General features: G+C 44.4%; 3 protein-coding genes across 5 annotated transcripts in view; 1 reads left to right on the top strand and 2 right to left on the bottom strand.

Annotated features, from left to right (window-relative positions):
• LOC306938448 (uncharacterized protein) overlaps positions 1-2,906 on the bottom strand; it is an 11,460-nt gene extending 8,554 nt beyond the window's left edge. For both annotated transcript variants that reach the window (XM_079522627.1, XM_079522626.1), the window contains exon 1: positions 2,821-2,906. The gene's annotated coding sequence lies outside the window, so the exon portion shown is untranslated. The remainder of the gene's footprint in view (positions 1-2,820) is intronic.
• Positions 2,907-17,564: 14,658 nt separating this feature from the next.
• sema4ab (sema domain, immunoglobulin domain (Ig), transmembrane domain (TM) and short cytoplasmic domain, (semaphorin) 4Ab) lies at positions 17,565-44,559 on the top strand. Its single transcript, XM_079522667.1, has 16 exons — positions 17,565-17,671; positions 27,505-27,587; positions 28,068-28,208; positions 30,463-30,623; positions 31,637-31,696; positions 32,525-32,623; positions 34,105-34,201; positions 34,831-34,953; positions 35,594-35,721; positions 36,153-36,334; positions 37,476-37,620; positions 38,277-38,466; positions 40,344-40,459; positions 40,845-41,008; positions 41,406-41,500; positions 42,383-44,559. Exons 3-16 carry the CDS (start codon positions 28,106-28,108, stop codon positions 43,219-43,221), a joined length of 2,502 nt encoding a protein of 833 aa, XP_079378793.1. The 5' UTR covers positions 17,565-17,671; positions 27,505-27,587; positions 28,068-28,105; the 3' UTR covers positions 43,222-44,559.
• Positions 44,560-46,386: 1,827 nt separating this feature from the next.
• On the bottom strand, positions 46,387-52,261 carry LOC306938450 (uncharacterized protein). Of its 2 annotated transcripts, XM_079522630.1 has the most exons (5): positions 51,975-52,261; positions 49,957-50,715; positions 49,742-49,808; positions 49,179-49,345; positions 46,387-47,989 (listed from the first exon to the last, which is right to left on the bottom strand). In XM_079522630.1, the coding sequence occupies exons 1-5, from the start codon at positions 52,168-52,170 to the stop codon at positions 47,892-47,894; spliced, it is 1,287 nt and encodes a 428-aa protein (XP_079378756.1). In that variant the 5' UTR covers positions 52,171-52,261; the 3' UTR covers positions 46,387-47,891. The 2 variants fall into 2 exon arrangements, with proteins under 2 accessions (XP_079378756.1, XP_079378755.1); XM_079522629.1 differs by having other exon boundaries at positions 46,387-49,345.
• Positions 52,262-71,673: the final 19,412 nt, after the last annotated feature.

A 71,673-nucleotide genomic window follows, 5' to 3' on the forward strand; every position in this document is an offset into this window, starting at 1 on the left:
AGGTCAGCTCCATATATGGAGATATAAGGGTGGCAGCGATGGCAGTGTCTTGAGTGTGTTTGATGAGGGCCCAGGCAGAGAACTCTAGCTGTCGCCGGTTGCCGGGCGCAGGTGCACTAATAACTTTGGGGCAGGCCTGTCTAGAGTTTAAGTGAACAGGTATCAGTCAAAAGGGAGACATCGAAGAGGAAGGATGGATCGGGAAGGATGGATCGGGAAGGATCAACATAATGTCAGGTCTGACATATATCCATATGGAGATCTATGGGTTTGAGGTTTGAGGTGAGATGTAGAGTTGCTGGCCAATATTGATGACATCAGGGATCTCCATATGGGCTTAATATTGAGGACGTGATGTCACGAGGCATGACCATATATGGAGCGTGACTGACTGACTGACTGACTGACTGACTGTGACTAACGAGAAATGCACAATTCCATAGTTAACTGCGACCTGCAGTCGTAATAATAAGTCAATCCTATGACCAGACTAATATCACTGCATGCCGTATATATTAGTCAATAGTCTGGAACTTTGGTGTGGATAATGTATTTCCAAGGGGCGGTTACAAACAGATTCCAACGTACATCACAGGCTCACAGCAAAAAAAATGTCTCACTTTGAATGGTCCGATTCAAAGTGAGTGTGGCTGACCCCAGAGTTGTGGCTGACCACAACTCTGATCTGACCCCCTGTTCCAAAGTTCCAGCTCGCCCAGCAGTCTACTGTCACCCAGGCGGATAAAGGGCGAGGTCGCTTCTCGGCCTCAGGCGTCGTACTGGTCCATGCAGTCTAACAGTCATATTACAGTAGTATGTCCTGTCATGAAACTAAATCTGCTCTTTGTCTAAATTAAATAATAAAAAGAATGTCTCACTTTGAATGGTCCCAATCAAAGTGAGTGTGGCTGACACCAGAGTTGTGGCTGACCACAACTCTGGACCTCCATTGGTGGCTGACCACAACTCTGGGGTCAGCCACACTCACTTTGAATGGGACCATTCAAAGTGAGACATTTTTTTTTGCTGTGACGTACGTTGGAATCTGTTTGTAACCGGTGAGCTAAATTTAGGCTAATTCAAACAGAGAGATGCCATACCAATCTCCCCAGGGATTTAGTTTTTCCTATGGCAGATTCATCTGGTTTCCAGGCTAAGTCAATCCTATCTTGGAAAGAGAATAGTCACTTAAGGTTTTGTTCTATTTTGACAACTGATTCAATAAAACAATACAATTAAAAGCCTCTGCTATTTCAGTCAGTCTCTGTGACACACTACAATGGCAAAAACATATTTTCATATGTCTATATACTGTAACCAATGGATCTTTTATTTATTTGAGTGTGTCATGGTATAGGCTACATGTCACTGTCCATGGTGCTTAAGGCAGTGACTGTCACCCTGTGATCCGTTCTGAGCTTCTAGATCTGACATTCGTCTTTTTTTAAACCATAAATAGCTGAAATAAACTGATAAAGTCTGAAAAATGAATAATGGACTGCACCCCTTCAGAGATGGGTCTGGTTATAACACAGTTATATCGATGTCTTTAAACCAAATTCAATGATGAAATAGACACCTTAATAAAGGCTTTTTAACTTTTTCACCCGGAAAATGCCTTTATTTATTTATTTATTTTATTTATTTACTTTGTTGTGACATTGTTGTATTGTATTGTGTTATAATTGATATGTGTCAAACAGTTGGAGATTAATTGGTTAATTTGCGAGGACCATGTGTGGTGTTACAATAAAAAGAGTTCCGGTATACAAATGTTGTTGTCATGACTTATATCAGGGCCCCATGGTCTTTACAATACAGAATATAGATCTATGTTGTTGTCATGACTTAGATCAGGGCCCCATGGTCATTACAATACAGAATATAGGTCTATCCAAAACATCTGCAGCCAACGATGAATCTCTTAGTTTAAATGGCAATATACATTGACATCCATAACACTAATACAAGCCTTGTGAAGGCATATGATTGAAATGTGAGTGGGAAATACCTATATTTTATACCATTATACAGTGTCATGCAACAATATTTTAAATTAAATAATTTATTTGAGTGTTTGCTTCTGTAGGCCATATGTTTCTGTATATATATGGAGGACGGGAGGAGGACCTCCATTGGTTAAATTAACTGGTTTGTTTTTATTTACACAGACTAAATGGAGCTATAGAATTTTGTACGGTAAACATTTATTTAGAATAATGATATACCACTATACCAGTATATGCCTACAGCCTGCTAATCAGTTAAATTGCAGGGACAATAAAATTAATCTATTGGAATCATAGCCTACTTTTTCACAATAATCTAATCTAAAAAAGCCCACTAATCAAAGCAAGCAGTATGTGGAAATTCAAATTATACAATTGATCAAAAACATGAAATTGACATGCAGCCAATCATCTGTTCTTTACAGTCATGCTTCATGGCAGTAGGCCTACATTCATAGCTATTCGGCGTACAGTCAGCTACACTGCTATACAGGACAACACAGTCAAATTTTGGAAAGTCTCCAGGCACACTGCGCAATCATATCCTGTCCTGACTCCATGTCTGACTTCATCTCACAACTTAGCCAATAACAATAGCCTACAGTGTAGGCCCTACACTGATCAGAAATAGCTGCAGGCCTATGATGACAAAACAAAAAGCTCACTTCTTTTTGATTATTTGGGTCCATGCCATGATGATTATAAATTATGTAAAGGAATGTATGATATCCAGCCTAACCTTCATCATCAACATCGTCATCATCGCGTCCCACATGCAGTTTTAACAACACAATTAAGATCTTTGTCTTACCTCCTCTGGATCAGACAAGCAGGTATTTTAATCCCGTCACTAGTATTCTAGTCCTTTATATCATATGTGACAGTGACAAGCCCTTTGGGTGACAAATAACAGGCTATAGGCTACAGCAGCATGCAGTCAGTGGGTGACTGACTACATGGGTGTGTGCTGGTCGCTAACGGGACGTTATTTCACTGCAGTAGAAAGATGCGCTGCAGCGGAGCGGCTCGTTTACTCTCCGCCGTACGAGGGTGTCTCTCGCCCCCAAAAAGAACCGATCTACAAGCTGACAACGCGTCGCGATGCGACGCGTTGTCAGCTTGTAGATCTGTTCTTTTTGTAAGCTACATCCATTCCTTTCCCACAATTCCCCTATTTCATGATATAATCGCTTTTTCCATCTGCACTATGCAGATCGCAGAACGATTGCATAGCAACACAGTCAGCGCCGCTATACAGTGCAAGACTGTTGTCTTATCCTACCCGTTATTTTTTGCAAAGCCATATGGTTGAAACACTGTAGGCTATAAACTTGCTCCCATATACTGATATAGGGCATCATCACAGCATCAAAGCGTTGCTATATTAAAGGACATTAGGCTATTCATTCATAGCCTATAGAATGTTACATGAATCGCGTAGAACTTTTATCCTATGCCGCTTTCTAATCATTATCTGTAGGCCTACTGTAGACTTAGCCCTATGTGCCCTCTCCCTACGCTCATCTCGGAGCTACAGAATGAGCGTATAGGGAGAGGGCACATATGGGGCTGCTGTAGGCTATAGCCTAAGTGAATGATGCTGGATGTAACTCAAGGGCATGCAGCACAGCAGAGTTCTGGAAGGAAAATGCGAGTAGCGTCACCGGTGTATGGTTAAATTAAAGGAATACCAGGCGACGACCAACAACAACAACACCGCTAGCATCATTCCTCACCACCAGCCAACCTGCACACCCATGCTGGATATACACGCTGATGTCCCGGCTGAGAATACTACATTCGCAAGAGCCGAGCGCGTCCCAGACAACAGCAGGCGGAATAATCCTACATCGGCGGCAGTCGAGGCAAAAGACACGGACAACACCACCATCTACAGGCGTGAAGAGTCTCCACATCCAACCAAGGGGGACAAAGCGGCTGGAGACGGACACCGTGATACTTTACCTGCTATTTCTGCTGTTTCTCCGGTCGACACCATGGCTCAATCGGCCCCACCAGCGCCCTCAACAAACCTGGACGAGGGACCCCATCCCCCACTCCCGCCACCCCACGACGACCCCCACGCACCCCCCACCCTCCCCCCACGGCACCCCGCGGCTTCTACAGACATCAACAATGGCCCTCCGCTCCCCTATTTCGCCATGGAGGAAATAAGCACCATAGTCAGAGCCAACGGACTTCATATCTTTCACCTGAACGTCAACAGCATTGGACCCAAAATGGCTGAAATCAGGCATATGTTTCAATGCGGTAAGGCGAACATCATTAGCTTCTCTGAAACCAAACTTGATGAGTCAACCAAAGACCCAGAAGTTGAAATAGAGAACTATTCTTTGATCAGAAACGACAGAAACAGGCATGGTGGTGGCGTGTGTATGTATATTCACAAAGACACTGAATATGTTACTCGTACTGACTTACAGCATGATGAAATTGAAACTGTGTGGGTTGAATTAATTTTCAAAAAAGCTAAATCAGTATTAGTGGGCACCGTCTACAGACCGCCTGACCAACATGGGTTCTATGATATACTTGAGGGGTGCTTAGCTGAGGAGGAATGTGTAGAGAAAATCCTGATTGGCGACTACAATACAGACATGCAACGAAAGGAAGCACCTGTGTTTAAGTCATTCAGTAAGTTCTGTGATCTACATAGTGTCAGTCAGCTAATTACCCAACCCACTAGAGTGTGTGATTCTACTCAAACTGTCATTGATCTCATTCTGTCCTCGGACAAATCCAGAATCTCCAAGAAAGGGGTTATTGTATGTGGGCTTAGTGATCATTTTATGATATTCTGTACCCGCAAAATACAAAAACTTAAGACCGGCTGCCACAAAACAGTCATATCAAGGGACCTCAAAACCTACTCTAGTGAGGTCTTTAACCAAGTATTGGAGAGTCTGGATTGGTCCGATGAGCTTAAAAGCACACATGTCGAAGAAGCTTGGCTTGGCTTCAAAACCAAATTTATATCAGTACTGAACAACATGGCTCCTTTGAGAACCACCAGGGGCAAAACCCGCTCGGAACCATGGATGAATTCGGACATACTGGCTGCAATGAAAGCCAGAGACAAAAAATGCTCTGAAGTTCTAAAATGCAAGTCAAAGCTAGCCAAGCGCTTCGACAGTGTTCGCCAAGCTCGTTTGAACAACCTAAATACACAACGAATCAAACTACGAAACAGTGTAACTGCCATGACCAAATCAGCTAAAAGTAACTTCATTAATGATAAAGCTGAGGAAAACAAAAACAATCCTCATGAGCTCTGGAAGCTACTAAACAATCAACTAAGCTATGGTCAGAAACTAAAAACCAGATTTTCGAACATAAACATCAAATCTGACAACACTCTCATCACTGACAACCTTGATGTGGCCAACTACTTGAATATCTTCTTTACAAACATATCAACAACTCTGGTTAACAAACTGCCCTCCCACTCTGGGCTCTTTGGTGTAGAGCACATTACAACCTTCTACAAAAACCTAGGTGTTTGTAAAGACGATTTTAAACTAGTTATGGTAACAACTGATGAGGTAATTAAGAAACTGAGTGCCCTCCAACCCCACAAGGCCACAGGACATGACAACATTCCCTCCAAATTTCTCAGAGACTCAGCCATCTCTATAGCTCCAATCATCACCCACATAGTAAACCTCTCCATCAAACAGGGACAGGTCCCCCAAGATTTCAAACTGGCCAAAGTAACCCCCTTGCACAAGAAAGGGAGTAAATTAGACCCCGGCAACTACCGCCCTATTTCTATTCTTAGTTCCATCTCGAAAGTGATGGAAAAAATAGTCTATGAACAGGTTGAAAAGTATCTTGCCACTAATAAATTATTGTACGAGTTCCAATCTGGCTTCAGAACATCCCACTCCACTGACACATGCCTCCTCTATTTGAGCGACCACATCAAACAAGAGGTGGACGCTGGCAAATACTGCGGCATGGTCATGCTGGACCTCCAAAAGGCTTTTGACACCGTGAACCACTCCATACTGGTTAACAAGCTAAAAGCAATTGGTTTCGATAGCACATCAGTGAGCTGGATGCAATCCTACCTGGAGGGGAGAGAACAGATGGTGGAAGTGAACGGAACACTGTCCCCCCCCCTCCCAGTGAGCTGTGGCGTTCCACAAGGAAGCATACTAGGGCCTCTACTGTTCCTAATATATGTAAACGACATGACTTCAGCCTGTGACTGCAACTTGTTCCTGTTCGCAGATGACTCAGCACTGCTGGTCTCGGACAGGGACAAACTGCAGGTTGAAAATGCCCTCAGCTCTGAACTCGGTAGAATCTGCACCTGGCTCGCTGATAACAAACTATCTTTACACCTGGGAAAAACTGAATCCATTCTCTTTGGCTCTATTAGTAATCTCAGCAAGGCAAATGGCTTCTTGGTTAGAGTGGGTGACAATGTTATCACACGTAAAGATGAAATTACCTACCTAGGTTCCATCCTGGAGGCTAATCTTTCCGGTGATAAAATGGCCACCAACGTAATCAAAAAAGTCAATCATAGAACAAGATTCCTCTACAGGATCTCCTCACTGGTCAACAAAAACACCTTGAAGACCTTAACAGGAGCCCTTGTACAGGGTTTCTTTGACTATGCATGCACCTCCTGGTACCACAGCACCTCAAAGGCCCTTAAAACCAGGCTCCAGACTTCCCAAAACAAACTGGTCAGGCTCCTACTTGATCTAGCCCCCCGAACCCACCTCACCCCTGCCCACTTCGACAGGCTGGAATGGCTTAGGGTCGACGACAGAGTACAGCATCTTGCAATGGGTCTGGTCCACAAGATTCGATACACCACCAAGATACCCATGTACCTGTCTAGATACTTCCTTAATGTTAACGAAGTCCACACCCACAACACCAGAGGGAGTGCAACGAACCATGTACAACCCAGATTCGGCACAAACAAGGGACTAAATTCTTTTCGCTCCTATGCCACTAAAATGTGGAACGCCCTACCAACTGTCATTAAGACATGCGAATCCCTTGACTCTTTCAAAACCGCTCTCAAAGGGCACCTACGGACGGCTGCAATTCGAAACTGGCCCCTGTAAAATCGGAATCCCTCAAACACGAACGCAATGACAACACAAGAGACGGTCGCGGCCACACAGCCAACTCAAGGTATGGCCACTGAGCCAACTTGGGGACCCAACGCAAGGACAACACAAGAGATGGTCACGGCCACACAGCCAACTCAAGGTACGGCCACGGAGCCGACTTGGGGACCCAACGCAGCTCCTCCAAGGAAAACAAACAATTTAACGGAGCTGAACGTGAATCCCCCCCACCGCCCACCCCTTTTTTTCCCCTCACTGTATATGTTTCTTTTCCCTTTTTACCTCCTTTTTGATGAATTCTTTTTTGATGAATTCCTGTTCTGTCTATAGAAGTGTCTATTTGTACGTCTCTAAATGTTTTGATGATTTGAACATGGTGGACCCTGTTGGAAACAAGTGTAATGCTTAATTGGGTCGTCCACTCACAGTTAACAGCCTTTGTATTGAGTTTGTGCTTGAAATGTACTGTAATTCTGCAAACTGTTAATAAATTCTTCAATCAATCAATCAAAACTCATTTCTAGAACCCACAGTATACCTGATGGCCTGCCCTATGCCCTCTGTGCCATCATAAGCGTAGAGATAGCAAGTTGGTTGTTCTCTATGGCAGTGATTATCAGACTTCTGTCATGTCAAGAAACTGCACCTTTATGTAGGATATATTTGGCCCCATAACCCCATCCCCGTGCCTGGGGCACCCCTACAAACTAGTTTTGTTTAAAAAAAAAAGAAGAAAAAAAACAACAAAAACAACAAACAAAAAAAGAAAACCTTTTTTTACAAGCTCATAACGCAATTGTGACAAGTTAAGAGCTTATAGATCGGAGGGTTAAAGTGTTTACACTTAGATATTCCTGAGGAACCCCAGGACCCCTGGGGGTCCCTGCCACATGGGACAGTGCAGGACTCCATCAGCTATTTACCATCAGCATAGGATGAGATAAGTAAATATAAGTGCGCTTTATTGATCAGTGAGCTGAGTGCAACAATGCTAGTGTAGAAATTGTAGGAAAGTATTAAGTATAGACAGATAATTTCTCTCATTGACATCTGACATCCGAACTGAAGGGTGTATACGAGTACGGTGAATGGATAGTGCCAATCTAATTGGACAATCTGGGAACCAATCGGCAAAACAAAGGTAAAACAGTGCCATTTACCTTTACATTTGACGGGGTCAACCCTCAACAGTCTGTCTCGAGAGACTATAAACCATCTTTCACCGCCTGCAGACTGTGCAGAGTTTGGAATGGGATTGAATGGGATTTATAAAAGTGAGAGGGCAGAGACAAAGCACTTTATCAAATCGGATTGGTTGGTCCAGGGGTCCAGGGCCAGGCCATACACGGTGGGGACACCTGACCCTCTCACAGACAGTAGACACCACTACAGGACTAGAATCAAAGATTGCAGCTGGGTCATAACAGGCATCTCTGGGTATGCTGGTCCAGCATAAGGTAGGCTATAGCTGAAAAAAGTATAGCACAAGGTTTATGCTACCTCAAATCCTCACCTGGTGAACTGGTTCACGGCCAGTCGGCAACCCACTGCAGGCCCCAGAGGATTTTGTCCCCACCATGGTTCACTGGTAACAGGACACGTGTTTATGGATAGCCTGCTGTAGGTTAAATACAAATTGCATATGCGGTGAAGGATTAACACATTTAAATAACAGCAAACGCTTTAAAGTTGAAAGGCTTATTTTTGAGCAGTGCTAACCACCCCAACGCATGGCTTTGTGTGTATGTCTATTCCTTATTATTTGTTTGTAGGTCTATTCCTTATTATTTGTGTGTAGGTCTATTCCTCATTGTTCCGCCCCCCTGTGACGTCATGTGGATCTATACATGGCACCACTCCTTTCACACGAGTGTGATCCTTTTTATAACATGGAGTTGAAAACACACAGACTGTAATGCTCAATGTAATGCTATTGATTAATATTTCACAAATAGCATTGTGCTCCTTCACTCCTTAACTAACAGCACCCTCTAGTGGCTGGACGTTGTAACCAGGCCAAATGCATCTGATTCTGCACACAACAGTCACTGTGTGATTTGGGAGCTACTAATAGCTATGTTACTATTACTGTGCTACTAACTACTAAGTGTGCAATTTAAAAATAATGTATAACATATTCCCACACTATGAGTATGTAGGCCTAATGTGGATAGTGCCATGTTTACATTACACCTATCTATACCGGTACCTTAAAAAGTATTTGGAGCCTGGGCAGGGGATAGATTTTCTGCCATTTAGGCCTCTGCCGTGTCCAGAGCCCGGGCAGAGGCCTTTTGTGGCGGTTCTGGACAACCATGGGCCCGACCGACACCGGGGGTGTGGAACGCATGTGTCGAATTTGAAGTCGTGGGACGAACGGTTCTCGAGTTACGTGGATTACAAAAGATTGACATAAGAGTTTGACATTTTTGACAATTTTGCCTGCCATAGGATGTTAATGGTAGGGTCACAAGAAACCCCTATAAAAAATTACTCAATACTGACAGCCGGTCAGCAAGTGGATTCATGAATGTATGTATATAGACAATATTTTAGGCAAAAAAAGAAAAAAAAGACTAGCCTATATACCAAATGTCCCACTTTAAACAAAAGGACTACCACTACACAAAACATTAAACACACTGACTATTAATTAGGCTCCTTCTTTCCATCATTTCATTTTTCTCACCTTCTTGACTTCATCAATTTCCATAAATGGCTCTAACCCCATTGCCAGGGGCACCCCACTGATCAGTCCTATCCTGTTTGATGCTACTCCCAGCTCAAAACACCTCACCCTATGTCCGTCAATGCTTTTCAGATTTTACGGGGGACAGTTTCAAATTGCAGCCGTCCGTAGGTGCCCTTTGAGAGCGGTTTTGAAGGAGTCAAGGGATTCGCATGTCTTAATGATGGTAGGGCGTTCCACATTTTGGTGGCATAGGAGCGAAAATAATTTAGTCCCTTGTTTGTGCCGAATCTGGGTTGCACATGGTTTGTTGCACTCCCATGGTGTTGTGGGTGTGGACTTCGTTAACATTAAGGAAGTATTTAGACAGGTACATGGGTATCTTGGTGGTGTATTGAATATTGTGCACCAGACCCATTGCAAGATGCTGTACTCTGTCGTCGACCCTAAGCCATTCCAGTCCGTCAAAGTGGGCAGGGGTGAGGTGGGTTCGGGGGGTGAGGCCAAGTAGGAGCCAGACCAGTTTGTTTTGGGAAGTCTGGAGCCTTGTTTTAAGGGCATTTTAGGTTCTGTGGTACCAAGAGGTGCATGCATAGTCAAAGAAACCATGTACAAGGGCTCCTGTTAGGGTCTTCAAGGTGTTTTTGTTGACCAGTGAGGAGATCCTGTAAAAGAATCTTGTTCTTTGGTTGACTTTTTTTATTACGTTGGTGGCCATTTTATCACCAGAAAGATTACCCTCCAGGATGGAACCTAGGTAGGTAATTTCATCTTTTCGTATTATCTTTTGATAATATTGTCACCCACTCTAACCAAGAAGCCATCTGCCTTGCTGAGATTACTATTTGATCCAAAGAGAATGGATTCAGTTTTTCCCAGGTGTAAAGATAGTTTGTTATCAGCGAGCCAGAGTTCAGAGCTGAGGGCCTTTTCAACCTGCAGTTTGTTCCTGTCCGAGACTAGCAGTGCTGAGTCGAACAGGAACAAGTTGCACTCACAAGCTGATGTCATGTCGTTTACATATATTGGGAACAGTAAAGGCCCTAGTATGCTTCCTTGTGGAACGCCACAGCTCACTGGGAGGGGGGGGACAGTGTTCCGTTCACCTCCACCATCTGTTCTCTCCCCTCATCAGTTGTTACCATAACTAGTTTAAAATCGTCTTTACAAACACCTAAGTTTCTGTAGAATGTGCTCTACACCACAGAGCCCAGAGTGGGAGGGCGGTTTGTTAACCAGCGTTGTTGCTATGTTTGTAAAGAAGATTAACCTCTCCTATACTTTTCCCATCTACCTTTGAAACAGTTTTCATTCCAATTACACACTTTTCTTCCAGACTGTCATCACTTTCTGACCCATTTGCATTTCTAATTATTTTCCTTTTATTTTCCTTTCCTCTTGCATCCTCATCGGTTTGAATTTCGCTCTAAGCGTTTTCCTCTATCTTTCCTCTTCCTATTGACCTGAGCACGTTATTTCGTTTGTGTGGGCTTCATTCCATGAATCACACCTTAGAAAGCATGAGTGTCTATTTCAAACAAAGTGTTTTTTGACTGGGGGGGTCATATTTTGACAACAGGAATTGCCTGTCCTAATTTGACCCCCCAGCAGGACAGCAGGTCTCTTAAATAGTGTTTGTGAAGACACTGGCCAGGTGACTCCCCTTCTGCTGATTGCCTCTGGCTCCACCCTCCAATCCAGCACTGCAATGGACTGGTTAAAGGCAGGCACACTTTTTTTCCCCTGGATTCCTTGGGTCATGACGCATCTCATTTGCATCAGGATAGATTTTCTGCCATTTAGAAATTTCTTTTAAACACACTTTTTGCTCTTCCACCTACATATTTGGTCCAGATCTCACAAAAATTGGTAGGCTACAAATGATCTCTGGAATGATATCTGATTAAAACATCACAGGCAGAAATTTGATAGTCCGTATCGTTCGGCCCTAATCGGCTTCCAAATTTAGGGGCCTATTTTAGAAATTAAATGCCACAAACGGCACAAACAAGGGACTAAATTAATTTCGCTCCTATGCCACAAAAATGTGGAACGCCCTACCAACTGTCATTAAGACATGTGAATCCCTTGACTCCTTCAAAACAGCTATCAAAGGGCACCTACGGACGGCTGCAATTTGAAACCCTTTAAAATCTGAATCCCCCACCCACCCCTTTTCCCCTCACTGTATATGTTGTTCCCCCCTTTTACCTCCTTTATGATGATTTCCTGTTTTGTGGCTATATAGAAGTGTATATTTGTACGTCTCTAAATGTTATGATGAATTGAAAACGGTGGACCCTCTTGTAAACAAGTGTAATGCTTTATGGTGTCGTCCACTCACAGTTAACAGTTTTTGTATTGAGTTGTGCTTGAAATGTACTGTAATTCTGCAAACTGTTAATAAATACTTCAATCAATCAATCAATCAATCAATCAATCAATCAATCAATCAATCAATCAATCAATCAATCAATCAATCAATCAATCAATCACAAATCACAAACGGAATGTCCAATCCACCCCAAATTTTAATCACATGTTGAGGGCGGTTTAATCAACAGAGAGCCAAAAGCAATTACATTTTCAACCATAGGGGGCACCGCAAATGCAAAGAATTTCTGTTGCAAAAACATGATTTTTGGGGGATAAATCCCATCCTAATTAGTATTTACACATGATCACAGGGGTGACTTGACATTGTAATTGGGTGACAGCAGACTGCTGGGCGAGTATGGTATGGGGGGTTTTATCAACATATGGAATGAATTATGTACTGGCCATAATGGAGCGTGTCTTGCGTGTACAGAGTTTGATGAGGTCTGTTCTGTCACCCCTATGCGCCCTGCACAGACTGACAGGCAGATAACTCCTCCTTGAATAATCACACTGTATGAAGTCTTCACTTGTTTAATGTATCATCCAAAGGTAGGGTACAAACTGCAAGGAACATAAATTACAATAATACAATAATCATACTGTAAAGCATGTAGAAAATAAACTTCAGCTTGTATACAACAACACATTCAGGTACTATATGTATCCATACAGGAAAGCAGGTATAATAATGGTTGGTACTGTTCCTCATTATACAAACAGTAATTAAATTGCAAATGTAAAAGGCAATGTACATTCTTCACACAAATACATACCTCTTAAATAAGATCAATCAATCATAAACAACATACTAGAGATGCCTCCAAAAGGCCAAACTGAAACAGGTAAAAAAATAAAACACTTCAGGAGAGATAGCCGGGGAGCCACAGGCCCAAAAGCTAAGGATTAACCTGTGATGTCATGCCGTACTTTTTATTTGTGTTTTCTCTATTCACTTGGTCATTAAGGTCCACAGAATGAGAGGCCTGCTCTGCCGAAAACATTGCGAAAAAAAGGTTATGGCCATTTTTGTATACCACACCATAGACAACCAATATAAGGCAAGATTTCCCAAATTTCATCATGCTTTAAGTAGCATGTGACAATTGTGACATGTCAAACTAGGGGATTTTCATGATTCTGAATCCATTCCAAGCATTTGTTTTGCACGGAAAACACTCCTTGGCCTAAAAACAGCCATAGCCGTCATCACAAATGTGATGAGGTCAGCACAAAAGTGATGAGGTCAGCACAAAAGTGATGAGGTCAGCACATTTTGGTGGCTATGGCAAGCATTAGTTTTGCATGAAAAACACTCCTTGGCCTAAATTCAGCCATAGCTACTTGCCAAAATGTGTCCAAATGTGCTGACCTCATCACTTTTGTGCTGACCTCATCACATTTGTGATGACGGCTATGGCCGTTTTTAGGGCAAGGAGTGTTTTCCGTGCAAAACAAATGCTTGGAATGGATTCAGAATCATGAAAATCCCCTAGTTTGACATTGTCACATGCTACTTAAAGCATGATGACATTTGGGAAATCTTGCCTTATATTGGTTGTCTATGGTGTGGTATACAAAAATGGCCATAACTTTTTTTTTGCAATGTTTCCGGCAGAGCAGGCCTCTCATTCTGTGGACCTTAATGACCAAGTGAATAGAGAAAACACAAATAAAAAGTACGGCATGACATCACAGGTCCTGTCCAATTTTGGGCCTGTGGCTCCCCGGCTAAGAGGAGAAATGCACTGTGTCTGCTGCTTTCTAAGGCTTCGTACACACCTACACAACAAATGTTCGGTCCGTGTGCGATGTCTGATTGCTGTTTGATTGCTGCTCCAATTCATTTTCAATGGGAGTCACATGGTTTGACCTTTGACCAAACATTTTTGTTTGATGAGGGGGGAGCAATCAGCAATCAGCAATCAAACACAAATGTTTGATCAAACCATGTGACTCCCATTGGAAAAGCATTGTGGTGGCCCAAAAAAACAAAAAAACGACCAAACATTGCTTGATTGGTGTTTGGTACGTGTGAATGAGGCCCAACTGAGAACTGACTCATTGACTAATTTAACTGATTAGTACTAGCAGGCTGCAACCAGTGCTCAACACACATGTATGCCCTCAACTAATTAACTAGACTAAACACTGTCTAAAGGCACTGTCTTAAAGGCACAGAACATATTTAACACACAATTAAGACAGCACAAGGTCAGATCAACATTATGGAATGTCAGAGACGAGAAAGCCCAAACCACACCAAAGGGTTGTGTTGGGACAAAACGTTTTTTAAGGTAAATCACACCAATGCAACTCCTTGCAACTCAATGAGTTGCATTAGTGTGGTTAACCTTTAAAAATGTCCCAACAAAATGGTTAGCTAACTAGAAAAGTCGCAATTTTTGAAAATTTGCAAAGTGTGGTTGCCGCAGTCGCTTACATAGGCCCCTCCCTAATTTGAAAACCTCTATAACGCTTGAATAGTTTGGTCTTCTGCCCCTTCAATGGAACTCATGTCTTTATAAACGATTGTAAAACATAGATTGGATTATGTAACCAACAGCCAATTAGCTACTACAAACGTTATGCAAAGCCCGGCCAATCACAGCGGAAGTTAGATTACTCCGGAATAGCCAATTAGCTACTACAAACGTTATGCAAAGCTCGGCCAATCACAGCGGAAGTTAGATTACTCCGTCTGTTTGTAAAACATAGATTGGTTACATAACCAACAACAGCCAATTAGCTGCTACAAACGTTATGCAAAGCTCGGCTAATCACAACGGAAGTTCGATTCGATTATTCGATTACTCGATTTGATTATTCGATTACTCCGGAGGAAAAATAAAGTGTCACAATAACAATAGTCTGGCAACCACACTAATAATAATAATAATAATACAAAATCATATATATATATATATATATATATATATATATATATATATATATATATATATATATATATAAAACAACATGGAATGAGTAACAACTTAGCACCAATAAGTGTAAAGTGTAGTGTGTGGTCAAAATGTGTATACAATTGTGAACAAACGTAGGCCTATAGGTGTGCAAAACTGTCAGCAACAAAAATATGACCCAAAAGACAATACATTTTAGGCTACTCTAATTTATTCAATATTTTTACATAATCTTTTATGAAGCTATATGCCAGTAATTTGACGCTAGACATGGGTGAGAGGATAGAATGGATCATTTCCCTGCATCGTGTGCTCACAGCCGTTTCGAGGTCGTTGCTAAGCCTCTCAAATCTTCTTTTCCCATATTAGCCTGCCATCTTACCCGGCCAGTCCTCAGGGAGAGTGACCATCAGTCTAGTCTTATACTGTAAGCTGCAGCTCCGCTCGTCATAACAAAACAGGTGGATTTAATGCATTTCATAATTGCTCAACACAACGTCCAAATGCATGTGGAAGAAGTTCAGTAAGGAATGAAGATGAAAAACCAAGACGCAACCAGAGGATCCACAGAGTTCAGCCTTTAAGCTGGAGGCCAGAAATGACTGTGTAAACAAGAGCAAAATCCCTTGCTGTGTCGCGCACGTCTATGTAAGGCCTGGTTGGAATTCGAACCCAGGTCTCCCGCGTGGGAATCCAAACATCGTGCAACAAGTGGTTTGTGTCAATGGGGAGACCCAGAATGCAGCATTGGGACCTTCTAAAGTCAAGTGAGTACAACTTGGAATGGACAACATTTAAATTAAAATAATGTACACAGTATGGACCTACCAGGCCTGTAGTTTTATCAATTTAGGGGCAATGCCACTTGGCTTTGGTGGGGTGAATTCACAAAGGCCGAATGCAAGGGCAGCAATGCCATTAAGTACACAGGAATTGTGAATTTAACTGAAGGGTTAAGGATGATTTTCTTTTTGATACATAGTATTAACACATAAAAGTAGCCTAGCTGTTGTATTTCACAAAATAGGCCAAAGTATGCAGACACGACTGTGGCTATGAAATTCATAGACTAATTCATACAGTATGCTATCTCCATTGTTCACACATTTTTTACACATGTAGGCCTATGCACAAACCTGTCTGTACAAACCTCATGGGAATAGTAGTCTGTTGTTTTTCCACAGTGCCACAGTGTGTGCAGAAGAGAGGAAATAGGTTAAATCAGCTGGGATAGTGCAGGTGTAGCATCAATGCCAGCCACTGTGGCCTCACTGGGGCACATATTATGTAGGCTATATAAAGGCTATATAAATTATAATAAAGTATGTATTTTTCATGTCAAGGGTCCCCAAATCAATTAGCATTTTGCCAAAGACCCCCATCTGAAAATATGTTGTGCCAGGGAGGGACCCCATACAAGATTTGTGTTGTTCAAAATGTTTCACAAATAAATATTCCACATTTTCCAAACTTAATTTTCCAAGATTAGCAGATCATCGCCTTCTGAGCACGTTTTTCTTGTAAACTACCGGTACTTTTTCTGCCTTGGCATTATTACTTTTACTTAGGCCTGTATTTCTGTATTTCTGGGTTCATTTTCACATCTTAAAGTGGCTTTTGTGTAGCCTGGTTAACCACTCCCCCTTGAAAACATTTCATTCCAATCTGCGAGAATGAAATGTTTTCAAGGGGGAGTGGTTAACCAGGCAGCTTTGGGGTGCATCCTGATTCTGACCAGAATGGAACAGACAACACAGAGCCTTAATTACCAGTAGTATAATTGGTAAAATCTGTGAAGGAAGTAATAAGGAAGAGGCCCAATTTCTTTCTAATATGTCTGCTGTGCATAGAGCTAAGGCGTAGAGCCTATTTCAAAGTTGAAATGAAGCATGTTTGAATGCATGTTTAAAATGCATAAGTCTGGTGCAGTGCTGATAGAAAACATCAATGAATGAATGAATGAATGAACGAATGAATGAATGAGTCAGTCAGTCAGTCAGTCAGTCAGTCAGTCAGTCAGTCAGTCAGTCAGTCTTCGTGGGTCGCTGTTTTCTCTCGCTCTCTCTCTCTCTCTCCCTCTCTCTCTCTCTCTGTGTGTGTGTGGGTGTGTGTGTGTGTGTGTGTGTGTGTGTGTGTGTGTGTGTTTGCGTGGCGCGCTCGTGCGTTTACGTGCGTGTTTCCATGGCTTGCTGTAGATGGCGCTGTTTGGATTAAAGTGTCAGAGGGTCGCAGCCTGGCTACTGCTCTGATGCTCTCGTGTGAGCGAGTTTGAGTCAGTCAGTCAGTGTGTGTGTGACTGTGTGTGTGTGTGTGTGTGTGTGTGTGTGTGTGTGTGTGTGTGTGGAGGGGAGGAGCAGGAGAGAGAAAGGGAGAGAGAGAGCAAAGTCCTGTGGTTAGAAACATTATGGACGATGTTCTCCTGCTGAAAACACACATTAACCAGAAAAGAAAATAGGAAGAAGACAAGAACCCAAAGAGAAAAGACAAGCGTCCCTAAAGAAAGTGTTGGCCGAGCTGGATATACTATGCAACAACAACAAGAACAACAACAGAAGATATGTAAGAGTAAGACCACACACACTGACTGCTGTTTAATTCTGTTTAAACAGACCATAATACTATGTCTGTTATCAACAGCACAGCATCATGCTCCCTCCCTGTTTTACATTCAAAAGAAGCGCGCACGGTTGTTCGCCTGCGTTTCAGACAGTGATGCTTTAAAGCCTTCTTCACAGCTACTCCGTCGTACGACGGTGTCGCATTGGTGTCGCTTGCCGACAAGAGCTGATCTACGGTTGAGGCTGAATTGAGGACAGCACGTGTTCTCTCCGCATGCTGTGTGTGCAGACTGCTGCACTCTGCAGTTTAGAGTCCAGACCAGTGTGTTGGGCAAGTCAAACAGGGCTGGAAGAAGTAGGGTACATTGTGGATTATTGACTTAAAGCTGCTGTAAGTGTAAGTTATATATTTTCCATACTTGTTAAACTATGGTCTATATATTCTGACAGTAATGCTAGAGTGTTTGTTCAGTATCATGGGTTTCACAGAGTCCCCATCTTTCCAGCTCTTTACGTAAATAGAAAATACATTTTCAAGAATTGTTTTTTTTGTGTGTGTCACATAACAGGTTTACAGGTGTAGGCCTAATTCGTTTTTGTACAAGCCATATTATTCGTTGTTTTCAGGAAAGAAAAGGGGGGCAGAGAGGAAGAGCAATGGAGAAAACAGAAATGGAACAACATGTCAAAGACAATTCTAATATTTCTATATGCATATTGCACCCCCCCCCCCCCCCCCCCCCCAGCAATTTAGGTAGGCCTACTGCATGTGCTTTTAGACACCCAGGTGCAAAAAAATTGGAAGTAATGAAACAAATACACGAGTGAATAACATGGGTACTGGGAACACTGATTAAATTATGTCAAAATAGGCTATGCAAAGGGTACATTTCACAATCATTGGATTGGATTTAGCAATGCATTAATGTGTTCAAGTTCACCACTAATGGTAAAATGGCTGGTAAGTGGGAATCGAAAAATGTGCCTCAAATTTGCACTGCAGTAAATGTACTTAATTGCTTTCTGCCACTTCTCTCTAAATGTAATATTGCATATTAGGCTACTGTTCTTTTAAAGTAGCCTAATGCAATACTTTTTACGGTCTACAGAGTAATATGTAATTTTAGACGCTTTTTACACACCTATACAGCAGAAAGAACATGGTAACTTCCTTGCATCCCATGTCTAAACATCATTATAATGCATTATAATTGACTTATCACTGTATAATTACAGTTATAATCGCTCACAAATACTCATAATGCTTTATAACAATTATCACTAGGCCTATAGTATAAGCACACAAGAGCACTTTAGTATGCAGTGTTATAAGCATCTATTTTTATTTTTACAATGCATTTATACTTGACTTTATGAGTCATTGAAAATGCTTCATGAATATTGTTAAATCATTAGTAGTATTGTGGGCTTATAACTACAATTATACAGTTGTATAAGCACATTAAAATGCATTATACATATGTTTATAACGCATTATAATAATAATAATAATAATAATACAACTTTATTTGTATAGCACCTTTCATGACATGAAATGCAGCTCAAAGTGCTTTACAGAGCAATGGAGAAAAAGAAAAGAAAAGCAAGGCATAAACATTAAAAAAACAAGAGTAGTAATGCAATACAGTGAGGACATGAATAACACAAAAATTAAAAGATCAATTAAAAGCAAGAGTGTAGAAGTGGGTCTTGAGCTGCGCTTTAAAAATGTCTACAGAGGCTGCCTGTCGAAGGTACAGTGGGAGTTTGTTCCACGCCGTCGGCCCGTAGAAGCAAAACGCTGCATTATAGACATGGGATGCATAGCAAGTGTTACCGGCGGAGCCAGAATGACATGTGATGTAAGCCATTCCCAAGCTACCGGTAGTCATCCTCAAAACCCAGATCCCGGGGAACGCTTGTTTTGCTTCACATGTCTTGATAACCTATTCTGTCCACAACCTGGACAGCACGTCATCGGTGTGCCCGTCCGTACTGGCTGCTCGGTGCGATCACTTGCTTGCCTAGTGGGTCACTCAGGCACCCCTTAAGGCTTCGCTCTTGGCGTGCCTGCCATGTTGTTCAAAACCGTGCATATGCACAGGGCGTTGAGAGCATCACATTTGTGTGAGTATGACGCCAAGACGTAGTAACTGTACTGTAACTATATTACTGAAATCATATTTATAACTTTCCATGTTACTTTGTCATCGCTAATAGTAATATACTACTTTAATGTGGTACCGGCAGTATCAGGTCAGGAATTTAAATAAATAAACGGTGCACGCAAACCTAAACATGTGACATTTGGAATGAAGTACTTGGCAAGGTCTGCATGTACATCTGCTTACTAGCATATTACTGTCTGTAAGAGAGTTCATGAATGTTTGCTATTCTGAGGAAAAACAGGAGGTAGCCACTGAGGGGGGGTGGGAGAGAGAGAGAGAGAGAGAGAGGGAGAGAGAGAGAGAGAGAGATAAACAGCTGCTCGGTTCCTGCACAGAGTAAAATCCACGTGTTAATTTAACTCTGAAAGTGTTTACAACAGTTGAAATTTAGCACCGAGGATTTGCCTGCATATGGAATACCTTGAATACTTTTTTTTCTTCCGTTTGGTCCAAAGAGGCAGTCGAAACTGTGCTTTTCAACATTCAGTTAAACTTTGTCAAACCATTACAAACATTTCACTTTAGGTCTGGGCCTGGGCGATATGTACAAAACCTCATATGATAATATTTTGTTTTTTCCAAATACCTCAATGTTGATATTGTGACAGTATTAGTAGCTACAATTGTCTAGCTCAAAATGTGTCACTGAAATGGGCCGAGCTTGTAGATATAGCCTACTACTTTAGCTATTTCAAAACAATCTGGAACATTAAAACTAGGGGGAAAAAAACACCTGATATTATGACATGCAAAATTCTTTAATATCGATACACTGTATTTACTCTGGCCTGTTTCACTTGAGGTCACAGTGCATCACAGACGTGACTGCAGTCAGATAATACAAACCAAACAGTTCAGACGTGGTGCAACAGTCAAATGGAATTTGCAGTGGTGGAAAAAGTACTCACGTTCTTTACTTAAGCAAAAGTACTGCACTATGGAAATAGATGTTAGAAGTAAACGTCTGGAATTCAAATTGTACTTGAGTAAAGGTACAAAAGTATTGGCATCAAAATGTAGCCTACTTAAAGTACTAAAAGTAAAAGTACTCATGCAGAATGTTCCATTTCAAGTTTTCAAATGTATACAAATCTTTGGAAAATAGCAGATCACATCGTGACGCATTGTGAGCTTGTAGATCGGCTATTATATTAATGTCTGTTAATGTGGTTAATGCATGTTTTGTAATAATCAAAATCTAGTAACTAGTAACTAAAGTCTTCAAATAATTGTAGTGGAGTAAAAGTACAATATTTGCCTTGATGTAGTGGTAAAAGAACAGTTACAGAATATTGGAAATACTCCAGTAAAGTAAAAGTACTTCAAAACGGTGCTTAAGTACAGTACTTTCATCAATTTGGCAGTGATTTCTTAAGGCACAAGCAGAAAACATCAGCTTGCGTGGCGTTGGCGGGGGTTGTTGCGCTGACACCGCGTCTGATCAGCGTGTTCAGGTTTCAGTGGCCAGCATTGGTTAATGCGTGGGTGAAATAGGCCCCCCCCCACCCCACCTCTCCCTCCAGCTATCCCCATCAACCCCACCTCGCTTCCCCCTTCTCTCTCTATCTCTATCAGGGCTATCTCTATCAGGGCTTGTTCAGCAGTCTAACGGTAGCCGGGTGGAAACTGTTCAGAAATTTGGCGGTCTGCCTCTTGATATTGTGGTAGAGCTTGCCTGGCCGTGGCCGTACTAGTAGCAGTTCAAATCTTGAATAACTGTTAAAAATGGTTTAACAACACAAATCTCACATCCTAGCACAAAATATGTTCAGATCAGGGGTCCGCACGCCCACAGTCAAAATAGGCTACATATCTATTTGGGGGTCCTTGACAGTACAGAAAATGTCACCTGGATCCAGGGATCAAAGCGTGACTCTCCAGAGTCTCCGCAGTCTTTGTCTTGTGCTGTGTCTCGTCTTTCCTTTCCATCTCTGTCCCTCCAGAGGTGGGGTTACCTTTGATCCGACACAATGGCTGTAAGGTTTTGATGTAGCAGACGTGCCCCCGGCAGTCCCGTCTCAAGTTTGTGTTGTCAATGGAGCGTTCTGCCACCACCGCCTGCAATCTGTCTTGTTTAATTAAACCATATATCGTCGCTGACGGGAGAAGCCCTTGTATGTCCCTATTTAAACTTTTTCATGTTTTCACAAGTTAAAATAGCAAATAGTCGATCTACAAGCTCACAATGTGCCACATTGCGACGCGTTGTGAGCTTGAATATCGGCAATTTCCACTACTGAAACATTTTGCTTTCAATTCCTGGAAAGTAACGGTTTAAGAGATTAGAGGTTTTCACCCGACATTGACAATATACTTTGTCTGTCTGTCTGTCTACTGTATCTAACTATTTGACATATAGCAAGCAAGCAGGCAGGCAGGCAGGCAGGCAGGCAGGCAGGCAGGCAGGCAAGGAAAGGCAGGCAAGGCAAGGCAGGCAAGGCAAGGCAAGGCAAGGCAAGGCAAGGCAGGCAAGGCAAGGCAAGGCAAGGCAAGGCAGGCAGGCAGGCAGGCAGGCAGGCAGGCAGGCAGGCAGGCAGGCAGACAGACATCAAGACACTACAGTACAGCAGTATGAAAGCAGCAGTTATGAAACGCGGATACAGAAAAGGATATACAGCTAGCAGTAAAAAGGTGATAATAAAAAGAGTAAACACGCAGGGATTAGGAATAAATTACCAGAACTAAATGATATTGATGTACACTGACTGCAGTACTCTTGTTCGGCCCTCTACACTAGACTGCCCAGAATTAACCACGTGAACCCCAGAATTCATATTTTATATATTAGCCAAAAGTATGCTCACAACACGTTGAGGGCGATGTGTTGTGAGCTTGTAGATTGGCTATTTTTGGTGAAGAGATTTGGCGTAGATGGAAAAAGGCGGCCCACTCCAAGTACAGTCGTAACTCAGGTCCAGTTCACTAAGCCAGTGGTTTTCAACCAGTGGTCCTTGAGGGGGTTCCAGTTGGTCCCCAGCAATGATGGAGAGTTGGTAACTAAAATGGACCATTATATAGATCTTTAACTCTTGAGAGTGTAAAATGAAACCAAATGGACCCGTAAGGGTCCAGTTACATTACTTAATTTACAAAACGTCTACACAATTAGAGAATGTAGAAGAATTGTTGTTTTGATCAACGTTTGCCTGTTATGTCTCCTAATGGTACCAACAGCAATACAGCATTCAATTGTGATCAAAATCTTATCCAACGATAACAGAATATCCTAGTTTTGGGACTGAGAGGCTAAATCTCTGTGGCTCAAATTCCAAATAAATAATGGGCCTTGGTATGAAAAGGGTTGAAAACCACTGCACTAAGCCTAGAGGGTTTAAGTGGTTCAACGGGTCTAAATACAAATGTAGTAAAAATAGCCAATCTATTTTATAAGCTCACAACGCGTTGCAACATCATGTCTGCTATTTCTGCTATTTTCGAAAATAGCGGAAATACTGCATGTCGTTAATCATTCTTGACACTTTGAAACAGAGTGTGTTTGGGGGCAGGTCCTCTTGTAGAAAACCCCTTGACGCTTTGGTGTGCTGCTGTGAATCATCTTCACATGGTCAAATGAAAGGATATTAGTGTTGTTGGATAGTTAGTTGGTCTGTCATGCTTAGCCTCTATACTCAATAGCAGCAGTATGATTGATTAACCATCAATCTCTTTCAGGCATGTCATAGGAGAAATGTAAAAAAAGGAAAAACACATGTCAAAACATTTAGAGTGTCGTGAGCTTGTAGATCAACTATTTGAACTATTTATTTAATTTGTTAGTCAATTCATGATATATAAAACATAAAAAAGAAAAATAGAAAAATAAATGAACGGCTGGATGGTTGCAGCCCTACACAGCAGCACTGAATCAAATGAACATTTATTTCTTCCTTTTCCAAGTAAATAGTCATCAAAGTCACATGCTGGGGTATTTCATAGTAATGATGATACTCCTGCCTCCATTAATCATAAGGTACTAGGCAGTACTAGGCAGTAGTGTTAAAGGGGCATAAACCCCTATAGGCTCATTTCCAGTTCAGGGAATAAAATAAATAAAAAAATAAAATATGTACTGGCATCTTACTACCAGTAAGGTAGTACTGGTAGTACTACCAGTACTACCTAGTAGTAACCAGTACTAACTCTAGACGGGCGGGCCCGTCTAGAGTTTGAATGGACAGGTATCAGTCAAAAGGGAGGCATCGAAGAGGAAGTACGGGTGGGGAAGAATCAACATATGGAATATCAGCTCCAGGTCAGCTCCATATATGGAGATGGAGGCGTGATGTCACAAGGCGTGACCATATATCATAGTAAATGTGACCTATGGTCGCAATTAAAGGGACAATGTCTTCTATAGCATTGGTTCTAATCTTCTCTTCTTGGGGTCCCTGGCACAAACTGTTTTCAGATGGGGGTCTGTGGCCAAATACATGTTGATTTGGGGGCCCTTAGTTGGCATGAAACAAGTTTGAGAAGCACTGAGCTAGAGACCTGTGGCTGTAAAAGAGACAGACTCATCGTTATGACTACCATAAATGAAACTGCCGGGCTGTAAATAATCACATGGCTAGTGTGTAAACAGCATTTTGAGCATCCCACTTTAATAGAGTCGCGTTTACAGTACTGAGGTCAGTTTGGGCAGTGCGGGTCAAATTAGCTACAGACAACATAGTTAGAGAGTAAATTAGGTTAATATAATAAACCTTTGCAGAATTACTCCACCTATTTACTCTTGCGCTGTCTGTTTTTCTCAAACTGGCAGAGAGAGAAAGAGCTGTTCCTTAATCATTTAGTTTCCCGCTTTTCCAGTGTTTTCTCTATATGCATTCAGCAGCGCCCAATCCCTGTTTCCGCTGCTGACTTTTTATGTCAATTATTATTATTATAAATGTTTTAACGATGGAAGCCGGCTCCCTCTTGTAAACTAAAATCGTATTTTTTTGCGCTACCAGTACGGACCCATTAAGACCTGAGGTCGATTCTACAAATACCTTCTAAATCAGTGGTTCTCAAATGTTTTCATGCCAAATGATTTGTGTTTTTTAAACACTTTCAAGATCTTTTTCAAAAAGAGCAGATGTACAAGCTTGCAGCGTGGCAGCTGTGTGCTTGTAGATCTGCTATTTTGAGAACTACTGCTCTAAACCTAGGAGTTTTCTGAAAAAACTCATACTGTAGCTAAAATGACACTTTCCTGGGTTAATAATATCCAGTTCCACAGGAGAGGACTCTGTCTAGAACCATTGAACAATACTCTTTAATTTCACCAGGTAGATTGAAGCAAACCAACACTGTCACTGATCAGGATTATCATCTTGCAGAAGACAAAATACAAAACAAAAACAATCGTGCAGCTTCACTCCATTAGACTGCATATCACCTCCCAAAACAGAACAGATCTGCAAGCTATCATCGCGTCGCAGTGCAACGCACTTTGAAACCATGTAGATGTGTTATTTTTATCAAGCGAGCAACAGTGTTGCACAGTGGAGTATAAATTAAGCATAACGCCACATCACATATATAATCATTTGATTGGAATGTGCAAGGAAACATTTGTGAAATAAACATTTGGAAGATTAATGTTAATCATGACCTATTGACCTTGCATACAAATAGAGAAGCTTGGCTTCAGTATTTCTTCTTGCTTTAAACAAGAACATGGTTGATGCCAAGAGTGAGTCCCCCCACTCCATTACAAGCAGAAATTGTAGAGACTAGAGACTGATTGACCCTTCAAGTCATTTATTTATTTTGTCATTTATTTTAACCCCTTTTCTCCCCAATGCTAGTATGCCAATTGATTCCTCCCCACATACATTTGGTGTGTTGTCACAGCTGTTGTATCGTACTGGCTGACCTGTGAGTGAGGAACTCCCACCGGGAGGACTTAGACAACCCTTCGCTTCGTCCTACTCCTCCTGCCCAACACTCCCTTGCTGACAGGTGCCGCCCCAGCTAGTAGGAATTTGTGCAGTGATAAATATCACCCTCCCCGCTCGGCTTCCCTGCCACGAACACGGGCCAATTGTGTTTGTGTAGACACTCAGCGAAGCCGGATGCACCACGGTGGATTCGAACCCACAACCTCCGCGGTGGTGAGCACACAGCCACCCAAGCACAGCTTAGTGTGTTTTTGTAGCTTTTGTAGCTCTTCATGCAGCGACAAACGTCAGGTGTCAGTTTGACATACAGTATGCCTTCATGTCACTGGCGTCCTTTGGAAATCACTTGTCGCCTGCTGTAGCTTGGTAGCTGCTATAGTGTGAACTGTAAGGACGTGGTTCTCTACCTCGGGGTCCGGGGAACAGCAGCGGTCCAAACTGACGCTTACGGGTTAATTTGGTTCCATTTGTACACTAAGAGTAAAATAAGCAGGATTTCAGTATACTTTAGTTCAGTGATTCTCAAACTTACTGTATATTTCAAGGACTCCACAGATTGATGATTTGCATTTAGGCTATGGAGTGTGGACCCCCATTTGATAACGTTATTTTTGTATTTATTTATGAAATCCCAATCTACAGTATGCTGTGACACATAATAATAACTAGAGTTGTACAGTACAGTGAGTACACTGTACAAAAGTACAATCCTCAGTGTCCTCAGTACCTGTTAGGGCCTGTAAAGGCAACTTTTCAACAAAAGGATGCCAGTGAGGGATGTGGTGTGAATGAAGCTCTTTCCAACGTGTGGTGGTGTTGACAGTAAATCGGGTCTTGTCGTGGAGTGCATTTGAAGGGTTTTATTTTGATTGCAGGATATCATAACAGAAACCGGGTACTTAACTGTAACTTAAACAATAAACTGGTGTTGCAAAATAAACTGGTGGTCTCCGAACCTGACATTGAGAACCAGTGGCGTAAGTAAGGGATACCGCAGGTATCCGCAGGTATACCTAAGGGATACCGCAGGTATCCCTTAGGTCCCGCAGGTAAACACTGTCGTGTTTATAATGCAGACACATGATCAAAGTATTGCTTAGTCATGGCTTTGGTGTGGTTAAGTAAGGTTAGGTAAGGATGTAGTGAGGCATTCACTATGCATAGCCGCTAGCTATATGTGAACACACTGACCTAAAGTATGTTTATTGAGATGCATCTTTTTGGTGGCTCATTTTTTATTATATGTGGGAGTAATTCATAATTAAGTAGGCTATATTTTTAATATTAAAGCACAATGAACATTAGTTATGAAATGTTCAAATTGTTAATAACAAGTATTAATAGGTTCAAGGTTGCTGTGACACAAAGGCAGTATTTAGAAACTTGTGTGAGAACAGAGTATTCAAAGCCTGTAAAAGCATATACCACTAACGGACGTGACTTTCACTTACAGCAATATCTCTCTCTCTCTCTCTCTCTCTCTCTCTCTCTCTCTCTCTCTCTCTCTCTGTCTCTCTCTCTCTCTCTCTCTCTCTCTCTCTCTCTCTCTCTCTCTCTCTCTCTGTCTCTCTCTCATATAACAAAATATCAAGTTGTCTTGATTTGTTGGCTACTCGCGCGCTTTTCTTTTCCTTTCCGTCAGGTAATCGGTTTTTGGGTTGGCGTGAGGAGTGCTTATACAGGAGAGGTTGAATTTCCATGACGCGTTGAATCACGTTTTCCGAATGCACTGAGGTAACAATCGTACCTCTTTTCTTCTGACTTGAATCCTCCTGTTACAGATGAAATGGCGTGCAGCTTCGTAAACCAGAGGAAGCAGGTTGCGCTGTGGCGGACGCCCTGTCCAACACGTCTCTGATCAGTGGTGGGCAAAGTATATACTCAAGTAAATACGGTAGTAGTCAATAAGTACATTTTCAGTACATGTTCAGAAATTTACAAATTTTTCAATGCAGTAAAGTCAAAGGTACAGTATTTCTATTTGAAATGTAAAGGAGTAAAAGTCATCAACTTAAATAAAACAATTAATTAATTAATAATAATAATAATAATAAAATAAAACTTTTGGTCATTTCATCGTCTACCCCAGCCAGTTTGATTCCTTACCTTTGATTCAGTATTTAGATTTTTGATATTCATTTTAGCAGGCCCGCCCCCTTCCTATACAAGATTCATCGAAAACACCGTCCTTGGTTCTGGTGACTGATAAATAAATAGAAACTGTCTGGGGGTGTTCACAAAAGCCTGAGTAGACGATAAAATGACCAAAAGCTTTTTTTAAGTACAGAACTCAGCACCAAGTAAATTGACTTTCTGTCCACTACTGTCTCTGATACCAACACAGTGACACCAGGGCTGTCTGTCTGCTTCCTCTGTGCTGTCATGGAGCTCCGAGGTCTGCTGTCCCTCACGTTCCTTCTGGTCACCCTCCTCCTCAGCCCACGCGGTGTGAGTGCCTTAACCCCTCGAGTCTCCTTCCCCATGGGTGAGTGGAACGCTTAACACCTGTGAATGAGTGCTAAAAGTGAAATAATACATTTCTGCAGTGTTATTGGCATATATTACCTGGATATAGAAATCCAGGTTCTGAAATGTTAAACATTTATCTTTACATATTATATTAATTTACATATAATAAACTATTCAAATCAAATGTAGGTGCACATTTTAATGCCACACATTTAAATTTGTTCAAAAACAATAGGAGCACATTTTTGCACATTTGTCATACAACAAAGTGTATATAGGGCTTACATTTCTACTGTGATAGTGGTATAAATAACCTGGTTTTAACGTCATTAAATAATCTTTAAAATCATTTCCCCAACACAACAAGTTCATTTGTGCCTGTGGTGGCCTGTTTTAGAAAACAAACTATGTACATTTCAACTCACTGTCGCTCCACAGTGTACAGTGAACTGAAAACACCATTCTCCAGGGCCAACATGTAATGGTACAAACACACGTAGTAGATACTAGATACAGACAAATCCAGCTCAGAGGGATGAGAGGTGCCACCTGCTGTCAATAGAGTGAAACAACAAGACCCTGTTCAGTGTGACCAAAAAAGAAAACTGCCTAAAAGCCAAAAAGAAACGTACATGATTTGTATGTGTACTGTATACTGTATGTTCCAATGCCAAAAACACAATTCAATGGTAATAATTTGTCAATTAATCAATCAACTAAAATGCCATGATTGTGACCTAAAGTTGCCTATTAAGTAGCTTTAATAAGAAAGTGAAGAGCGTGTGTCGGTGATTCTTTGGATTGTGCGTGTCTACTCCACCAACACAACCTGTTGGTTGTGTTGGTGACTCTTATCAGTATATTTGGAAATATGAACAGAGGCTTACTTACAAATGACACAAACCATTTGCATTCGTCTGCCATGAGAGAGAGAGATAAGAGATCACAACGATTAACAAATGGATGATGATTCATGGAACAGAGCAGAAACACGGACGAATGGATTTTTCTTTCACTCCATGGGTGTTCAGGATAGTGCATACTGTCCCCACAGCAACGTGTTGATGTTAGAGCACCAGCATTTGGTTGGATGGCCATATGTACCTAATAAAACTTGATGAAAGCATTGGACTGTTATGATTACAGGGAGTCCTTGAATGCAGGATTAATTCAATTAATTTGTTCAGTAACAGGAGTAGGCCTGACCTTGTTTAGTCGATTTGTCGACAAATCGAAATCGAAATCGGCTACCAATCTCTATGTCGACAAATCGAAATCGAAATCGGCTACCAATCTCTATAGTTCTATAGTTTACTATGTTTTTTTCTTTTTTTGATTGCATGATTCGACTTAGAGATTGGCCTAATTTGTTTTATTAATTAACAAATAGTTTCATGATTTATTGAGAGAAACAAAGCAAGTCAGACATAATGATTCTCTGTTGCATAACATTTTTTATGTTATGCAATCAAACTGATTCGACTGCCACTCTGTCAAATCACATTTATTTTTCCTGTAGTTGCCTACTATAGACGAATTCAGAAACGGGTCTCATGGTCGCAGCAAACGTATTTCCTGTAGGCGGAGACGACATATCTGCGGTGTAAACTCGCAGGTCTTCTACTACATTGAATGGTAGAGTGAGTCTGATGTTAGTCTGCTCAAACGTTACTCTTTTACCTGCTCTTTACTAACACTAACTTTACAAAGATGCCCAGAACATCGGGATGAACCTGTGTAGTTAATGGCTGCTCCAACAGTAGTGGCAGCATTCAACTTTGGAGAGAAACGGAATGTCAAAAAATACACCGCGGTGGCTGAGACCAGAGCCATAGAGTAATGGTTGAGACGAAGCAGTGAAAGGTCCTGCAAGATACATAACTTTAGTCTTACAGGAGTCCTGTTTAATGCTGTCCCCGACTAAGGATTTGTATAGTCGAATATGATTGGCCAAATGATGCAGGTGCAGTACTTAGTTCAGACTAGTCATTGGTCCGACAAATGAGAACCTACCTCAAACCCTAACCTAACCATAACCGCAAGCACGGGAGCAGCGCATGTCCGTCGGACTAATGCTCCGTCTGAATTACGTGCGGATCCCCCCATTTATTTTATAGTGTTCCAACTATGCCTTCTGATTTCTTTGTGTCATCACTGCCAGTCTCACTTGTTTATCCTCTATCATGTGTATGAGTTCTCTCTCTCCTTTTACGTACTCACGTACTTCCTTTTACGCACTGCTCCTTTAACCCTTTCCTTGTCAATGGCAGGTGTTACGGGGAGGACCCTCACCCACTTCAGCAGTGCTGATATTAGCAACACCACCACGCTGTTGTTAAGCGACGACGGAGACACACTATATGTGGGAGCGAGGGACGCGGTGTTGTCACTGGACATCAGCCAACAGGACGCTCTACTCATGAGGAGCAAGGTACAATTTACAGCTGGAGGGCTGATTGGCCCCGGACGCCAGGGCTTCTCAACGTGGGGTCTGATGACCCCCAGGGGTCCTGGAAAGGGGTTCCAGGTGGTCCTCAGTGAAATGAGTTAATATAGTGTCAAAAGCGGTTTAACCACTTTAACCCTATTAAATATTACTTATGCTACCTGCGGTCCCGGAGTCCCTGGAGCAACACATATTTTCAGAGCGGTCGGCAGCCAAACACATTAATTTGGGGTTTCTGGCACGAAAATGTTTGGGAACCACTGCTGGACACCAAATGCACAAACCTGCGTGTGTTCTGTGATGATCTGTTTGCAACATGATCTCCTAACGTTAACCATGTTGTGGAAATATATCATCACTGTCAGTTGGAAACGTTGTTTTGTTTGTCCAAACGACTGGAAATGGAAAGAAACTAACCTGTTTTCCAATAGATCGAATGTACTTATGGTTTAGTCACAAGCTTGTTTATACTTTTCATTGGTTCGATATTTATACACCTATAAACACACTAAATGTATTACAAATATCAGTATACAACTTCACAATGTGTGGCACACTGTGAAACACTGCAAGCTTGTATATTGGCTATTTTTGGCCAGGGCTGTCATATGATGAAGTATAACATAATTATGGAATTCATTTCTGAAAAAAACAACAAAAAACAAAAACAAAAAAACTGTAAACTGATGAAATACAAGATTTCTACAGTACAAATGATAATTGATTTGGTATTGTAAAAGCATTAAAAAAATGCTGGATGAATTTTCATTCATTTTGTAACTTCCTGTGGACAGGGGCTTAAATAGCATTGTGAAACTAATTTCTGGTGCCAATCAATAGAAGTGTCTGTTTTAAGTTTTAATTAAGTACAGGCTCCAGGAATGGAAGTATTTATTTGCAGTGTGAGATGTGAGTGGTTTGACAAACACAGCTGTGTGTGGGTCATGTGATGTGACATTGACCTGATTGCCTTCCTTTCTTCTTCATTCCTCTCTCAGCTGGACTGGTCTCCGCCAGAGAAAGACCTGGAACAATGTTCCATGAAAGGAAAGAAAATGGCAAGTCAAGAACATCTTTTCCCTGTCCTAGTTTTGTTAAATATTACATATCCATAAGAACCGGATACAAAATTGGAATGGCATCACATTTAGAACCGTTTTCAGAGCTGGTACGTGGACTTCACATCCGCTATACAATTACAATACAGGTGGTTCTCAAACTTTCTTAATTTCAAGTACCAGCATAATTCTGAGAGTGTACCAATAAGGGTCCATTTGGTTCCATCAGAGTTACAGATCTGTAAGGGTCCATTTGGAATTGTTAAGAGGTAATCGTTATAATCTTATTATTCAGCAACTTCACTACACCAAACTAGTCTGGAGAAGTGATATTGCAGATGCAAACCTTTGCTAACTGGTTTAGGTGTTGGGATCATTGGGAAGACATGTTATATATTCTATATTCTCACCCACAGGTTGTAATAGGGGTGATGAGTTGGGATGGGACAATAATTATTTATTATCATTCATCGTAATCGTTCACAATAATCATATCGCTGAGATATTTATTTATCCTCCCCTCATACACTATGATGAATTAGCTTTGGTTGATAAAAATCTGTACCGGCTAAAAATAAAGAAATCAGCAAATTCAGTAGGACTTAAACACTATACTCGACAAAACTGACCTGTAAAGAGTGCATTTGGTACGCTCGTATTTCACTCGACACAAATCAATTCGCCAAAAATAGCAGATCTACAAGCTGTGTGAGAATGTTTTCGTTTTAGATGCCCGCCACATGTTGATGTGTCACATGTACCGAGCTTTTCCAGAGGTGACATCAGGCCCTTTGGATTTATTGTCCTGATTTTCTGCTCCATTTGCAGATGGATTGTCCCAATTTCATCCGAGTGCTGCAGTTTGTTAATTCAACGCACCTGTACGCCTGTGGAACCTTCGCCTTCAGCCCGCGCTGCACCTACATTGTAAGATATTTGTGTTCCTTACTGAAACGGTGATACTTCCTGTAAATATCTATTTCCTAACTTGATAGTTCTTTTCAGCTCTGATGATAATGATGCTTGTAGCTCTGGTAGGTGTGATGTGCATTTTCCTGCTGCGGGACGACCTACAAACAAACCTCGTAGAAGTTAAAGGAGTATTTTTTTTAATTCTCTGGGTGATTGACTCATCTCTTCATAGAAGGATTCATAATTTGCCAACTGACCACTGTATATACTGTCATTTATGACTTTACATAATAGAAGAGCTGGTAGCATTTTGTCCAGAGATGTTTAGTGCATAATTATCATTCAGTCACATAACTCACAAATAGATTTAACCAATATGTATTATAGAATGAGAATAGTGTGCATATAATATTTTATCTTGGCGTTCGGCTCTGCTACATTTTGCTTGGCACAATCAAACACCATCATTAAGAGCAGGGAGATAGATATACAATAAAAACCCCATGGGGAACATAGATAACAGAGCCCACCGGTGGAGCTGGGGTGGTGGTGGGAGCAAACATCACATAACAACCAGGAACCATAGCAGAAGGAAGGCTAGGACAAATAAAGAGGATGGTGCACGGAGGTGCGGCCCACTCTCCTGTGGGGGGTTTGCACATGCTCAGTGTAAACAGGAACTGCGATGATGGAGTGTTCCAGCAGAGGTGCTAGAGGTGCATGAAAGTTGCTGACCCTGAACTGAAATAATAAAAAGGATATCACAAAAAGAGAATAGTACAAAGTTGATTTTGTTTTTATTTTAAAAAGTATATCAATTTCATAACTGTGGAAAAAATGTTGTGTATAACAGACCGAAAGATAAAGGACAAGTACATTTACTAAATGTTAATGTTTTTGTATATTTTCTTTTGTGGATTTTCCATGTTCTTTAATTAGTACATGTGTCAAACTTTTATTTTTGTGAAATGACAAAGAAACATGGATACTGTTCATTCAAGTGCTGTGGATGATATAAAACATTTGAAAAGGGAAGGGTGACTGCTGTTTAATTCTCAACTGTTCTGGATCTCATTATTTACATGAAAGTTATGAGCTTTCTATCTAGCACCTCTGCTGGAACACTCCATCATCGCAGTTCCTGTTTAGCATGTGCAAACCTCCCGTAGGAGAGTGGGCCGCACCTCCGTGCACCATCCTCTTTATTTGTCCTAGAAGGAAGGCAGGAAGAGCATGCTTAAGTAGCCCACCCAATTGGTCAGCTGACTGCCACATCAGCGAATGACGTGTGGGTCTTGCACACACTGAATACACCCACATAGTAAAGCAGCATAATAACCCCTTGAGTATATGTGTGCGCCGTTGAGCACGGCATGAAACCCCTCGAGTATATCTGACTGAACTAACTCCGCAAGCTACATATCATTTATCCTGACAGTGTTAATCATGCATCTTTGATCCTCCTCATTTGTTATTTGCTTGTCATGAATCTTCAGACCACAGAGATGCTGTCAATGACGAGCCTCAAGCCAGAGGAAGGAAGAGGTCGCTGTCCGTATGATCCCTACCAACGCAACACTGCCGTCACTGTGGGTAAGACATGTTTCATAATGAGATTCATGCATACGCCGTTTTGAATCCAAAATAGGTAATGTGTGTGATTGGTGTAGCTCAGAGGAGAAATGTTTTGGGTCCTGGCGGGTCTGATGAGAGCCAATGAACCGTGGATCGACACAGTGGCGTGTAATGCATGATTTATGCTCCGTCATACAACATTGTTGCGCGCGCTGATAATAGCCGATGTATAAACTCACAACTCGTCGCATGCAATTTATAATATAACATTTAGGCATTTAACAAAGACTCTTATCCAGAGGGACTTACAATAAACAAGTTAATTAATCACAAACATAGAGTACCAGGCAAATCATGATCTGTCTAGTAATTAACATGAAATCTATATCACATTCTGTACATTTGTGGTAGAGTAAAAAAGACTAAGCATGCATGACGTGTTGTGAGAATCAGTGAAGTGGTTAGTTCGATGTTGGCGGCAGGTTAGCCACAAAACAACAACAACAACACACATGCAGAAGTTTTAAGCTTCAAAATCGTAAAATGTCAAAGTAACAAATGCCATGTTGAGGTGTCCCCATCTACACGTCAGTGTAGATGGGGACAGTGGCATGTCATGTGTTACATGTGTTAATGTGTGTTTTCAGATGGAGAGTTATATACTGGAACCGTGGCAGACTACAGAGGGAACCGGCCGGTGATCTCCAGACACCTGAGCGTGGGCAGCCATGTTGACCTCAAGCTGGACGATACGCTGGGCTGGCTGGAGGGTGAGTCTGCTGTCTCATGACAGATGCACAATTTTACACACACACACACACACACACACACACACACACACACACACACACACACACACACACACACACACACACACACACACACACACACACACACACACACACACACACACACACACACACACACACACACACACACTTACCAAGAAGAACTAAAACAATAAGGCTGTTATTACTCAATATATTTACCACTTAAACTCTTTGTTGACCGGAGTCCCCACGGGTTTATACTAGGCACCTTTTTCCCCCTCTTCACCAAATTCATTCATCAAAACTAGCTGATCTACAAGCCCACACCATGTTGCAACGTGACAACGTTTTGAGCTTGTAGATTGGCTAGTTTTGCCTATTATGGCATGCCCAGAATAGGAACACTAGGGGTCACTACCCGCCAATATTGTTGGTCCATGTGTGTGTGTGGATGGTTTTTACTTCTCTGCAAAAAAAATCACTCCCTTTCACAACCCACAAACACAGCTGGGTTGGGAGAAAGAATGTGGTGATTTTGTCATTTGTTTTGATTGGAACCTTGATGGATGGTTAATATCGTGCCAACATGACGTGAAACACACATCAGACATTGATGTTTTATTTTTTACTTGACTGGTAGATCCGACTTTCATCAGCTCCAGTTTCATCCCCAGTGAGGAGAAAGTGTATTTCTTCTTCAGTGAAGTGGGCAGAGAGTACGACTTCATCGATAAGTTCACCGTTTCTCGCATTGCCCAGATCTGCACGGTAGGAATGACAGCACAGTTTTCCTGTCTTGAATTGGCATATTTAAATATTGATGGTGTCGGGAAGAACATCTCCTTATTTCAACATATCAAAACCTTTTTGTTGTTTTTCCGTAAATTAACGTCCTGCTTGGTCTTACAAGAGTGTTGTGTAAATGAGGCAAAAAAAACAACAGATGTACAGTGTCCCACAGTCTGGGATTTTTAAATATTGAACCAATCAAAATCGTTGATTGATTTTTACATTGGATCCATTGGAACACAGGTTACTTTTTCCACTTTCTGAAAAGTAACACTTTTGGACATGCTCCAACAGTGACATCCTCCCAACAGTGACAATATATTAATATAAGCTTATTGTCTATTTTATACTATGACTTTTCTTTTGTACTTATCGAGTTTGTTTTTTGTTTTTGTCCTCTTGGATGTCAGAGTGACGTGGGGGGCCAGCGGACCCTGCAAAGACGATGGACCACGTTCGCTAAAGCTCAGCTGCTCTGCCAGTCTGACAACGAGCTGCCCTACAATGTCATTGAAGATGTTGTCACCCTACTGCCACCAGAGGGAGCCCCTGTGCACGACACAATGTTTTATGGCATCTTCCGTTCTCAGTGGTGAGTGATCTAAAATATTTGTATTTCATACTTTTGGTTCAATTATAACAATTATAACAATTAACTAATCATAATGCTTAACATTTTCTAATTAATACATTTCTGGCTGGGTTGTTAACCCATTCAAACCGGTAAAGGGCCTTGCAAACGTGAAGCGAGGAACGCAGGCGTTGTTGCCTGGATCAACACAGGTCTCCTCCAGGTCTGTTGAAGAGGGGCGCAACAACGCAAGCGTAAAAAAAAAGCTAAACAGAATCCAGGTCTGGTGAGTCGCGGGCGTGTGCACGTAACGAGCACGCACGCAACAAATTCACATGACCGCACTCACGTAAATACGCTTGCGTTGTCGCACCGCAACTTCTCCGAGCAAAAACGCAGGTCTCGTTGAAAATGAACTATAGGCGCGTTTTATCGCTCCCCGTTTGCAAGGCCAGCATCATTAAGTGTCATTTTTTATTTTGAGATAAAAAGCATTATTTTATATTTTGCCTAATTTTGAGATAAAAAGCATAATTTTATATTTTGCCGATTGATTGATTGGTTGATTGAAAATGTTATCAACAGTTTATAGATTGGGTACAGTTCAACGAAAGTACAGGTCAATACAAAATCTGCTAAGAGGATAAAACCAGCAAAAGCACTAAGACTTTACATAAGGGTCCTCCATTTTCAATTCATCAGAACATTTAAACACATACAGATACTGTATGCCAAAAAGGAAATCATCACATACACTGTTAGAAAATAAGGGGAAACATGTACAGATAAATATATAGGCTCATAGCATGTCACTTTGTGCCACACTATGAGTTTGTAGATCTGCTATTCTTGAAAAATCGCGAAAATGTGGGCAAAATTTGAATATATGTAAATATTTGAAAGCGATCATTTATAACTCAAATCTTTGCTTCTTTGGGGTATTTTGAGATGGGGGTCGGGGGCCAAATACATATTATTTTGGGGGTCCTTGACATGAAAAAGTTTGAGGACCACTGATATATAAACATACATTTTTCAGAAAACAGTTTTAGAACGATTTAGAAGATTTTCTTTTTAGAATCGGCCTCAGGTCTTAACTGCATGACATGATGTGTGTTTGCTGCATTGATCCACCATGTGTCTCTGTTTGTCCCCTGTTAAGGTCGGTGAACTCTGGCCGGTCAGCAGTGTGTGCGTTCAGTCTCAGTGACATCAAAGCGGTCTTCTCTGGCAACTACAAGGTCTTGAATCGGGACACGTTGCGATGGAGCTCACGAGTGCAAGAGAAAATCGCAAATCCAGGAGAGGTAATCCATCATCTCTACCAGTTGATAACAACACTTAAGGAATAGTCAGACCAAGTTGTTCAGTAATGAGCCTGCAGATGGTAGCATCGTTTCATAGAACAGATGTCAGGGGCTTAAAGTACTGAACGCTTTGGATGTGTCCTGTTCATTAAAGAAAGAAAAAATAAATAATAAATGTGTTTTCTGTTGATATATTAACTTTTATGGGATACCGGAGAACTCGCCAGTTTACCAAGTTGCCGCGGCGAAGATTCTTGTCTTCATTGTTATGCTAACACGCTGTCTTCATTAGTGTAGTACAGTATGTCAAACTCACAGATGTTATAGTTAATTTCCAAAGTGATCAAATTATTTTGTGCAATTAAATGGTCAGCTAGATGATGATAAAAAGGTGAGTATGTGAATACCAATGATAAGTAGGCCTACCATTTCAGGATATGTTTACTAATTCATTACATTGTTTCGGTACTTTGGTGTTTAAACTTTTAGCATTCCTACTTTCTCTAGTGTTAACTCTAAACAACTATCCTCTCTCTCTCTCAATTCAATGCAATTTAAATGAAGGTGAAGTAAAACTAAAATGCACTAAATCGCGGCGAGTTCTCCGGATACCCTTTTATGTACTGTATATAAAGTGTTGCTCTTGTTCTATCCAGTGCGGCCTCCACAACGCCTCGGACAACACCCTTCGCTTTGTCAAAGAGAACTTCCTGGCTGATGAAAGCGTGTGGCCAGTTGGACGCAGTTTGACCATGGTGTCACCTGACCAGTCCTACAGCCACCTGGCTGCACAGTGGGTCCAGGCCGCCAACGGGAGGGACTATACCATTCTGTTTCTGCTCACAGGTAGAGAGGGACTATACCAGTAACCATTCTGTTTCAGCTCCCAGTTAGAGAGGGACTATACCAGTAACCATTCTGTTTCAGCTCCCAGGTAGAGAGGGACTATACCAGTAACCATTCTGTTTCTGCTCACAGTTAGAGAGGGACTATACCAGTAACCATTCTGTTTCAGCTCCCAGTTAGAGTGGGACTATACCAGTAACCATTCTGTTTCAGCTCCCAGTTAGAGAGGGACTATACCAGTAACCATTCTGTTTCATCTCCCAGTTAGAGAGGGACCATAGCGAAATTCCAAACTCCACCCACGCATTAGTCGTGCCTCTGGGCGAGGAGGAGAGGATTAGATGTGTGTTCGGGGGAATCGAGCAAGTTACTCACTTAATCACACTGATGTTGTTCGCTCGCTCGCTCAACAACATGCCATGTTGTATATTAGACGAGCGAGTGGAGAAATTCTGACATCATGGGTCAAGTTTGTAAATCATTAGTTTTGTGTCACTTGGATTATTGTTCAACTGTATGGTCATCTACGTCTAAAATTAATCTAGCTAAATGGTAAATGGTGCATTTATATAGCGCCTTTATCCAAGGCGCTTTACATAGATTGTGCATCAATTCACCCATTCACACACACATTCATACACCGATGGTGGCATAAACCATGCAAGGCACTAGCCAGCACATCAGGAGCAATTTGGGGTTCAGTGTCTTGCTCAAGGACACTTCAACACTGACTCTGGGGGAGCCTGGGTTTGAACAGGCAACCTTGCGGTTGCCATCCAGCCACTCTACCCCTGAGCCACTGCCGCCCCTTAATTACTAAATTACAGGTTGCACAAAATAGGGCAGCCAGACTTGTTCTATAATAACTAGTATTGTAAATATGCACTCCAACCTCTCACTATTGAACAAAGAATTTCCTCAAGTTTGGCCACATTTTTCTTTTGTGTTATTAAGTCAAAGATGCCTTTGTTTTTGTTTGAAGAAATAGATTATTGTCAAGATATACACACCCACAATACAAGGCATGCTGTTAATGGGCTTATCACTGTACCTAGTTCAAACACAAACTCAATGACAAAAACAGTAATTTATAGAGCTATAGATTATTATTATCTAACAAATAATAAATCAGCCTTTAAGAAAAAGGTAAAGAGTTATTTACTTGAATGACCAGTTGAAAGAACAACTTTAGGCTAAATATATACAAGTTATTCTATACTAGTGTTTGTTTTAATCTGTTTTATACGTAATTGAGAATTGATGTTAAATGTTATTTAATTGTGTTTTATATACTGATATTGATGAACTGAATTAATGCCATTCATGTTTTAGTTTTCTTTCTTTTTTAACGTGTTTTGTAATATGTTGTGTGTGGACCCCAGGAAGACTAGCTGACTGCCATGGCATCAGCTAATGGGGATCCTTTCAAATAAACAAATAAACAATCTTTTTAGCACAAGACCCAAAATATCTTCCCAGGACCCAAACTAGTGAAAATAGCAGATGTAGAAGCTCACAACAGGTCACTTCACGCTACATTGTGAACTTGTACATCTGCAATTTTCACTACTTTTTAAAAGTGTTGTCTTTTTTGTGACTTTTGAATTTATTTATGACATTTATTTATTTATTATTTTATTTATTTATTTATTTTGTATCTTTTGAAACAAGCCATGGTACCATCCTCAGTGTTATTTATCTCGGAGATTCACATTTATACACTATCACCATTACAGAGCTGAAAGACCAATTTATATCCAGTATTGATAGTACGCACGTATGGGAAAGCCAATATTCACATGGATGTCTCTGCTCAAAACGTTATGTTCTTCCTTCTCCACAAAGCGGCTCATTCCAATTTCTTTTTTTCCTTTTAGAATCCGGTTTCCTCCACAAAGCGGTTCTGTTAGAGAAAGGACCCCATATCATTGAGGAGATCCAGGTCTTTAAACAACCTCAGCCTGTTAAGAACCTTCAACTCTCCATAGCCAAGGTACTGTATGTTTTTCTCTAGTCTAGACAATCATCTACATTGATTGATTGATATAAGATGGATATACACTGTCTGGCATTAACAAAGGTCTCATATGCAGATTGTGTATAACTACAGTGTTATGTAGATAGACAGTTGTAGATAGACAGAAATGTATGTAGATAGACAGAAACACAAGTTAACCACTTAAAATCTATGGTGACGGAGTCACCCAGGTCTCTATACTACGCCCCCTAAGTTACCCCCTCCACAAGATATGTCTCCTGCAAAAATAGCCCACGGTCGCCAGATGTTTGCACCAGTATAGGCCTTCTAGGGTCCAAGTGTTTCAATGCACAAATTGCCATTGAATGCTGAATGTTAATTGGGGTCCCACCACCCACAGGGCATGGTGTTTGTGGGCACATCAGAGGGCGTGGTGAGGGTCCCAGTGGCCAACTGTTCTTTCTACTGGAGCTGTGCGCAGTGTGTGCTGGCTCGAGACCCCTTCTGTGGCTGGGACCCTGACACTAACACCTGTGTGGAGGCAGCCACCTTCAAGCTCAATATGTGAGTATCATACACTGTATGCTGTCCTTTTATTCTCGTGGATCCAGCAAACATAATGTCCTACTAACTACTAACTCACATTAACAGTAACACACAACTAATATAAAATGTTATGTTAATGTGTCTACTTGCTTGTAGAACTTTAGTACTATTCTAATTATTTAAGCCCTAAAGAAAATGAATAAATAATGCACACAATAATTATGCAGGCAAATAATGTTTATTGTAAGCTATTGGCACATGAACGTATACAGAATTATAATGCTGCATTTTGTGCCAATGATTTTTGGCACCGTTTGCTAGGACATTCATGTCAACAGGCAGATTTATATGACACAGATGCTTCCCCGGTCTTATTAGGTTATTACAAAAATAATATAGTATTCTCTCTCACCAGAGGCCAGGATGTTGACAACGCCAACATTGAAGAGGTCTGTAACGGCGTTGCTCTCAACTCCAGGGCCAGGACTGGACCACACAAGCTGCCCACAGGTGACTGTCAACCTGAATGCACTACTGCACCACACCAGCACTGTTACAGTCTGTGAATTTGTAAAGCCATCATATTTTGTACTGTACACATTGTATGTGTATCGGTCTGCATTAGTTTTGCTGATGACCAGTATACACGTACTGTACACACAGAGACGTGGTGCATTTATAATAGGATATAAAAAAGGAAAAAAGAAAGGATCCACAGTTGGAAAACATGTTTCACACGACGGCCATTTTGGTATTACTTACCTCGACATCCTATCATAAATGCATCACGTCTCTGTGTGTACGTCTGTAATCCACGCAACTGATTGATTGATTGATTGATGTTTATTGACAATGTTACATGTAAGAGAATACACATAAATATACACCACCATCAAAGGGATAATGCAAGAACCGTTTGCCCCACCGACTTCAAATTTGACACACGTGTTCCACACCTCCACCGGGAGTGCAGTGCCCGGACTGGAGTCAAGTCCGTCGAATCGCTGGTTGTCCAAAAGCCTTTGCCCGGGCTCCAGACAGGGCCTAAATCCAGGGTTTGATGAGGTCAGTGTCGTGATCTTCATATATGGGCCCCTGCCCAGGCTCTGGACAGGGCCCAAATTAGCCAATTGAATACATCACAATATTCTGACATCTGCATCTAGACTCCATATTTGGGCATGCCTGACAAAGAACTCCATATATGGGCATACAAGGGACACAGACATAATAACTGGGTGGGGCATTCATTTCCAACTTGCATTGTTCCAAGTAGGCCAGTGCCCAACGGGCACTGCTCTAGTAAGAGTAAAATGACCGCTGTGTGAATTTGGTCAATAACCCATGATGTGTGCAATGAGAGTATAGTTGAAGTGGTCTCTGTCATGTCAGCCTCCTGTCCTGCAGGGGAACTGGTGTCCGTGTCCTTGAATGAAGTGGTGCGGCTGCAGTGTCCCGAGGCCTCGCGTCTGGCCCGACGTCACTGGCAGCGGCCCAACAGCCGCCTCTCTGCAGACGTCTACCTTCAGCCGGAGGACGGGAGCCTGCACTTCATCGCCACGCCAGTGACCATGGGCCACTACCTGTGCCTGTCCACTGAGAACGGCTACCAGCAGACCCTCGTTGTGTACCAGGTCAAGCAGAAGAGCAGCCCCCTGCCCAAAACCACAGCCACCCCCACGCGCCCTCACACCCAGCCCGTCCCTTCCACTCAGCCCGCGGCCGGCCCGGAACGAGGGCCCGGGCCTCCCACCTTCGCGGGGGTCTGGCCTAAACGGACGCAGGCGTGGCCTAGAGAGTCAGACCCTACAGCGGCTTCTAAGAGGCCGGCCGTCATCACTAGGGCGGCGGGCAGAAACTTGACCAAGACGTGGCCCGATCTGTCAGGCCCAAGGGAGGTGAAACTGCGTAGCACTGAGGAACCCAGTCTCCTGCAGGAGCTGGTGGTGGTGTCCGTGCTGCTGGCGCTGTGCCTCAGCCTGCTGATCACGTTGGCTCTGTACAATCTCAGGCAGCGATGCCGCACTCGGACGGCGCCCCAGGCCAACACTCCGTCTAGGGATTCTGAACGGGGAAGTCTCGCGGAGCAGGAGGCTCTCCGCGGGGGCCAGTTAGCTTGCAGCAACAGCAAACACAAATGTCCAGCTGTAAACAGTGGCCAGCCCAACGGGGTGATGCGCAATGGGACGCTCAAGACCTCAAACGGGCATTTGCCCAACACACCCATCTGAACAGCGCACCTCTCCCTCTTCTAAATGCTGTTCAGTATCCATTTAATGCGGCTGGGACTTATTGCTACAGTAGAACCAACGCATTATCACAACCAGTACCAAAGCGACGAGTTGTCCAACAATATTGTCCAAGCATTAGATGTTTGGCATGAGAGGCTTTTCTCGCTCGAACATCGCTGAGTCAGCCGAAGCGGACATCAGACCGCTCAGCGTAGGCACTCGCTCAGCTAGTCTTGCTCAGGCATGCGTCACGGGGCTCAAGTCTGCTTCTCACTGCACGCCTGCCTTGTTTTAAATGTTTTACTGGCATCTCTTCTCAACCGACTTATGCGCATTCTCTTGTCAGCCATGTGTTGTGGGAATGAACCAGGAATGCCAAAGAGCATCAAACATCTGACACGAATGTAGATTGCACAACTCGTCACCTTCTTACAACCTAGGAGTGAGAATGTGTAGCTAGGAGGCAAGTTAAAGAATGCTTCAACCCAGTGACTCTGTGGACTGTTGTGACCCTGGCTGGAGTAGAACTCTAACCGTAGGGTTAGGTTAAAACCCTGTTTTTTTTTTACATTGAATCAGAAATGGACTGAAACTGCTTTGGACAAGATAAAAAGCCTTGGGGTTGACAATATACATGTGTGTTGTTGTGCATCAAAGTTTGATAAGTAGTCTGTGTGTGTGTGTGTGTGTGCGCGCGTGTGTGTGTGCGAGAGAGAGAGAGTGTGTGTGTGTGTGTGTGTGTGTGTGTGTGTGTGTGTGTGTGTGTGTGTGTGTGTGTGTGTGTGTGTGTGTGTGTGTGTGTGTTGTTATGTGTTGTACATCAATGTGAAGACTGACCACTAGTCCCTTTGAGATTGACAAGGCATTGCTAGAACCTTTTATAAATTATTATATTATAATTATTATTATATGTGTAAAGCATACTGTTTAAACCATAATGTGTACTAAGTACAGAAATGTTTGGAAAATCTACCAACCAGTTCATTTTCAAGTTTGTATTGCATTATTGATAGAGAATTGGGTAACACTTTATATTTAGGGTACGTGACATATCAATCACTATCAGTTAATTTGTTAATCAACTCAACGTCAGATTCATTGAGTTGAGTTGAGTGAGATTATTGCTGTTCTTATTATTTTATGAATGTGGAGGCTCGGGAGTTCTTGAAATGCCATGCATGAATGCACACGTTATTTAAGCAATCATGCATTTGTTAATGTAAATTATGAATTAATGTCATGTACCCTTATTATAAATTACTACTAAATGAGGTAGGGAGAAAAAAAATCATACTGCTGAAAAAGTAATGTCTGATGCAAGAAACAAATGCAAATAAAGATAATTAGATTATTTAATATGTGCATTTTTAGCTTTTTAACAAAAGGAGATTGATTAACACGTTTGTCTTGGTGGTAAAAGCTGTCAGACAAGTACAGAACCACAGAGCAGGTCAAAGTCGTACGATTTGTCACACACGTTACCGCAGTGAAATTTGTTCTCCGCATTTCCCATACCCATCTCTTGAAGCGGTGAGCCACAGCTGTGCCGCGCTCGGGAATCATTTGATTAGTTGATTTGACCCCCCAATCCAACCCATTGATGCGTTGGGTGCCAAGCAGGGAGGCATTGGGTCCCATTTTACAGTCTTTAGTGTGACCTGGCCAGGGATTGAACCACGACCTCCCAGTTTCAGGGCGGACACTCTAACCACTCTAGGCCACTGTCTGGTTTCAGGTGTGGATTCTATCACTTAATTTTAATGTATACTCTGCAGTTCATAATGATTTAATCCTATAAGGACCCAGAGCCATACTATTATGAAAACCAAAAGAAAATCATACTTAAAGGGAAACTTCACCCTTTTAGCAAAAACATATATATATATGTTAATGACGTTTAGAAGATTTAGAACACTTTCCTGGGGGTCTTTGTGTGTGTAATATGTGGTTTTAGATATTTTAGATTTTAGCAGTGAGCCCAGTGTCTCTGATGTCATCGACACTGGGCTCACCTTCCTGGACTACAATTCCCATAATGCTTTGGTGCACTGCCCCTCTTTGTGGATAGGGAGAGGGCTGTCTTACTGAGACAACATGTAGTCTAGGAAGTAAGTGAGCCCAGTGTCGATGACATCAGAGACACTGGTCTCACTGCTAAAATATCTAAAACCACATATTACACACATAAAGACCCCAAGGAAAGTGTTCTAAATCTTCTAAACGTCATTAACATATATTTTGTTGCCAAAAAGGGTGAAATGTCCCTTTAACTAGAATAATATATTTGCTAGTCAGAGCACAGGTCTCTGCTAGGTTAAGTAGAAGTCTTCTTAGCCAATCATGGTGAAATATGATAAATCAGACAGGTCCGTCTTGATGACATGACTATAGAGATCATGTGTACCGAATGTGCGTGTGATGTCTGTAGTATTGTCAAAAAAATGCAAAAGCAAAAAGCGGCACTATAAACAGGCCAATGTGAAACATTTGGGTGAGAGGTTCTGCTCTGGCATCCACGGAGTGTGCACGCACAGTTTCACGCCAATCATTCCAATGGTGCCGGAGATTAGCTGTACATGGATGGATGGACAAACGGACGGACGGTCTGGAATAATCTTCTGCTAGTTTACACCATAGACATATAAAGGTAGACGCCCTTTCCGGGTGTCACTGTTGCACAGCCTAACATAGACACACAGAGGCCAGGGAGGCGGGCTTGTACAGTACAGTACAGTACAGCCCCACTCACTTTAGACGGGTCTGATTTTTTTTTGAGTGGTGCAAACCACTCCAACAACTGGCTTTGTTAGTACCTGTGTGTGTATGTATGTGACCCAAAAGAATGAGCATGGTTACTATGGTCACTGACATTACGTCAGACCACAGCTGATCAGGCTATATAAGACCTTGCACCACTCAGTTCACACGGGTGTGATTTTTTTAAATATCTATGGTTTACACAGGCAGAGCTCGATCCCTGAACGGGCCTGTTGGGCCGCTTGCCCTGCAGAGCCCAGGGGAGCCAAAGGTCTGAACATTGAGCCAACTGAGACACACTGCTTCAGGGCCTTATCCTGAATTTCAGAAGCTGAACTTAAAGGACCCCACATACATACTGTCACACCCTTTGATCTTGAAGAACGAGGCAGTTTGTTTTGTGGAATACTGGAGGCTTTATTTATGCCAAGCACCTTGCAAAGCCTACCGTCAAAACTGACAAACACAATAAACCATGATCAGAACATACATAAAGTATATAAACGTAATAGAAATAAAATGCTCATGAACAAAATAACAATCATTTACCTCACTGACTGCACGTGAATCAAAGGGCATGAAGAATAAGGAACCCATACAAACATCGTAACAATCGGGACTGAAAAGAAACAATAAATAAAACGATCAATAAACCTCATTATAAAATGTAACAAATAACTTAAAGGTTGACAAATAACTTAAAGTATTGGCATATAAACAACAAAACAAACCTTAAAAGTGACACGCTCCATCACGACAAACAAATGCTCCGTCTCAAGTTCAGCATGTAGACAGACCATGACTGTGAGCTGTCTTGTGACTCTAGTCTACCATATAAGGTCCTTGTGCCGGAAATGACGGCATCAATGCAATTGAACTTACCTACTAATACTACTTTATCAAAATAATTCATATATGTAGAACCCCAATATAGAAAATAGCATACATATAAATGTAGAAAACAAATAATGTAGAAAATAAATCATGTGGAAAATAACGAATACCAAAATAATGACAAAAATCATAGTTATGGCAGCCAAACATATACCAATTACATAACATTACAGTGCTAGTTTTCAACATCTGTCCACAAAAGACTTATCTAAAATACGATAACACTATCAAGTACCAAAAAATATATATATACTAGAAATATTTTACATCATCAAAATCATACCCAGTACATTAACATGTGAAACAAAACAAAAGTATAGACTTAATTATTGAGGTAACCAGTCCAGGTAACAGTTGATTTGATTTTAACCATAGTTTGAGTCCTGTAGAAGGGTACACCAGTCAACAAAGTAATGGGGTTTAAGTGGTTCAAAGATTTATAATAGTTCCAGAAAGCTAAGACCAGATGCTTGGGAGACCACTGCCGCTAGGGGTGTAATGATACGATATGCGATATGATACGTATCACCATACATGGACGATATTGGGTCATTCAATGTGATATGATTTAAAATTGACATAGTAAAATTTAATGAAATTAAATCTGTGTGAAACATGTGGATAGTGCAGGTTTTTAAGGGGAAAATGTATAAATAACAGTGATTCTCTGGAAAATACATGGACATTATATTTGAACACATATGGACAAACCTGTACCCTGATATGAACACAGAGAATATACACATTGCAAAATCAGCACACAACACCGGCATACTGTCACAACTAAGTCTAAGTCCAGCATAACTCCAATACTCCCATTCCATGGAAATATGTTTGCTATAACATAAAATTCAACTTTTTCCATTTCTTTTGTGTTTTTTGGGCTCCCATATGTGTTTTATATCCCCACAAATAACCAATTTAGAACAATCAGGCGTTCATATCATATGGGTGCTTTAATGGAATTTGCTCTCAGGAACAGCTCAACTGATTTTGTCCTCATCGTGATGTCATCAATGTCACCATACTTTGTATAATACCTCCTCTTCTTCAGTCTTCAGTTCCAAATTTGCATTTCCACTTTGTTTACAATGTCCACCATTGTTGATTTTCCAAGCTGGCATGGAATGGAAACAAGCCTGGTTTTATCTAGCATCAGTATTATAATGACTCAAATATTAAATAATCCGCATATCAGCACCCCCACCAACTCAACGACATTGTGGTACAGCAGCTAAAACTGCTTTCAAAGTCCAGAAAAAAATTACAAGGACAGTGGTGATTGAGGATCAAACCATTAGAAATAACTTTGAGGGACATAGACAATATGATATTAAATATTAAAAGCAGTTTTAAAATGCATGTTATTTGCGCTTTAAAAGACTACATTCTAGTCTAATTTTGTCCTTTTTTTTAACAAATAATTACAAAGAAGAAAAACAAAAAAAGTGTTTTTTTATTCTTCTAATTATTTGTTCGGCCCAAATAATTGTGTTTGTTGTCATGATTTGTCACGATCCGAGTTGGCTTTGTTCGAGGCTTTTAAGGTCTTTAAATAAATACTTCTTGAAATGTCTATGGGGCAAATGAATGGGGAATTATTTCGTCGTCATGAAAGGGGCTGGGACTGCGACACTATTGTAAACCTCTCTATAACTCAAATGATCTTTTCTGAAATTTTTGAAAATGGTCCTCATGTCCACACACTCGCTACGTATATACGCACTGCGCGCAGTGCAACACGCCGAGGGGGGCAACAAAATGTGCCAAAAAGTTCTAAGTCGACCCTCATAATAACAAATTTCTCCGCGGCTCTGCCACGTAATAACAAGCGGACGTGTGTGTCCTCGCATATGGCGAAAGTAGCCAATCTTGAATGAGGAAACGTAGCGCTCTTGTCGGGAGGGAAGGAAGGCAGCACAAATATCCTACAAGTAGGGCAACAAAATAGTCCACACACGCGCCCGCGCGCACACACGCACACATTAGCTGCAACAGTCCTAACTAATAATAACTACAGAAATCCCCATCAAGTCTTGGATCCGTCTTTCTCGGATTTCTCAGTCTATCGTTGATTCGGTCACGAATTGCTTTCCACTCTACACTTTTGAGAGGACCAAAGCGATGCGCTAGACATCTTTTCAGCTCCGTTGTGAGGTTTTTAGGCAAGGCCTGTTTGTCAGAACTCCCCTTCCAGCTCACATTACCAGCCCAACCCCTGTATGTCTCAAAGTCAACCAGGAACAAGAACATCCTCACGGCATACTCAACCGGACGTGGACTCAAGTCTTTGTTGCGAGACATACCATGGACGATCCTCTCGACCTCTACGGGAACAGTCTGTAGGGGGATGTCTGGGAAGACCCGGGGCATCGTGGACGAGTGTCGCACCCTTTCCCAAACTCTAGGAGCATCTTGTGCTGTTGCAGAGGCCGCAGTTGATGTACTGGACTGAGTTGCGTACTGGGATGGGCTAGAAGAGAGTGATGACTGTTAGGGGTGCAATAGTTACTCAAACTAATCAATTGAAACAATTATTTAAAAAATATAGATAATCAGTTTAAATAAAAGTAACACAAAATCGATTTGGTGGGACTGACATTATATTCTTTTTTTAATAGCGAAAAATCACAATGCCATGCGTTGCAAGGCCTTACATCTGCTATTTTGTCAGTGTTGTGTTGTAATATTATAGTGGTTAATCAAATTAATCAATTCAGGCAACTTCTTTAAAAAAGGAAAAGGGCAATTGGACTTTTTTCAGGTTGTTTCGTTGATACATAAAAAATAAAACAAATTTCTGAAAGAAAAAAACAATCACTAAGAACACAATTGATAGTTGCCTGAGTGACTAAAGGTGAACACTCACTTATTCCCTGATGGTGAAAACAGCTGAGATGTTGCTGGTGATAGTCTCTGCTGCAGTGTTTGCATCACTGAAAACAATACAGTTCCTGTAAGTATTCCAGTACTTTAAATCAAATTCAGACTGAGAAACTTTCACTTGTAGTTAAATTAAATGTAGTTAAATATCTACACTACATTCAAGTACTGGGTAGAGTACCAAAACAAAATGGTTCTCACGTGTCCTCCTGTGCCTCTGCAGATGTTCATGTCTACAAAACTCTTTGTCACAATCTGTAGAACAAAATGTTGTATTTGCTCCACGACACCTCTTGGATGGAGGTTGTTTTGATGATTCCAGGTCCTGGGACATATTGATGCTCAAAGACAATCTTTGTCCTTCCACATTGTGTGTTTTCAATGCATTTAAATCTAACTGAGCTTCCCTGGTCTCCTCCCAATCAAAACAGTCATCAGTGTCAGATTCAGAACAGTACTGTGAAGAGAGGAGCTGGTCTTCACTAGTTTGTTGTGATGTCCAAAAGTCTTCTACATCCGTTTGTGAATTCATGTGTTCAGTTGAGGCGCTGGCTACAGGCTCTGTCTCTCCGATTTTGTCATCAATGTCACTTTTCACTGCTACTAACGTCAGCCTTGGCCCATCGGTCTCCTCCTCCTGTTCATCTTTAATCTGTGGATGCTGGAGGTCGCTCGTTGGTTGTGACACACCATTGTCCTTTATATCAATTTGTGGTTTCATGTCAGTTGAGGTCAACGCAACAGTTGCTCTGTTCTCATCATAATCTTCATTTTTCACTACTAGTAACGTCAGTGTGGACGCATCAGCCTCCTCCGGTCTTTGAAGTAGCTCCTTCTGTTCATCTTTGTTCTGTGGACAGTGGACATCACTATTTGGTTGTATCTGTGGAGGCTCTGGTTCATTCTGGACCCGACTGGGGCTCCTCGTCTGCTGTTCACAGTCAGGGAGCTGCAGGACGTCTAGAGAAACATTGTAAATAAATAAAAGAGATAAAATGTATTTAAAAATGAGTGAACTGGCATTGCATTCCACAAAAAGCACATGTTCCCTTTGTAAGATCATACACATTACTTTACATGGAGGTGCAGTTAATAGTGATGTGGATTTCCTGGTAGTTATCGAGACGAGTTGACATGAAGAAGGGGGGGGGGGCATGACAGTTATAAGAAGTATTCACCTCTGGCTACAATTTAAACCAAAATGGCCATAAATTATACCACAATAGCCAGTCATCGGGCAAGCAATTACCAACCAGAAGATATTATTGATTATTAGTCCTTAAAGATAGCTGCTTCCTTAATTTCCGTGTTAATGGTAACATTAACAGCGATAAAGTCGTGCCACATTGTGTAGAGACATTGCATTATATTAGGCTTAGGCTAAGGCTACTTCAGTTCAGTTCAGTTCAGTTTAGTTTATTTTGGTCAAAGAATTGAACATTGAATACTATACTATACTACTATACTATAAGTCCTAAAAGTCCTTTCCCCACAAACCCACAACTTATAAATAAGCATCTTCACGGCATGGTGGGCTCATGGGCGCTTGAACAAACTGCACTACACCAACACGGCCCTAATTAAACGTGGCATCGCTTACCACAGGGTTGGGCAACCTTGATGATTCAGAGGGCCACTATATTTCCATAGTCCAGAGGGCCGTGTTGCACATACTGTCGGGCAGAAACCTCTTATCTCCCCAAGTCCCTACGAAAAAAGTTAAAATATATTTTAACTTTTTTCGTAATTAATGCCCTACTTTGTCATTCTATGACACAAAAGTAGCAAAAATAGATCTACAAGCTCAAAACGCATCATTGAATTATTTTTCGTTATTTCAAAAGCCTTTACTTTACTTTTAATTTTGAATATGTTAACTTTATGAATTTAAATATAAATACATTGAACATAAAAAAGCTACTATAGACTGAAGTAATTAAAGCGGGTCATGTTTGCATGTTTGGAATTGTAACATCTGAAATCAATATAGTATATCAGTATTCCAATAGCCTATTTAATTACCTTGCGGGCCAGATTAAGTGAAGGTGGGGCCGCATGTGGCCCCCGGGCCGCCAGTTGCCCATGCATGCCTTACCAGTTACCATGTGTGAAAACAAGCCTATGGGAATTTGTTTTCCACGGGACCATTCCTTATTATGGTTTAAATGAAAACCCGCGTTTAAACTGGCTTGAAGCTTCATGGTAGTGGTGTTACTAACCTGCTCTGTGCAGTTTGAGGTGTGGTTTTGAAACCACATCCAGGATTCTGCTTGGCTGCTCAATGTGTTGTTTGGAGTGGAATAAAGCTTTCTCCTCATAGTCCGTTATAATTCTTTCAACGAGCACAAATATGTCTTCAGCTGCCGCACAGAGGCGCTCGTTGATCAACGATTGCAGTGTTTGAAGGGAACTCATGATTAAACTGAATGTTTTTAAATGTTCAATAAATCAAGCTGCAAAGCTGCTCTTTTGTGGTGACTGCTGCCTGATGAGACGCAGCAGAATGACACAAAAACAACGTCACTACCAAACGCCTGAAAGCATAGGGTATATTTTTGCCTTTATAACATGTAAGACATCGTAATTGTATAATATAATTATACTATTATATTACTATTATACATATTTCAAAAGAAACTGTGACATTCATATTGATATAGGCCTACTTTAGAATGAGCTTCTTCTTGTGCAGTTCTACAGTTAACGTGCTGCAGCTCAGTTCTACAGTTAAAGTAGGCTGGCTATATTCAATATTTTAAAAGTAAAACAGCTTCAAATTCAATATAATTCTGTCCTAAATAGGATTATGCATGCATTGTGCGGGTTTTAATTGCAGTTATATAACATTTACTTTTTAGCTAGCCTACTGTAGGCCTATATTTAAGTACAATTTTGAGGTATTCTTGACACTTGACAATTTCCAAGCAACCAGAATATTGTTATTGTAAATGAGCGATACTTTGACTTGACGCACTACTCCTCCCACAGTTTTTGCCGCACGCACTCGAGCCATATTAAATTGACCGGCTTCCTCAGCAATCGTGTGCTTGTATTTTGCCAAGAGATCCTTTGTATAATTGATATTAATGAATTAGTTCTCCATAGACTTGTAATGGGAAGATCGAAGACTAATTAAGGCTCCAATTTAAGTCTTTTTTTCCTTTGAGACCATAAGCGCCATATTCACAAGACGTGTGAGGGAGGTTCACAATAATTATGAAAATTAATTGAAAAGGAATTACATCAGTCGGCCTCATGGTGGCGCTATAATAGCCCACTTTACGTTTTTCCCTATAATTCTTGAACCGTAAGTCGTAAAATCAAAATGTCTTTTTCCGTGGGATTCCGTGGGTCATGACGCATCTCCCCATATAGGCCATTACCATTTCCACCAGGAAAGAATTTCCTCCAAATTTGAATTTTCTTCAAAACACACTTTTTGCTCTTCCACCTACAAATGTTGTCCAAATCTCACACAAATTGGTACAAATGATCTCTGGACCTATCCGGCGATTTGTAGAAGATTACGGCGATTCGTACAGGATTACGGCGATTCGTACAGGATTAAGGCGATTCGTACAGGATTAAGGCGATTCGTAGAGGATTATGGCGATTCGTGAGGATTATGGCGATTCGTGGACGATTATGTCGATTCGTGGATGATTATGTCGATTCGTGGATGATTATGTCGATTCGCAAGGATTATGGCGATTCGTAGAGGATTATGGCGATTCGCGAGGATTATGGCGATTCACGAGGATTATTACTCTTCTAGCTTTACATCTGCTCCACTACATCTCGGATCCAAATATTGTACTTTTACAAAACATTACATTACAGAATAAATATTTTTCCCACAAAAAAACAAAACAAATGCTTTGCTTTCTGCTGTGTAACTATAGTAACTAAAGTTTTCAAATAATTGTAGTGGAGTAAAAGTACAATATTTGCCTCTGAAATGGGTAGAAGAGGCTGGAACCCCGGCTACTGTACTTTTTGAGGTACTTTTACTTTTTCAAAATGTCAGTACTTTGCACTTAGTTACTTTCCACCACTGATAAGAGCCAGGTCGTAACACTATGCAGTTTTTGCATGTTATTTGTCAATATCATTTCATTACACTTTCTCTTCACATCAGCAACACTGATTACGGAGTGATAAATCACATCATGTTGATATGTGTGGTCATAGAATACAGACCTAATAGGCAATATTTATTTATCCATATCCACATGTGCTTTATTACCTCTATACTGCAGAATAATATATGAGAATGTACAGTACCATGTAAACATTTGTATTTGTATAGCACATTTCAACAACAAGTGCTTTACACAAAACATCAAGTAAAAAATTAAACAATAATACAATTATAAAAGTCATTAGGATGCATAAAACAAAAATAAGTAAAAATGAATAGATACAGTTACAGTGCAGGGGAGAAAAGAAAAGAGACCTTTCTGTTTGCTGCTGCCCTTGCTTGAGTTATTAATAACTCAAGCAAGGGCAGCAGCAAACAGAAAGGTCTCTAGTTTTAAAATAAATAAAAAGTACAATCCTACTGCAGACCTGCAGTAGTATTGTATATGTTCATTACAATTACAATTTAGGCATTTAGCAGACGCTCTTAATCCAGAGCGATTTACATTAAGCAAGAACAAAAAAGCATGGGAATACATCACATAAAAAGCATTTATCATGAAACATGCGTACCGTAAGCTAAGAACGTAACAGTGGAATATCTATATAATGAAACTATACATATAAATTGGACCAAGCTCTTCAAGCCCAAGTCCTCATTATGTGCAAACATACCTGGCAAAATAAATCAATTCTCATTCTGAATAAATATTTTAATTCTGAAAGTGCATTGAGGGTTAAACTTTCTGCATAGTGTTCAAGATCAATATGAAGTAAATATATCCTTACTGTACGTGTACATGCATAACAAGTGCATTAATTAGTTTAACATTAAAAGAAAATCTTAAAATTAACAGTGTTAATAATCTTCATGAAAGAGGGGTTATCTTCTTTAGATTTTGTATCCCATCTCTAAAACAGTCTGTTTAATGCAGTGTAGGCAAATGAGAAGAGTAGTAATGTGAACACATTGAGGGGTCTTCTCATAGTCGTAGCTCTGTTTGTGTTCAATGATGTTGCATCAGTTGTCAGGGCTATCAGTGCTGGTGTATCAGTTGTTGGGGCTATAGGTGCTGGTGTAGTTGTCGACGTCGTTACTATAGTTGGTGGTGTCGCTGTTATTGGTGTTACAGTTGGATTTGTATTTGGGATACCTGCAATAACATCATCAACATAACACTTATTTTCAGGTCATATTTCACCAGTACAACAAACAGAGATGTGATTTCATGTGAAGGACACTAACCTCCTTTGATGCTGTTTGGCTTGATATCAAGGAATGCAACTAACTCATTGATAGCTGTTTCGAGTGAATTCACTGCATAGGTGGCATTAGGAACCACATATGGGTTAATAAAGGTCAAATTGGCTTGTACATCGAGATGACCCGGCCTGTTGATACAAATCATGTGAGTTAGTGATAGTATTGGTATTAATTTCAGAATTGAAGTATGTCACATACATTTCCAAGACTGCGAGAATATTTAAACTACTTACGATAACTGTATGACAGACGTCTTCCCTTTTGCATTGACAGAACTCGGCCTGTTGAAACAAAATATGTGAGTTAGTCACAGTATTGGTAATTATTTCAGAATTTAAGTATGTCATATACATTTCCAAGCATGTGTGAGAATATTTAAACTACTTACGATAACTCTATGAAGAACGGCTCCAGGAAAATCATTGGATATGCCATTTCGAATGCTTCGTTAAGCTAAATAATAAGGAAACACATATAGTGTTATTATTGTTTCTGAAACCTATAAGATACATTAATTTTGAATCTCTAGTATTATATGGAAAAGAACAACAACACACATTTGAAATGAACGGTTCCTTGTGGTTTCTTACCTCTGAAGTGATATTAGCAACCAGCTCTTGGTATTCAGCTGAGTTAGGATTGTTGTATTCTGGGATAAATACACGTTTGAGCTGAAAATCTATTATGAGAAACCCCACTACTGTATGTGGACGATCGGTTTCTGCAGTGGTGGTGTCTGGATTTGCGACAGTTGTTGCTGCTGAGATCTGAAAATGGAAATTTATTTGAAAATATATAGTCACATGTACATGTCTGTGACTTGCCAAGAAAGACAGTTCTCAAATGTTGAAGTGGAATGGACCCTACGCTAAATCTCAACCCAACAGTGAGTGTCCAATGCGAGTGTTAGGAATACCACGATAACGCGGCACGCCATCATGACTATGAGCCATAAGCAACAGATTCCACATACCCAGAAAATGGTTGTAGGGTGAATTTTTCACCACTTTGCCAAAACTGAAATCTGGGCTTATACATGTTACCTGTTTTGGATTCTACATGTTAAAATATATAAATTCATTTGTTTGTCTAAAATCATAGTGTAGGCTATTCATTCCTTACCATATTTGTGTTTGTTGGAGTTGTGGATGCCTGAGATATTGTTGTAGTTGCAGTAGGTGGACTTGCACTTGTAGACGTTGGAGTTGTGGTTGATAACGTGGTAGCTGCAGTTTTAATAGTTGAAGTTGTTGGAATCATGGTAGCTTGAAGAGTTGTACTTAATGGAGTTCTGGTAGTTGTTTGAGATGTAGTTGTTGTCAAAGACTGTGGTGTAGTTATTGGTATAATCTGTGGTCCAGTTAATGGTGTAGTCTGTTGTGTAGTCTGGGGTCTAGTTATTGGTGTAGTCTGTCGTCTAGTTATTGGTGTAGTCTGTCGTCTAGTTATTGGTGTAGTCTGGGGTCTAGTTATTGGTGTAGTCTGTCGTCTAGTTATTGGTGTAGTCTGTCGTCTAGTTATTGGTGTAGTCTGTCGTCTAGTTATTGGTGTAGTCTTGTCCGCACTTGTCGTCGTGGTCTGAGAAGCTGTGGTTCTCGCGGCTGTCACAGAGGCCGCACTTGTCCTCGTCATCTGAGAAGCTGTGGTTCTCGCGGCTGTCACAGAGGCCACACTTGTCGTCGTCATCTGAGAAGCTGTGGTTCTCGCGGCTGTCACAGAGGCCACACTTGTCGTGGTCTGAGAAGCTGTGGGACTCGCGGCTGTCACAGAAGCCGCACTTGTCGTGGTCTGAGAAGCTATGGGACTTGCGGCTGTCACAGAGGCCGCACTTGTTGTGGTTGTATGAGAAGCTGTGGGACTCACGGCTGTCTGCAAAGCCACACTTGTCATCGTCTGCGAAGCTGTGGGACTCGCGGCTGTCACAATTTTCGTCATCTGAGAAGCTGTGGTTCTTGGGGCTGTCTCAGAGGCCGCACTTGGTGTCGTTGTCTGAGAAGCTGTGGGACTCACGGCTGTAACAGTGGCCGCACTTGTCGTCGTCTGTGAAGCTGTGGGTCTCGCAGTTGTCACAGTTGCCGCACTTGTCGTCATCTGAGAAGCTGTGGGACTCTCGGCTATCACAGTGGTCGCACTTGTCGTTGTCCGAGAAGCTGTGGGACTCACGACTGTCTGAGAGGCAGCACTTGTCGTCTTCTGAGAAGCTGTGGGACTCGCGGCTGTTTGGGAGGCCACACTTGTCATCGTCTGCGAAGCTGTGGGACTCGCGGCTGTCACAGTTGTCGTCATCTGAGAAGCTGTGGTTCTTGGGGCTGTCTCAGAGGCCGCACTTGGTGTCGTTGTCTGAGAAGCTGTGGGACTCGCGGCTGTAACAGTGGCCGTACTTGTCGTCGTCTGTGAAGCTGTGGGTCTCGCAGCTGTCACAGTTGCCGCACTTGTCGTCATCTGAGAAGCTGTGGGACTCGCGGCTATCACAGTGGTCGCACTTGTCGTTGTCCGAGAAGATGTGGGACTCACGACTGTCTGAGAGGCAGCACTTGTCGTCGTCTGAGAAGCTGTGGGACTCGCGGCTGTTTGGGAGGCCACACTTGTCGTCCTCTGAGAAGCTGTGGGACTCGCGGCTGTCACAGAGGCCGCACTTGTGGTTGTCTGAGAAGCTATGGGACTTGCGGCTGTCACAGAGGCTGCACTTGTTGTGGTCGTATGAGAAGCTGTGGGACTCACGGCTGTCACAGAGGCTGCACTTGTCATGGTCTGAGAAGCTGTGGGACTCATGGCTGTCTGCGAAGCCACACTTGTCGTCGTCTGTGAAGCTGTGTGACTCGCGGCTGTCACAGTTGTCGTCATCTGAGAAGATGTGGCACTCGCGGCTGTCACAGAGGCCGCACTTGTCGTCGTCTTCTGAGAAGCTGTGGTTCTTGCGGCTGTCACAGAGGCCGTACTTGTGGTCGTCTCAGAAGCTGTGGGACTCGCGGCTGTCACAGAGGCCGCACTTGTCGTCGTCTTCTGAGAAGTTGTGGTTCTCGCGGCTGTCACAGAGGCCGCACTTGTGGTTGTCTGAGAAGCTGTGGGACTCACGGCTGTCACAGAGGCTGCACCTGTTGTGGTCTGAGAAGCTATGGGACTTGCGGCTGTCACAGAGGCCGCAGTTGTTGTGGTCGTATGAGAAGCTGCGGGACTCACCGCTGTCTGCGAAGCCGCACTTGTCGTCGTCTGTGAAGCTGTGGGACTCGCGGCTGTCTCAGAGGCCGCACTTTGTGTCGTTGTCTGAGAAGCTGTGGGACTCGCGGCTGTAACAGTGGCCGCACTTGTCGTCGTCTGTGAAGCTGTGGGTCTCGCAGCTGTCACAGTTGCCGCACTTGTCGTCTTCTGAGAAGCTGTGGGACTCGCGGCTATCACAGTGGTCGCACTTGTCGTTGTCCGAGAAGTTGTGGGACTCACGGCTGTCTGAGAGGCAGCACTTGTCGTCGTCTGAGAAGCTGTGGGACTCGCGGCTGTTTGGGAGGCCACACTTGTCGTTGTCTGAGAAGCTGTGGGACTCGCGGCTGTCACAGAGGCCGCACTTGTCGTGGTCTGAGAAGCTGTGGTTCTCGCGGCTGTCACAGAGGCCACACTTGTCGTCGTCATCTGAGAAGCTGTGGTTCTCGCGGCTGTCACAGAGGCCACACTTGTCGTGGTCTGAGAAGCTGTGGGACTCGCGGCTGTCACAGAAGCCGCACTTGTCGTGGTCTGAGAAGCTATGGGACTTGCGGCTGTCACAGAGGCCGCACTTGTTGTGGTTGTATGAGAAGCTGTGGGACTCACGGCTGTCTGCAAAGCCACACTTGTCATCGTCTGCGAAGCTGTGGGACTCGCGGCTGTCACAATTGTCGTCATCTGAGAAGCTGTGGTTCTTGGGGCTGTCTCAGAGGCCGCACTTGGTGTCGTTGTCTGAGAAGCTGTGGGACTCACGGCTGTAACAGTGGCCGCACTTGTCGTCGTCTGTGAAGCTGTGGGTCTCGCAGTTGTCACAGTTGCCGCACTTGTCGTCATCTGAGAAGCTGTGGGACTCTCGGCTATCACAGTGGTCGCACTTGTCGTTGTCCGAGAAGCTGTGGGACTCACGACTGTCTGAGAGGCAGCACTTGTCGTCTTCTGAGAAGCTGTGGGACTCGCGGCTGTTTGGGAGGCCACACTTGTCATCGTCTGCGAAGCTGTGGGACTCGCGGCTGTCACAGTTGTCGTCATCTGAGAAGCTGTGGTTCTTGGGGCTGTCTCAGAGGCCGCACTTGGTGTCGTTGTCTGAGAAGCTGTGGGACTCGCGGCTGTAACAGTGGCCGCACTTGTCGTCGTCTGTGAAGCTGTGGGTCTCGCAGCTGTCACAGTTGCCGCACTTGTCGTCATCTGAGAAGCTGTGGGACTCGCGGCTATCACAGTGGTCGCACTTGTCGTTGTCCGAGAAGATGTGGGACTCACGACTGTCTGAGAGGCAGCACTTGTCGTCGTCTGAGAAGCTGTGGGACTCGCGGCTGTTTGGGAGGCCACACTTGTCGTCCTCTGAGAAGCTGTGGGACTCGCGGCTGTCACAGAGGCCGCACTTGTGGTTGTCTGAGAAGCTATGGGACTTGCGGCTGTCACAGAGGCTGCACTTGTTGTGGTCGTATGAGAAGCTGTGGGACTCACGGCTGTCACAGAGGCTGCACTTGTCATGGTCTGAGAAGCTGTGGGACTCATGGCTGTCTGCGAAGCCACACTTGTCGTCGTCTGTGAAGCTGTGTGACTCGCGGCTGTCACAGTTGTCGTCATCTGAGAAGATGTGGCACTCGCGGCTGTCACAGAGGCCGCACTTGTCGTCGTCTTCTGAGAAGCTGTGGTTCTTGCGGCTGTCACAGAGGCCGTACTTGTGGTCGTCTCAGAAGCTGTGGGACTCGCGGCTGTCACAGAGGCCGCACTTGTCGTCGTCTTCTGAGAAGTTGTGGTTCTCGCGGCTGTCACAGAGGCCGCACTTGTGGTTGTCTGAGAAGCTGTGGGACTCACGGCTGTCACAGAGGCTGCACCTGTTGTGGTCTGAGAAGCTATGGGACTTGCGGCTGTCACAGAGGCCGCAGTTGTTGTGGTCGTATGAGAAGCTGCGGGACTCACCGCTGTCTGCGAAGCCGCACTTGTCGTCGTCTGTGAAGCTGTGGGACTCGCGGCTGTCTCAGAGGCCGCACTTTGTGTCGTTGTCTGAGAAGCTGTGGGACTCGCGGCTGTAACAGTGGCCGCACTTGTCGTCGTCTGTGAAGCTGTGGGTCTCGCAGCTGTCACAGTTGCCGCACTTGTCGTCTTCTGAGAAGCTGTGGGACTCGCGGCTATCACAGTGGTCGCACTTGTCGTTGTCCGAGAAGTTGTGGGACTCACGGCTGTCTGAGAGGCAGCACTTGTCGTCGTCTGAGAAGCTGTGGGACTCGCGGCTGTTTGGGAGGCCACACTTGTCGTTGTCTGAGAAGCTGTGGGACTCGCGGCTGTCACAGAGGCCGCACTTGTCGTGGTCTGAGAAGCTATGGGACTTGCGGCTGTCACAGAGGCCGCAGTTGTTGTGGTTGTATGAGAAGCTGTGGGACTCGCGGCTGTCACAGAGGCCGCACTTGTCGTGGTCTGAGAAGCTATGGGACTTGCGGTTGTCACAGAGGCCGCAGTTGTTGTGGTTGTATGAGAAGCTGTGGGACTCACGGCTGTCTGCAAAGCCACACTTGTCGTTGTCTGCGAAGCTGTGGGACTTGCGGCTGTCACAGTTGTCGTCATCTGAGAAGCTGTGGTTCTTGGGGCTGTCTCAGAGGCCCCACTTGGTGTCGTTGTCTGAGAAGCTGTGGGACTCGCGGCTGTAACAGTGGCCACACTTGTCGTCGTCTGTGAAGCTGTGGGTCTCGCAGCTGTCACAGTTGCCGCACTTGTCGTCGTCTGAGAAGCTGTGGGACTCACGGCTGTCTGAGAGGCAGCACTTGTCGTCGTCTGAGAAGCTGTGGGACTCGCGGCTGTTTGGGAGGCCACACTTGTCGTTGTCTGAGAAGCTGTGGGACTCGCGGCTGTCACAGAGGCCGCACTTGTCGTGGTCTGAGAAGCTATGGGACTTGCGGCTGTCACAGAGGCCGCAGTTGTTGTGGTTGTATGAGAAGCTATGGGACTCACGGCTGTCTGCAAAGCCACACTTGTCGTCGTCTGCGAAGCTGTGGGACTCGCGGCTGTCACAGATGTCGTCATCTGAGAAGCTGTGGTTCTTGGGGCTGTCTCAGAGGCCGCACTTGGTGTCGTTGTATGAGAAGCTGTGGGACTCGCGGCTGTGACAGTGGTCGCACTTGTCGTCGTCTGTGAAGCTGTGGGTCTCGCAGCTGTCACAATTGCCGCACTTGTGGTCGTCTGAGAAGCTGTGGTTCTCGCAGCTGTCACAGAGGCCGCACTTGTTGTGGTTGTCTGAGAAGCTGTAGGACTCGCGGTCGTCACAGAGGCTGCACTTGCCGTGGTCTGAGAAGCTGTTGGACTCGCGGCTGTCACAGTTGTTGTCGTCTGATAAGCTGTGGGACTCGCGGCTGTTTGGGAGGCCACACTTGTGGTCGTCTGAGAAGTTGTGGTTCTCGCAGCTGTCACAGAGGCCGCACTTGTTGTGGTTGTCTGAGAAGCTGTAGGACTTGCGGTCGTCACAGAGGCTACACTTGTAGTGGTCTGAGAATCTGTGGGACTTGCGGCTGTCACAGTGGTCGCACTTGTCGTCGTCTGTGAAGCTGTGGGTCTCGCAGCTGTCACAATTGCCGCACTTGTGGTCGTCTGAGAAGCTGTGGTTCTCGCAGCTGTCACAGAGGCCGCACTTGTTGTGGTTGTCTGAGAAGCTGTAGGACTCGCGGTCGTCACAGAGGCTGCACTTGTAGTGGTCTGAGAATCTGTGGGACTTGCGGCTGTCACAGTTGTTGTCGTCTGAGAAGCTGTGGGACTCGCGGCTGTTTGGGAGGCCACACTTGTGGTCGTCTGAGAAGCTGTGGTTCTCGCAGCTGTCAAAGAGGCCGCACTTGTTGTGTTTGTCTGAGAAGCTGTAAGACTCGCGGTCGTCACAGAGGCTGCACTTGTAGTGGTCTGAGAAGCTGTGGGACTCACGGCTGTCACAGTTGTTGTCGTCTGAGAAGCTGTGGGACTCGCGGCTGTTTGGGAGGCCACACTTGTCGTCTGAGAAGCTGTAGGACTCACGGCCGTCACATAGGCTGCACCTGTCGTGGTCTGAGAAGCTATGGGACTCGCGGCTGTCACAGTTGTTGTCGTCTGAGAAGCTGTGGTTCTCGCAGCTGTCACAGAGGCCGCACTTGTTGTGGTTGTCTGAGAAGCTGTAGGACTCGCGGTCGTCACAGAGGCTGCACTTGTAGTGGTCTGAGAAGCTGTATGACTCGCGGCTGTTTGGGAGGCCACACTTGTCGTCTGAGAAGCTGTAGGACTCACGGCCGTCACAGAGGCTGCACCTGTCGTGGTCTGAGGTGCTGTGGGAATCACGGCTTTTTGAGAGGCCGCACTTGTGGTCGTCTGAGAAGTTGTGGGACTCGCGGCTTTCACAGAGGCCGCACTTGTTGTAGTCGTATGAGAAGCTGTGGGCCTCACGGCTGTCTGCGAAGCCGCACTTGTCGTCGTCTGTGAAGCTGTGGGACTCGCGGCTGTCACAGAGGGCGCACTTGTTGTGGTTGTCTGAGAAGCTGTAGGACTCGCGGTCGTCACAGAGGCTGCACTTGTAGTGGTCTGAGAAGCTGTGGGACTCACGGCTGTCACAGTTGTTGTCGTCTGAGAAGCTGTGGGACTCTCGGCTGTTTGGGAGGCCACACTTGTGGTCGTCTGAGAAGCTGTGGTTCTCGCAGCTGTCACAGAGGCTACACTTGTTGTGGTTGTCTGAGAAGCTGTGGGACTCGCGGCTGTTTGGGAGGCCACACTTGTCGTCTGAGAAGCTGTAGGACTCACGGCCGTCACAGAGGCTGCACCTGTCGTGGTCTGAGGAGCTGTGGGAATCACTGCTTTTTGAGAGGCCGCACTTGTGGTCGTCTGAGAAGTTGTGGGACTCGCGGCTGTCACAGAGGCCGCACTTGTTGTAGTCGTATGAGAAGCTGTGGGCCTCACGGCTGTCTGTGAAGCCGCACTTGTCGTCGTCTGTGAAGCTGTGGGACTCGCGGCTGTCACAGAGGCTGCACTTGGTGTCGTCGTCTGAGAAGCTGTTGGACTCGCGGCTTTTTGAGAGGTTGCACTTGTGGTCGTCTGAGAAGCTGTGGTTCTCGCAGCTGTCACAGAGGCCGCACTTGTTGTGGTTGTCTGAGAAGCTGTAGGACTCGCGGTCGTCACAGAGGCTGCACTTGGTGTCGTCGTCTGAGAAGCTGTTGGACTCGCGGCTTTTTGAGAGGTCGCACTTGTGGTCGTCTGAGAAGCTGTGGTTCTCGCAGCTGTCACAGAGGCCGCACTTGTTGTGGTTGTCTGAGAAGCTGTAGGACTCACGGTCGTCACAGAGGCTGCACTTGTAGTGGTCTGAGAAGCTGTGGGACTCGCGGCTGTCACAGTTGTTGTCGTCTCAGAAGCTGTGGTTCTCGCAGCTGTCACAGAGGCCGCACTTGTTGTGGTTGTCTGAGAAGCTGTAGGACTCGCGGTCGTCACAGAGGCTGCACTTGTAGTGGTCTGAGAAGCTGTGGGACTCACGGCTGTCACAGTTGTTGTCGTCTGAGAAGCTGTGGGACTCTCGGCTGTTTGGGAGGCCACACTTGTGGTCGTCTGAGAAGCTGTGGTTCTCGCAGCTGTCACAGAGGCTGCACTTGTTGTGGTTGTCTGAGAAGCTGTAGGACTCACGGTCGTCACAGAGGCTGCACTTGTAGTGGTCTGAGAAGCTGTGGGACTCGCGGCTGTCACAGTTGTTGTCGTCTGAGAAGCTGTGGGACTCGCGGCTGTTTGGGAGGCCACACTTGTGGTCGTCTGAGAAGCTGTGGTTCTCGCAGCTGTCACAGAGGCCGCACTTGTTGTGGTTGTCTGAGAATCTGTAGGACTCGCGGTCGTCACAGAGGCTGCACTTGTAGTGGTCTGAGAAGCTGTGGGACTCGCGGCTGTCACAGTTGTTGTCGTCTCAGAAGCTGTGGTTCTCGCAGCTGTCACAGAGGCCGCACTTGTTGTGGTTGTCTGAGAAGCTGTAGGACTCGCGGTCGTCACAGAGGCTGCACTTGTAGTGGTCTGAGAAGCTGTGGGACTCACGGCTGTCACAGTTGTTGTCGTCTGAGAAGCTGTGGGACTCTCGGCTGTTTGGGAGGCCACACTTGTGGTCGTCTGAGAAGCTGTGGTTCTCGCAGCTGTCACAGAAGCTGCACTTGTTGTGGTTGTCTGAGAAGCTGTAGGACCCACGGTCGTCACAGAGGCTGCACTTGTAGGGGTCTGAGAAGCTGTGGGACTCGCGGCTGTCACAGTTGTTGTCGTCTGAGAAGCTGTGGGACTCGCGGCTGTTTGGGAGGCCGCACTTGTTGTGGTTGTCTGAGAAGCTGTAGGACTCGCGGTCGTCACAGAGGCTGCACTTGTAGTGGTCTGATAAGCTGTAGGACTCGCGGTCGTCACAGAGGCTGCACTTGTAGTGGTCTGAGAAGCTGTGGGACTCGCGGCTGTCACAGTTGTTGTCGTCTGAGAAGCTGTGGGACTCGCGGCTGTTTGGGAGGCCACACTTGTGGTCGTCTGAGAAGCTGTGGTTCTCGCAGCTGTCACAGAGGCTGCACTTGTTGTGGTTGTCTGAGAAGCTGTAGGACTCGCGGTCGTCACAGAGGCTGCACTTGTAGTGTTCTGAGAAGCTGTGGGACTCACGGCTGTCACAGTTGTTGTCGTCTGAGAAGCTGTGGGACTCGCGGCTGTTTGGGAGGCCACACTTGTGGTCGTCTGAGAAGCTGTGGTTCTCGCAGCTGTCACAGAGGCTGCACTTGTTGTGGTTGTCTGAGAAGCTGTAGGACTCACAGTCGTCACAGAGGCTGCACTTGTAGTGGTCTGAGAAGCTGTGGGACTCGCGGCTGTCACAGTTGTTGTCGTCTGAGAAGCTGTGGGACTCGCGGCTGTTTGGGAGGCCGCACTTGTTGTGGTTGTCTGAGAAGCTGTAGGACTCGCGGTCGTCACAGAGGCTGCACTTGTAGTGGTCTGAGAAGCTGTAGGACTCGCGGTCGTCACAGAGGCTGCACTTGTAGTGGTCTGAGAAGCTGTGGGACTCGGGGCTGTCACAGTTGTTGTCGTCTGAGAAGCTGTGGTTCTCGCAGCTGTCACAGAGGCCGCACTTGTTGTGGTTGTCTGAGAAGCTGTAGGACTTGCGGTCGTCACAGAGGCTGCACTTGTAGTGGTCTGAGAAGCTATGGGACTGACAGCTCTTTGAGAGTCAGCACTTGTGGTCGTCTGAGAAGTTGTAGGACTCGCGGCTGTTTGGGAGGCCGCACTTGTTGTGGTTGTCTGAGAAGCTGTAGGACTCGCGGTCGTCACAGAGGCTGCACTTGTAGTGGTCTGAGAAGCTGTAGAACTCGCGGTCGTCACAGAGGCTGCACTTGTAGTGGTCTGAGAAGCTGTGGGACTCACGGCTGTCACAGTTGTTGTCGTCTGAGAAGCTGTGGGACTCTCGGCTGTTTGGGAGGCCACACTTGTGGTCGTCTGAGAAGCTGTGGTTCTCGCAGCTGTCACAGAGGCTGCACTTGTTGTGGTTGTCTGAGAAGCTGTAGGACTCACGGTCGTCACAGAGGCTGCACTTGTAGTGGTCTGAGAAGCTGTGGGACTCGCGGCTGTCACAGTTGTTGTCGTCTGAGAAGCTGTGGGACTCGCGGCTGTTTGGGAGGCCGCACTTGTTGTGGTTGTCTGAGAAGCTGTAGGACTCGCGGTCGTCACAGAGGCTGCACTTGTAGTGGTCTGAGAAGCTGTAGGACTCGCGGTCGTCACAGAGGCTGCACTTGTAGTGGTCTGAGAAGCTGTGGGACTCGCGGCTGTCACAGTTGTTGTCGTCTGAGAAGCTGTGGTTCTCGCAGCTGTCACAGAGGCCGCACTTGTTGTGGTTGTCTGAGAAGCTGTAGGACTTGCGGTCGTCACAGAGGCTGCACTTGTAGTGGTTTGAGAAGCTATGGGACTCACAGCTCTTTGAGAGTCAGCACTTGTGGTCGTCTGAGAAGTTGTAGGACTCGCGGCTGTTTGGGAGGCCGCACTTGTTGTGGTTGTCTGAGAAGCTGTAGGACTCGCGGTCGTCACAGAGGCTGCACTTGTAGTGGTCTGAGAAGCTGTAGAACTCGCGGTCGTCACAGAGGCTGCACTTGTAGTGGTCTGAGAAGCTGTGGGACTCACGGCTGTCACAGTTGTTGTCGTCTGAGAAGCTGTGGGACTCGCGGCTGTTTGGGAGGCCACACTTGTGGTCGTCTGAGAAGCTGTGGTTCTCGCAGCTGTCACAGAGGCCGCACTTGTTGTGGTTGTCTGAGAAGCTGTAGGACTCGCGGTCGTCACAGAGGCTGCACTTGTAGTGGTCTGAGAAGCTGTGGGACTCGCGGCTGTCACAGTTGTTGTCGTCTCAGAAGCTGTGGTTCTCGCAGCTGTCACAGAGGCCGCACTTGTTGTGGTTGTCTGAGAAGCTGTAGGACTCGCGGTCGTCACAGAGGCTGCACTTGTAGTGGTCTGAGAAGCTGTGGGACTCGCGGCTGTCACAGTTGTTGTCGTCTCAGAAGCTGTGGTTCTCGCAGCTGTCACAGAGGCCGCACTTGTTGTGGTTGTCTGAGAAGCTGTAGGACTCGCGGTCGTCACAGAGGCTGCACTTGTAGTGGTCTGAGAAGCTGTGGGACTCGCGGCTGTCACAGTTGTTCTCGTCTGAGAAGCTGTGGGACTCGCGGCTGTTTGGGAGGCCGCACTTGTTGTGGTTGTCTGAGAAGCTGTAGGACTCGCGGTCGTCACAGAGGCTGCACTTGTAGTGGTCTGAGAAGCTGTAGGACTCGCGGTCGTCACAGAGGCTGCACTTGTAGTGGTCTGAGAAGCTGTGGGACTCGCGGCTGTCACAGTTGTTGTCGTCTGAGAAGCTGTGGTTCTCGCAGCTGTCACAGAGGCCGCACTTGTTGTGGTTGTCTGAGAAGCTGTAGGACTCGCGGTCGTCACAGAGGCTGCACTTGTAGTGGTCTGAGAAGCTATGGGACTCACAGCTCTTTGAGAGTCAGCACTTGTGGTCGTCTGAGAAGTTGTAGGACTCGCGGCTGTTTGGGAGGCCGCACTTGTTGTGGTTGTCTGAGAAGCTGTAGGACTCGCGGTCGTCACAGAGGCTGCACTTGTAGTGGTCTGAGAAGCTGTAGAACTCGCGGTCGTCACAGAGGCTGCACTTGTAGTGGTCTGAGAAGCTGTGGGACTCACGGCTGTCACAGTTATTGTCGTCTGAGAAGCTGTGGGACTCGCGGCTGTTTGGGAGGCCACACTTGTGGTCGTCTGAGAAGCTGTGGTTCTCGCAGCTGTCACAGAGGCCGCACTTGTTGTGGTTGTCTGAGAAGCTGTAGGACTCGCGGTCGTCACAGAGGCTGCACTTGTAGTGGTCTGAGAAGCTGTGGGACTCGCGGCTGTCACAGTTGTTGTCGTCTCAGAAGCTGTGGTTCTCGCAGCTGTCACAGAGGCCGCACTTGTTGTGGTTGTCTGAGAAGCTGTAGGACTCGCGGTCGTCACAGAGGCTGCACTTGTAGTGGTCTGAGAAGCTGTGGGACTCGCGGCTGTCACAGTTGTTGTCGTCTGAGAAGCTGTGGGACTCGCGGCTGTTTGGGAGGCCGCACTTGTTGTGGTTGTCTGAGAAGCTGTAGGACTCGCGGTCGTCACAGAGGCTGCACTTGTAGTGGTCTGAGAAGCTGTAGGACTCGCGGTCGTCACAGAGGCTGCACTTGTAGTGGTCTGAGAAGCTGTGGGACTCGAGGCTGTCACAGTTGTTGTCGTCTGAGAAGCTGTGGTTCTCGCAGCTGTCACAGAGGCCGCACTTGTTGTGGTTGTCTGAGAAGCTGTAGGACTCGCGGTCGTCACAGAGGCTGCACTTGTAGTGGTCTGAGAAGCTATGGGACTCACAGCTCTTTGAGAGTCAGCACTTGTGGTCGTCTGAGAAGTTGTAGGACTCGCGGCTGTTTGGGAGGCCGCACTTGTTGTGGTTGTCTGAGAAGCTGTAGGACTCGCGGTCGTCACAGAGGCTGCACTTGTAGTGGTCTGAGAAGCTGTAGAACTCGCGGTCGTCACAGAGGCTGCACTTGTAGTGGTCTGAGAAGCTGTGGGACTCACGGCTGTCACAGTTGTTGTCGTCTGAGAAGCTGTGGGACTTGCGGCTGTTTGGGAGGCCACACTTGTGGTCGTCTGAGAAGCTGTGGTTCTCGCAGCTGTCACAGAGGCCGCACTTTTTGTGGTTGTCTGAGAAGCTGTAGGACTCGCGGTCGTCACAGAGGCTGCACTTGTAGTGGTCTGAGAAGCTGTGGGACTCGCAGCTGTCACAGTTGTTGTCGTCTCAGAAGCTGTGGTTCTCGCAGCTGTCACAGAGGCCGCACTTGTTGTGGTTGTCTGAGAAGCTGTAGGACTCGCGGTCGTCACAGAGGCTGCACTTGTAGTGGTCTGAGAAGCTGTGGGACTCACGGCTGTCACAGTTGTTGTCGTCTGAGAAGCTGTGGGACTCGCGGCTGTTTGGGAGGCCACACTTGTGGTCGTCTGAGAAGCTGTGGTTCTCGCAGCTGTCACAGAGGCTGCACTTGTTGTGGTTGTCTGAGAAGCTGTAGGACTCACGGTCGTCACAGAGGCTGCACTTGTAGTGGTCTGAGAAGCTGTGGGACTCGCGGCTGTCACAGTTGTTGTCGTCTCAGAAGCTGTGGTTCTCGCAGCTGTCAAAGAGGCCGCACTTGTTGTGGTTGTCTGAGAAGCTGTAGGACTCGCGGTCGTCACAGAGGCTGCACTTGTAGTGGTCTGAGAAGCTGTAGGACTCGCGGTCGTCACAGAGGCTGCACTTGTAGTGGCCTGAGAAGCTGTGGGACTCGCGGCTGTCACAGTTGTTGTCGTCTGAGAAGCTGTGGGACTCGCGGCTGTTTGGGAGGCCACACTTGTGGTCGTCTGAGAAGCTGTGGTTCTCGCAGCTGTCACAGAGGCCGCACTTGTTGTGGTTGTCTGAGTAGCTGTAGGACTCGCGGTCGTCACAGAGGCTGCACTTGTAGTGGTCTGAGAAGCTGTGGGACTCACGGCTGTCACAGTTGTTGTCGTCTGAGAAGCTGTGGGACTCGCGGCTGTTTGGGAGGCCACACTTGTGGTCGTCTGAGAAGCTGTGGTTCTCGCAGCTGTCACAGAGGCTGCACTTGTTGTGGTTGTCTGAGAAGCTGTAGGACTCACGGTCGTCAGAGAGGCTGCACTTGTAGTGGTCTGAGAAGCTGTGGGACTCGCGGCTGTCACAGTTGTTGTCGTCTGAGAAGCTGTGGGACTCGCGGCTGTTTGGGAGGCCGCACTTGTTGTGGTTGTCTGAGAAGCTGTAGGACTCGCGGTCGTCACAGAGGCTGCACTTGTAGTGGTCTGAGAAGCTGTAGGACTCGCGGTCGTCACAGAGGCTGCACTTGTAGTGGTCTGAGAAGCTGTGGGACTCGCGGCTGTCACAGTTGTTGTCGTCTGAGAAGCTGTGGTTCTCGCAGCTGTCACAGAGGCCGCACTTGTTGTGGTTGTCTGAGAAGCTGTAGGACTCGCGGTCGTCACAGAGGCTGCACTTGTAGTGGTCTGAGAAGCTATGGGACTCACAGCTCTTTGAGAGTCAGCACTTGTGGTTGTCTGATAAGTTGTAGGACTCGCGGCTGTTTGGGAGGCCGCACTTGTTGTGGTTGTCTGAGAAGCTGTAGGACTCGCGGTCGTCACAGAGGCTGCACTTGTAGTGGTCTGAGAAGCTGTAGAACTCAGGGTCGTCACAGAGGCTGCACTTGTAGGGGTCTGAGAAGCTGTGGGACTCACGGCTGTCACAGTTGTTGTCGTCTGAGAAGCTGTGGGACTCGCGGCTGTTTGGGAGGCCACACTTGTGGTCGTCTGAGAAGCTGTGGTTCTCGCAGCTGTCACAGAGGCCGCACTTGTTGTGGTTGTCTGAGAAGCTGTAGGACTCGCGGTCGTCACAGAGGCTGCACTTGTAGTGGTCTGAGAAGCTGTGGGACTCGCGGCTGTCACAGTTGTTGTCGTCTCAGAAGCTGTGGTTCTCGCAGCTGTCACAGAGGCCGCACTTGTTGTGGTTGTCTGAGAAGCTGTAGGACTCGCGGTCGTCACAGAGGCTGCACTTGTAGTGGTCTGAGAAGCTGTGGGACTCACGGCTGTCACAGTTGTTGTCGTCTGAGAAGCTGTGGGACTCGCGGCTGTTTGGGAGGCCACACTTGTGGTCGTCTGAGAAGCTGTGGGACTCGCGGCTGTTTGGGAGGCCACACTTGTGGTCGTCTGAGAAGCTGTGGTTCTCGCAGCTGTCACAGAGGCTGCACTTGTAGTGGTCTGAGAAGCTGTGGGACTCGCGGCTGTCACAGTTGTTGTCGTCTCAGAAGCTGTGGTTCTCGCAGCTGTCAAAGAGGCCGCACTTGTTGTGGTTGTCTGAGAAGCTGTAGGACTCGCGGTCGTCACAGAGGCTGCACTTGTAGTGGTCTGAGAAGCTGTAGGACTCGCGGTCGTCACAGAGGCTGCACTTGTAGTGGCCTGAGAAGCTGTGGGACTCGCGGCTGTCACAGTTGTTGTCGTCTGAGAAGCTGTGGGACTCGCGGCTGTTTGGGAGGCCACACTTGTGGTCGTCTGAGAAGCTGTGGTTCTCGCAGCTGTCACAGAGGCCGCACTTGTTGTGGTTGTCTGAGTAGCTGTAGGACTCGCGGTCGTCACAGAGGCTGCACTTGTAGTGGTCTGAGAAGCTGTGGGACTCACGGCTGTCACAGTTGTTGTCGTCTGAGAAGCTGTGGGACTCGCGGCTGTTTGGGAGGCCACACTTGTGGTCGTCTGAGAAGCTGTGGTTCTCGCAGCTGTCACAGAGGCTGCACTTGTTGTGGTTGTCTGAGAAGCTGTAGGACTCACGGTCGTCAGAGAGGCTGCACTTGTAGTGGTCTGAGAAGCTGTGGGACTCGCGGCTGTCACAGTTGTTGTCGTCTGAGAAGCTGTGGGACTCGCGGCTGTCACAGTTGTTGTCGTCTGAGAAGCTGTGGGACTCGCGGCTGTTTGGGAGGCCACACTTGTGGTCGTCTGAGAAGCTGTGGTTCTCGCAGCTGTCACAGAGGCCGCACTTGTTGTGGTTGTCTGAGTAGCTGTAGGACTCGCGGTCGTCACAGAGGCTGCACTTGTAGTGGTCTGAGAAGCTGTGGGACTCACGGCTGTCACAGTTGTTGTCGTCTGAGAAGCTGTGGGACTCGCGGCTGTTTGGGAGGCCACACTTGTGGTCGTCTGAGAAGCTGTGGTTCTCGCAGCTGTCACAGAGGCCGCACTTGTTGTGGTTGTCTGAGAAGCTGTAGGACTCGCGGTCGTCACAGAGGCTGCACTTGTAGTGGTCTGAGAAGCTGTGGGACTCGCGGCTGTCA

This window comes from Electrona antarctica (genome assembly GCF_951216825.1).
Source record: "Electrona antarctica genome assembly, chromosome: 15".
In the NCBI taxonomy this organism is placed as follows: Eukaryota; Metazoa; Chordata; class Actinopteri; order Myctophiformes; family Myctophidae; genus Electrona; species Electrona antarctica.

Bases quoted from the DNA above. Each gene is read 5' to 3' on its own strand.
- sema4ab (XM_079522667.1), top strand. From the start codon at position 28,106: ATGGAGCTCCGAGGTCTGCTGTCCCTCACGTTCCTTCTGGTCACCCTC. The intron at 36,335-37,475 runs GTGAGTGATCTA...TCCCCTGTTAAG, and splicing joins GGCATCTTCCGTTCTCAGTG to GTCGGTGAACTCTGGCCGGT. The intron at 37,621-38,276 runs GTAATCCATCAT...TGTTCTATCCAG, and splicing joins AAATCGCAAATCCAGGAGAG to TGCGGCCTCCACAACGCCTC.
- LOC306938450 (XM_079522629.1), bottom strand. From the start codon at position 52,170: ATGAGTTCCCTTCAAACACTGCAATCGTTGATCAACGAGCGCCTCTGT. The intron at 49,809-49,956 runs GTGAGAACCATT...TATTGTTTTCAG, and splicing joins GCAGAGGCACAGGAGGACAC to TGATGCAAACACTGCAGCAG. The intron at 49,346-49,741 runs GTGAGTGTTCAC...ACTCTCTTCTAG, and splicing joins TTTTCACCATCAGGGAATAA to CCCATCCCAGTACGCAACTC.